Here is a 72089-nt window from a genome sequence, read left to right on the forward strand (position 1 = left end):
TATTTTAAGTACACTCAAAAAATATCTTAAAATTTAAAACATGTGTCGGGTTTTTTTGGTTTGCTTTTTTTATTATTTTTTAATTTTTATTTTTTATTTTTAAATTTATTTTATTTTTTTTTTGCCAAAGTTTTTTTATTTAAATTTAAACCGGATGTAAAAAATTAAAATTTCAAACTTTTTTTTTCCCAATTCATGCCGCAAAAACAAAAATAAATATGTTTCACACCCCACGGGAACTGTTAAAGACATTTATTACATAAATTTCAGCAAAATTCATTTTACGGTTACAAACCCATAACAAAAAACGGGTAATGCAAAAACTAAAGTTTTTTTTTCCTTTTTTTAAAATCCGTTCCCAAAAATATGCCGAACACAATTTTTAAAATACCCAAATTTCCCTTTTTAAATAAAAAATTTAAAAAGGGAAATTTTGTTTTTGCTATTCGTTTCGTGTTAACAAAAGGAAAAATTTTTATTTGTGGGAAGTATTGATCATGATTTTTATAAATTTTTTGGTTTGTATTTGAAATTTAAAAATTAAACAAAAAAAGATTTTAAAATTTCTGTATTTTTTTAGGGATAAACAAAAGTAACTAAAATAATCGAAAAGTCAAAGTATGGGTTTTACGGGTTTTTTGGAAAATTTGGTAAAAATCAAAATCCCCATGTCATCTCCCGGGTCATACATATAATAATAAAAACATTATAGTGTGTTAAAGTAAGCGCAAAAACCCTTTAGATGTGCGAATATTTTATGGCTTATTGCCCAAAAAAAGGAAAAGCCGGGTAAATAGTTTTCCCAAGTTTTAAGGGAAAAAACAAATAAAACAATAACTCCGTAGCTTATACATTTGTACGCAAATTTAAAATTTTTGTTTATCAAACAGAATTTTCTTTCTGGGGCCACTTTGAGGGTATAAACGTGTAAAAGAGCTATAAAATTTTTAACTATTTTTTTATGGTTTCCAAAAATAAACGATTTTTCTTTTTTTCTTCATTAAAAAAACGCACGCCTCTCTAGTTTACTTTTTAAAAAAAAACGAAGGGGGGATTGGGGGGCGTTGCATTAATATAACTGAAAGTTTTTGTTCAATGACCGTTTAAACGGGCAAAACCCTAAAATATCTTTTTTATTTTATTTTAAAATCTTAAAAATTTTTCTTCTTTGGGATTTAAAGGGGCCCTCGGGTGGGAAAAAAAACGGCCCGTTTAATCAAATTTTTGAAATCATTTATTTATTTGTTGCCCTATATATTTTCACATTAATTTTGCATTTTTAATCTTAGCTTTTTACCAAAATAATTTTTAAAAAAAAATTTAAGAAATTTAGGAAATTTAAATAATATTATAACAAAAAAAACAACACGAAAATTTTAAAACATAACTTTTTTAGGGTAGAAAATTCGTTTTTTTTAAGGGTAAAAAAAATTGTTTTAATTTTTTAAACCCCCGTTTTTATTTAAACCCATTTCCCTTTAAAATGTTTACGATATTGTTTTGGCCCTTTGGGAAAAGGGGTCTATTTTTTTTTTTTACTCGGTTAAAAAGACACTTTTTAATTGGGAAAAAACAATTTTTTGTCCCCCAAAAACATTAAAATTCAGGGGGTATTCTAAATTTGTTTTGAAAACCCCATGATTTTATTTTGGGTTTTTTTCTGGGGAAAAAAGATTGATATTTGGAAGTAATTTTTTAAGTAAAACGTAAAAAGTTGCAATTATTTTTGGTTAAAAAATTTAAATATTTTACTCAAACATTCCCATTTTTCACCAAGAAAAAAAATATCCTATTTTTTGCTAAAATTGGTTTAAAAAGTACGTTTTTTTGGGCATCGTTTTTTTTTGGGACTTTTTCAGTATTTTTTGACAACCGTTTAAAGATAAAAATGATTTAAAAATTTAACCAGAAATGAAGGAGGTTTGAAAAAAAGGCCGCATGCTATTTTTTTTTGTCAATGTAATAAAAAATTTAAAAAAAAAAGAAAAATAAATACAAAAATTATGTTGTAGAATCTTTTACATTAAAAAAATTTCTTTCTTTCATATTGAAAAAAAAGGGTTGGTTTTTTTAAAATCAAAATTTTGGTGATTGTTCTCTGAAAAATGACTTCCCATGGACTACTGTTTTTTTTTTTACAAAAAATTTACCGTTTATTTTACCTCCTCTTTTATCCCCGGTTTTATAAATGCCCCGAGAAGAAAAAAGAAATTAAATTTGAAAATTTTAAAATTAAAACAACTTACTAAAGTCACTGCTTTTTAAACCCATACCCTTATTTGCCCATAAAATCCCCCCCCCAAAAACCAAAATTTTTTTCCCAAATTTACATGATAAATTTAAAACCCGAAAAGGATCTAAAAATTTAAAACCTTAATATGTAAATTTTTACATACCCCCTAAAATTTTAAATCTTTGTTTTTCTTTATAAGGAAAAATGAAATATCTTATACCCCCAAAAATCCAAAAAGGAAATGTCAAGACAAGTCTAAACGGAGAGATTTTTTAAAAAAAAAGGCTTTAAATCTTCCAAACTCAATCCGTAAATTTTTATTTTTTTACTTTTTTTAAATGTAAATGTTTTAAATTTTATAAATAAAATATTTTTTTTAAACTAAACAAGTCCTCATGTAGGCTTTAATTTTGTTGTTTTTTTGAAATTTTAGTATGTAAATTTTAGAAAAATTTTGGGTTAGCTATAAAAACATAATCTTTTCCCACCCAAAAAAACACGTGCTTATTTCCAAAAAAATTTTCCTTAAAGATATCCCTTGAAAATTTTTGGGAATGTTTACATGATAAACAAAAGATGGATAAAAAAATATCGAATTATCAAATTTTCTTTCAATTTTTTCGCATCCATTTTAAATGAAATTTCAAACATTTAAATTTAAAAATTTTATTTTTTAATTAACTAAAACTAAACCAAATTCTTTCTAATATGACTTAGACACAATTTCATTTTATGGTTTTTTTGGGTTGGTTATATTTTTTGGTTGATTTTTGTTTCAAAGATTTTTTTCCTTGATCATTTTGACCTTTATCTGAAAAATATTTTTTAAAAACTGTTGCATTTGTCTTTCCCAAGTTTATATTTCGGGGTGCTTTTTTTTGCCCGGGGACTAAAATTTGATTTAAATAATCAAATTTTTTGCTTATTTTTTTAAATTTTCGAAAATAGTTTGGCACCGCCCCTTGTACTTTTTTCTGCTAAATCCCGTGTAAAAACCAAAATATTCCCTTTTTTCATTTCATTTTTTTTTATAATTAGGGCTTTTTACTGAAAAAATGAAAACCCGGTATTTTTAGTTTAAAAACCCCTTTAAAACCCCCCTCTCTCTATTTATAATCTTAATTAAATCATTGAAAAGCTATTTTTTTAGGGTTTTTCCCTAAGTCCCCTTTTTCGATGATGCTGGCAAAATTTTATATTTTAGATTTTTGGAAAATTTTGGCATGATTTTTTATATTTTTTTGTGTGATTTTTAAAATTATTTTTTAAAAATTTTGCATGGTTTGGGTTTCAGGACTCGTTTTGTGATATAAAAAGTTAAGTAAAGGGGTATCAAAAATTATATAGACCCACAAAATTTTTAAATACCTTTAAATGTTAATGTCCACTAATTCCTTACTCCTAATTTAATTTATTTTGTCTGATTGATAAATACCAATTATATATTGTTGAGATATTATTATTTATAACTTCTATTACGCTATGTCAATTTTTTAAAAAAAAAAATTTTGTTTTGTTTTTAATTTTTTCTATTAATTAAATGTTTTGGGGTTAAATTTAAATGTTTGAAATTTAAGACCCCTTTTTACCCACATCATTTAAACTTTTTTTAAACCAAAATGCAAAGGGGATTATAAGAATTATGTGATAACATACTCATGGAAATATAATCATGTTGTAATAAAAAAATTTAAAATTAAGAAACAAAAAAAACAGAAATTTAATTTGTAAAATTAAAATTTTTTCACAATTTTTTTGTTACTTTAACTAATAAAATTTAAAAATAATTTTTTTATTTTTTGTTTTTTTTTCCCCCTTTTATGTCTAAAAACACAAACGTAACTTTTTCAACCCTTTCCAAAACGGGGCAAAAGACAAAAAAACTTTTTTTTAAAAATTGGGTTTTTGTTTTTAAACCCAAAAAGGGATCTATTCTTTCCCCTTTTTTCATGATAAGTCGTTTTTGTTATTTTTCATGAAAAAAGTAAAATTTGATTACCCTCGATATTTCAAGAAAATTTTAGTAAAGTAATACCGGCAAGAATTGAAAACCCAATTTTATCCCCGTGAACTTTAAAAATTTTTAAAGAGTTAATCTATAAAAAAAGATTTTTAGTGCTTTAGGGGGCAAAGGAAATTGATACTCCCCCTTTTGTTGATGAATTTATTTTAAAAGTTAAATTTCCTTTTCAGGAAAAAAAAGGGTAAAACCGTACTTAAAACCCCAAGTGCTGATGAAGAACTTTAACCCCAAATTTTTTACGGTTTTTTGGGTTAATTTTAGTATTCTTTAGCGACTTTAAAACAATTCCTTTTTTTTTCAAAAAAGCTAAAACGGGTTAAATTTGTAAATTGTTTTTATGAAAATTTTTCCCTTTTTTATATTATTAAGTTTCCAATTGTTTACGGATACTTGAATTAAAAATTTTTTAAATGCCCCCCAAAAAATAGTTTTTTTATGATTCCTAAAGAACCCTAGTTTGGGGAAAAAAAAATGTTAAAAGGGGTTTTTACATTTTTTTCATAATTTTTAATAAAGTTATTTCATTTGTTTACTAATGAAGGAAAATTTTTCCCAACCCCCTCTTTCATATACAAACAGCCTTTTTTGTAGTAGTCGTAAAATTTAAAGAAATTTTTTGAATAAAATAAAAGTTCCAATTTCCGTCCCTTTAAAAAAAAACGGTTTAGTATGTAGACAAGCTTAAAAAATTGTTTTTATTTTAAAAAATCTAAAACCCCCTGAGTATGATAAACTGGTTTTTTAAGGAAAATTTTTTATTTTTGTAAAGATCTTTTTACACCCGACTTTTGGCCATTTTTCTTAGAAATGTCATAAAATTTTAAAACCAAATAGATTTGTTTAAAAATATATTTAAAATTTAAGGCAAAACTTTATACCCTTTGTATTTCAGACCACCCAAAACCTTTAACCAATTTTAAAAGGAAAAATGCATGATATAATCAAAAATTGGGCCCTTTTTCTATTTAAAGGAAGGTAATTTAAGGTTTAATTTGGGGGAAAAATTTTGAACTGACAAAAATTTTTATTTAAATTAAAAAGGGGTAAAATTTTACATTGCACCCCCTTAATTTTTCTAACTATTTTTCTTTTTAAAATTTTTTCCCAATTTTAAACGAAAATTTAAACGGGGAAAAAAATTTTTTTTTGTTTTTTTGTTTTTTCACTTATATATTTGACAGCTTGCTATCGTTTCCCATTCTCCCGGGGCCTCAGTTATTTGCGCCCTTTTTTTTATATCTATTTCAAAATAAATTTTAAAAATTTATATATCTTAATTTTTTACTTAATATTCATATTAAAAGTCTGATAATAAAAATTTTTTTAAAATTGTCAAATTTCACAATTTTTACAAAATATGGAATTTTAATTTTTGTCATTTTTGTTTTAATTTTCAAAAAGAAGCATTTTTGACGTTGTATTTTAAAATATATCATAAAAAACCCCAAAACCTTTTGGGGAAAAAATCCAAAATTTAAAAATTCGACCGATTTTTATACAAAAACATGGGTAACATAGATGATGCTGCAGGTTCGGTTTTAAATTGGGCCTGTTAATGGTGAAAGCCCGGCCAAATGCAAGCTTTCCGGGGCCCCGGGGGTTCTAGCTTTGGTTCTGAAAAAATCCAACATTCAAAAATCGAAAATTTGTTAAAAAACTAAAATTTTAAAAACCCACCCGAAAGGACGTCCCTTGGGTATTGTCTGTGGGGATAATTTTTCAATATTAAAATTTTTCAAAAATCGCCTTTTTTTATTTCAGAAACCTTATGCTCCCAAAAATTTAAACAATTGTCAATGTTATAATGATAAAATTAGAGAAAAAGCTCATTTCAAAAAAATAAAAAAAATGGTTTTACCTCAAAAAAATTTTTAAATTTAAAATAAGTTGATTTTTTCCTGTAAATGTACCTGTTGTTTCTGACAAGTCTTATAAAGTACGAAAATTGCCCTTCTGTTAGTCTTTATAATATATTATCTCAAACTACAATAACGAGTATCTTCTGGGCAGTAAATGTCATATTTTGAAAATAAATCACATCAAAATATTTGTTTTTATCAACTTAACAGAGGCGTTTTACCTTTCTATATTATTCTGAATTTCCTTTACACTGTACTGTAATTCATTTCTCGCGTGCCAAGAATATATTCAGAAATGCTTGACAACAACTACATCATTATGATAGCTGGGAAAGTCTCATTATCTCTCTGAAATCTCAATATATAATCCAACGACCCGTTTAAATTGATTAAAATTTACTTAAATTTTCTAAAAAAAAGCCCCAAAAATTTTAGCAAAAAAAAGGGAAAAGAGTTGTTTGTCAATTTTCCCAAAAAATAAAAAAAAGAACCAAATCGGTTTTAACTTTAAATGCATCTCAAATTTACCCAAAAAACTTGCACGGGAATAGGATATCTGCCAAAATTTAAATATCTTTAATTGTGAGTCTTTAAAAGCCGGTTCTGTCATGTGATTCACTGGTTTGTTTGTTTGGTTTATTCAACACAATTGAAGTCATATGGCACCGAAACAGGAAGAATGATTTTGGCTAAACCTTGGTTGTTACAAAATTTAATTTGGGAAACGTTTTCACTCTAAAACCCTAGAGGTCAAAACCAAACTTTTCCTCTGGAGGTTTTAAAAAGCATTGCCCTTAGTAAAATTTTGCCCCCAATTCAGGCCCCCCCCCCCTCCCAAAAGATCATGCCAAAAGTGGCTTTCAATTATGATGACTCAATTTTTATTAAAGGGAAAAAGGGGGGTATAATTTTTAAACCCTTTTAGGAAAAAAAACATTTTAATTTATTTGTTACATTTTGTTTAAAAGAGTATGCGATTTTTTTATCTCTATTTAGAAGTTGATAAGTGGCCGTTTAAAATTTAATCTATATTTAAAATCATTGTAATTTGTAATGTAAATGTAAATACGACAGAGTTAATCTTTTCTCTCCAGGAACGATGGTTAGGAAACTACCCGCCTATATGACTGAAATACTGTTGGGAAAAGGCGTAAAATGAAAAAGACATACAAACAGAGTTAATCTTTACATAACTGTAATTAAAATATGAATTTTGTATCAGTATTTTTTTTACATTTATGTTTTTGTTATCATAAAAACTCTTCATATTTACTTAAAATGTTTTCTACTTCTTCTTTGTAAAGCAAATTTCAGTACAAAAGGGAGGGGAGCCGTTTACGTTTTAAAAAGGGTACGAATCTTTTTTCATAATTTTAAATCGTTTTACCCCAAATTTAAAAAAAACCCGGGGGGAAAAATCTTTAAATGGGCAAAACATAACCAAAGAAAAATCCAAGGGAAAAAATTAAATTTGGGGAACCCCGGGAAACGCAAAATTTTTATTGTGAGAATTTCTTTTTTCCCAAATTTTTTTACTTTTTATCTTTTTTTAAATTAATTTTGGGACCATTTCAATCATTTATTTTTAAATTTTGGGTTTTGTTTTTAAATTTAAAATCCTTTTTTTTGAAATAACTGTTTGCCCAAAGAAAAAAAACATAACAGATATTTAAAAAAAGGCATTCTATTTGGGGTTACTTTTTTTTAAATTTTTCTTTTAAGAAATTTTTTTCATGGGGGGCCAAAATTTTTCTTTCCCTTTCCTGTTTCCCGGTACAGCAAATAAGTTATTTTTATTTTCTTCCATCTTAGGTAACGGACACGACACGTCTGAACAAGTTTGTCAAAATGGTTGTCGTTGGAATATCACAATTAAGGAAAATAGATGTAAGACAAATGATACAGATAATTTTTGTAATGGCAACGGAAAATGTACTTCATTAGACAACGAGGTAAGTAGTTCAAGAAAAAAAGACTTTAGGACCTTAATGTAACAGACACAATTCAGGAAAAATTAATTTCATTCTTTGTTCAGCGAAACTCGCCATTTAGCAATTATTGCCAATATTATTATTAAAATTTAATAAAGAAAAATGTTACTTTTAACACATTTTTAACAAGATAGCATATATTTCAACATTATAGTTTTCACTTCATCGTCATTTATTTTGGCCTGTGAAAAGCACTAATCATTTCAGGTGGTAAAATTCTATTAAATTTTCAATTGACATTCTTGAAACAAGTCGGCACAATAAGATTGTTCATGCAACCAATAACATGTCATTTTTTCAGGACCAATTTTCTTGTAAATGTTTTGACGGGTTTGGCGGAAGCGTTTGTGAGACCAATAATGCTGAAGGCGATAATTTATCAGTTTGCAGTGACAGTAATTGTAGAAACGGCGGAACCTGTGTCACTGAAGACTCAGTTATTTCGTCTACAAACAGTAAGTCATCATCATCAAATTGCCTTTTAATTAATTTCTTGACATTCTATGTTATGTTATGCAAGACAATTTATTCATTGGTCTGACCAAAAACTGCCGTTGGGTTGAAAGTAAAATTAAATGGATAAATAGCAAGAGCGAAATATTGTAAATATTTAATTGTTGAAATGTATTGTACCAATATATTATCATTCTTTTGACAAGATAACGCAAGCGTCTATTTAATTAAAACTTGGTAAAATTAATCATATGTGCTTTTCAGACAGTGCACTATTTCGAAAACCACGTGTTCATGTTTGTTTTTATAATTTGCAGTATCGTCATCTTCATGTCTATGTCAATCACATTTTACCGGACAATATTGTGAGACTATCTTAAATAACTGTAAATCAAGTCCTTGTGTGAATGGAGTTTGCGTGGAACACATAGACGGGTACCAGTGTTACTGTGTCCCAGGTAAGTTAAATTATAATTATGATGACTTGAATTGTACAAATTGAGTCTGCAATTTCCATGTAATTGTGTTGTGAATAATGCTTCCGAATGCACCCTTTCTCCAGATATTTATAAATTTGATGGGTGTATGAACTATGAACTTATACCTAAACTTCCTAATTTTGACAAAAATATTGCAGGATTATTGATTAACCCAACTATTATTTTTGAAATGATTAATTCAATAACATGTTATACACAATCAAAGCTAGCATATCTTTGAAGGGACCTTTTTGGTGGTTTTTCATAGATTAAATTTTGCAAAATGAAACTATTACTATAAAATAATATGAAATCAGAAATCAAAAGGAAGTGCAGCATTTAATAAATGCATCAAATTGATATTAATTAAATGGAAACAAGAATGGAATTGGAAATTAAATTATCAAAGGGCTTAAATGAATTTGAAACAATAAAAAGTATTTCTTTGTTTACTACTGTTAGGTTTTCACGGCAAGAATTGTGAACTAGAGTACAACGAATGTCTCAGCAACCCATGTTCTAATCGAGGTACATGCATCGACAGAGTTGATAAGTTTGAATGTCGATGTTCCGTTGGTTATCATGGTGTCACGTGCCAAGATAAGGTGAGCACTATTTCTCTAACTTTGAAGATAGGTCGTGTATCACAAAGTTAAAGTGTAATCAGTTTCGTATGTTATGTCAGCTTTTTTATTTGTATTTCGACAGCTTGAATATACTTAACATGGTACTTTGCCTATCAGTACGCTTTTCAATTTAGTACCTATCATTATGTTATCGTAAGTGCCAACACTTTCCCTGTATTCGTTTCTTTGAATGGAATAAACATTAGTTGTATGAACGCAATTCATGTTTTCAAACTTTGTATTTATACTTTATTCAATAATTAAATGTTGCGCTCATTACAGTCCACGGTCTGATTCTGCAATTTTTCATTTTAATTGATTTACTAGGATATAATTCAACGTCTTCAAATTACTATTGCAATTTAATTGTTGAGATTGCGTTACTGTTATACACTGTTGAAAAAGTTAAATATGCAATATTATCATGGAGTGTGTTATTTTTTTTCTATGTTTTTGTTTTATATATTTAACAGGTTGATTTTTGTCAACCAAGCCCATGTCACAAGAACTCCACATGTACTTCCATTCATGAAACATTTGCCTGTATTTGTCACCATGGCTTCACAGGTACGTGTTTGATTTTAAAGTTAAATCATCTAACAAAAAAAAAAAACTAATTGCACACGTATCCATATGATGAAAGAACAGTATTGTTATTTATTCCATCTGAAAAAAGCTTGATGCTTCTTGATACTTTCTTAAGAGCGAATGATACATTCAGGAAGTTATTGCTACACGGTTGAAATCCTACTCATCAGCATTATATTTTATCCAAAATATATTTTCTGTTTACTAATAGGTACTACTGCATGTGTATATAATTGAAATATTTCTTGAAACGACCATAAGATGATGAAAACAATATATATATTATCTTAATTTCTTCTGTTCGCATTAAAATATACAAAGCACAAATTTACAAACACATCTCACATTGTTTGAATTGTCAGAATAAACAATGGTTACAACAGAAAACATTTAAGAAGGAATATTTGATTAAGTTGAACAGATTTAGTTTTCTGCTATGATTATATTTTGCATATATGATTGTTCACAATAATATTGTATTGTTGCAGGAAAGTTTTGCGATGAAAGAATAAAGTCATGCTCATCAAATCCGTGTAAAAATCATGGAACTTGTATAGAATACGAGACAGGTTATCAGTGTATGTGTCAGGTTACGTTTGCAGGACAACATTGTGAATATATGAGTAAGTTATATTTTATATTTTATATATACTTACGGATCAACCTTTTTATGTCAAATAGATCAAATATCCTTTCAATAAATTATGTTGAACTTTGACCGAAAATAATTAAAACTAATCCAGTGATGGCTTATTTGTTATTTATTACAGTAAGGATATATCTTGTTTGATCTTGTGTTATCAATTTTATTATGTTATAAAGATTATTTAAAGTTAATTCATTCAAACAAAGCACTCTTTGAAATTGTAATGAAAATTGTATTGACTTTACTTTAGAAAAAAGTTAATGCTGAATTGATGTTCAATAATACTGAACAATGAGTCATCCTCATCGAAAGCAAAACAAAGATTTACTTCAGCTAAATGAAAGTTATCTTTTAGCAACTTGCAATATTCCGTTATCAAAATAAATTGTTTTATCAATAGCATATTATTATCATAAACAACTGCAGGAATATAACCAGAAACAGACTTTCGTTAACAAAAAACCCGAATATTTCTGTTTTTTATGTATGGAAAACAAGGTCAAAATGGCTTTTGTGCAAACGTGTATACATTAGTGAATGCGTTTTTACTGGTCTAGGATGACAGATAAGAGTCTTATTAACATTAATATACAAAAATAATATATTTTCACATAACTTTCCTTTCAGTGGACGTTTTTGCTCCACCAATGGAAGGTGCCGATTTATCTGGAGAATCACATAAACATAACATGTATATAGTAGCAGGAACTTTGGGGAGCATGGTCCTTATTGTTGTTTCTGTTATTGTTGCCTGTTATTGTAAAGTATATGAGACATACAAACAACTGATGTGGAAACGCTTACGATATCATCGAAAACGATCAAATTCTTGGTAAGTCAATTGCAGCGATCTTTCAAACTACATGTACATTTATGTCAGCAAATAATTCGCCTGTATTTAAACACGATTTAAATTTGTTTGTTTGCGTTCAGTATCGAATAAAATATTTCTGTTGAAGGTCGAATGTTATTAAAATTTCTCACTGGGTTGAAAGGGCTTTTTCTTAACTATTAATTTTATAAGCTGCAGAGTCGCTACAGGTGTCGGTGTGATCGGCGGTGTGATCATCCAATTAAAGAACATTTTTTAAAACTTTTTTTTCTTTTAGAGACAGTTTCTATAAAGAAAAGAGATAAATGTATTGATTCCTCTTTATTTACGACATTATCTTTTGGATTATCGTACAACCATAAGAATTTATTTCTTATTATAAAAAGGAAAGTTGTTTACAGCATCAAACGAGGATTGATCCTAATGTTTGAAGATTCGCCTAATATTTCAAGTGTACATGGGACAGAACAATAACATACATCTGCATGAAATATGGATGTTAATCCACCTACTATGTAAATTGTATAACGAACCTGTTATTTTTTCTATATTTAAAGCGTTCTTTTTTATTTTAGTCCGGACCTTGAAACCTGCAATGAGCCAAACTATATTGGAAAACACCGTCTTAGTGCTGATGCAATTTGGGAGGCTACAAGTCTATGTCACGAAAATGCAGCATTTGAAAACTCAGCAAACCATCAAACTTTTACATCAATGCAAATATAAGTTTTAAAGTACTAAAATAGCTTTAATAAAATACATTGAACACTATTAGTTTGAGCTAGTTGTGGAAGCGACGTTTCAAGGAAAGCAAAAGAAGTACACATCCAAGTGGCAGAGCTTACGAGATCAGAGGTGGTCTCGTGTATAACATTACAGATCAAGTCATTCCAAGATATGAAAAAATAACTCCTGCAGCATTATTTTGAATATTTTGATATTGATTCAATGTGTAACAATGTGAATGGATAACAAAAACGACTTTTTGTAAAGACACTGATGTAAACAACGTATAATTATGGTTTGATTATTTAGAAACAAATTTGTTGGTACGTATGATCTAAATAAGCGAATGATTTGAAGTCAAACGTTAAATGTAAATAGTTACAGTGTTATTGTACGGCAAAATCTGTGTTGAAAGCAAAATGATGTGTTTGACTTGAAATGTTGCATTGTTATTTTCGTCTAGTGGTTTTCATATTAAACGTTTCATCTGACTGTTCTGATATTGAATTAATGACGTCATTAAAGGTTGTGATTTGATATTACGCTCAGTGTATGACTGCATTATATTTCAAATGGAGAAGAAAATTAAGTGAGCCATTTTTCTAATATTTTACGTAGCTAAGGATATTCGCACGAGAGATCTATGCTTAAAAATAGTATTTCATATTCAATGACAAATACCGCTCATGTTTGTTAAGGGTTGACAGCAAAACTGTTTTATGTCCTCTTTATTTCATATAAGATACTACAGTTTTGCGTTCAACTCTCGATATATTCATTCGCAAAAAAGTAAGCAATAATGATTTTTCATTTTGTACTTTTGAGCATGCTAATCAAAATACAGGTTCTTCAATTTCTACCATGTAATACATATTCATCTTGCATTTCCTATCTCATTTACACAAATAATGTTAAACAATTATAAAGACAACTCCATTAGAATCTGTTATGTTTATCATAGTATACATGTTTTATTATAAAGCCTTTTTCTGTGCATATATATATCATATATATTAACAGATAACTAGTAAGAAATAAAAAAGATAAGAAAAAGGAAAATATTTTGTATCCTCGACATCAAAAATACATTTATTAATTATATTTTCTTGGAAAACGTATATTAATAATATTTTCTTGGAAATAAAAATACGAATGAAAATTGGAATTGCATGTATATTTCTTGTTTGTTATTTCAAATAAAGCTTAGAACTAAGAACAATTCTTTAAGTGTTATTGAAGTGTTTTTGTTGTGTGTTTTTCTTTTGTGTGATGATTTTTTTCCCTTATTTTGTTTGGTTTATTTTTTCAGCTTTTGTTTTGCTTTTTGTTATTTTTGTAAATAATCTTAGCTTTCAGAGCAAGTGTCATGAAAATGAGTGATATCCGTTAAAAAGAGAATTGAAAAAGTATTTTCAAGTTTTATTTTCTATATTACTTTAAATAATTATATCATATAAAACTTATTTTCAAACCGCCTTTGTATATGCTAAAATATCTGGAACAATATTATATTTATATTATAACGTTTTGCTATTTTAAGAACAACTGAAAAAATATTCCGGATACAAATTGAAACTCGTGATATTGAATTAAATCCTGACGGCTAATGTTAATCTCATTGTTGACATTGGTATAATGTCAAACTTTGTAACGAATGACAACAAACGTGCTATCATTCTGTTTATATAATTAGATTATAGTACTTAATGTCGAAAATGATTTTCGTCTCAAAATGTAGTATTTGAAGAAGTATGTAATGGTTTGTTTGTTTCTTTCATTTTACGCCTTTTTCCAACAGTATTACAGTCATATAGGCGGGTAGTTTCCTAACCATCGTTCCTGGAGAGTTACACCAGTACTAGACTACCTTCCTCCGTGCTAAACTACCAAATCATCTCCCGGGGATCGAACCCACGCCAGAGAGGTAACTGGATTAGAAGTCATCGGCTCTGACCCCTCGACCACGGAGGCGGTCTATATGTAATGGTAATATAACATTAAGTTCGAATGGTTATATAACATTTACAAGGATTGTAGATTTTTGACAAAACACTGTTGTTCTTTCTTTTCGCCCAGAAGCTAATATTTGAATAATTATGTTTTATTATTCAATGTTAACTTTATACTAGTTTGTCTTTAAGTTTGCAATAACTGTAGTCTAATGCTCAACCAATCCAGATTCATTTACGTTATTCTAAGAATAATGATAAGTAGAATGAATTCAAAAAGTTCAAACGCGAGTTTGTTTCAGGTTTCATTGTGATCCACATTTCATTAAAATGTGAATTATTAAGTTCATCAAAATGTACATTTTGTATTTTTAAATTTTATATTCATCGCACTTTTGAATTTAGATAAGATCTGTAAATGTACCGTGGTAAACAAACACACACAAATTGTCATGATTGATATTTGCTGGAATTTTCAAGAAATGTTATCTTTCAAGTAACGTTTCTCAAATATAAATTAAATGTAGATACCACGTTTTTTTTCAATCAATGATAATTGAGTATTTCTTTAATTTAAGCATAACATTAGAATAAGCACACACAATCAATCTTTACCTATAAAAGGTACATTGTGTTTCAAATGCGTCCCAAAGTACTATATATTTAGATTGCGTAGATAATTTTTTATTGAAACACCAAAACTATTAAGGAATGTCTGCTAATAGAGTAAAATAGAGAAAAAAAGAATCCCTTAGGCAAAAGAATGTTTAACACGGCACAATTAAAAATGTTACAGGCTCGGTTTAATTGAGCCTGTTCATGGACAATACTGGAAAGTGCAAGTTACCGTCTACGCCCCACCCCCTAGCACCGACTTAAGCAGAATTCAACATGAATGATGAAAATTTGAATTTAGAATCATCCGCAGATGTGTTCATGCGGCAGCAACCTTTATTTTAATTAAGAGTTGTGTGCGCATTTCATTCGTCGTTCCGTGTTATTTCAAACACTTTTCAGTAGTAAGTGTGCGGCGGTATTATAATGAGAAAAAGTTCAAGAAAAAGTATTCATCTGAAATTGCAAAAATTCCATTCGGACTAAAATTAAAATTACATTACACAAACTTCCAATTTTATGGTATTCTTTGGTGTAATTTGATTGTTTTAAGGACAAAATGTCACTTAGAAATGTAATTATCTCCACAAATTCTCCAAACTAGACACATGAATTGTAACATTGGGAATAATGTTCAAAATTAGAAGACATTTTCAATGATATTAAATGATGATTGATTATAATTATAGATTTAACATCTTTTCTCAATAGCAATCTTAAAATCAGATAAACGCTAGTTAGTAAAATAGGGAGAATTGAAGAATCCCTTAAGAAAGCCCAACAAGACAAAATTGAAAATGCTGCAGGCTCGGTTTGATTGAGCCTGTTCATGTACGGTAATGGAAAGTGCAAAACCTTGTAGGAGTTTTTATTTATTGATTCAGAAATGCTTTATTTTTTGACTTTTAGTTTTTGAAATGGCTTAGTTATTAACGTGGCAGTTCTTGATATATACAATTACATAGGTTTGTATACGGTTTCATTTTCCGCTGAATCTTGCATCGTCCTAACTGCATAACAAAGTATAATCAATAAAAATTATGCAAGCTCCTTAAAGACTTATTAAGGCCTAAGCTTTATCTACATAGCTATTTTTTCTTAATTTATTTATGTATTTATTTATTTTGGTTGTTTTGTTTATTTATTGTGTAAAGTGACATTACGCCTATCATAAGTGTAACTTGTGAGCGAACAGATAAAAGTCTAAATAACTATTAATTACATTTTGAAATGATAGTTTATTTTTAATATAATTATTTGTAAATAGTATTCGTTCTTTATCTGAAATGTTCAATTGATAAAATGAGTGCAGGACTTATATTTTATCCTTATTATTTGTTATTTTCAATTATTGGTCAGTCATCATTAAAATAGTCAGTCTTCTGAAATAAACAGCAGATTCAGCTCAACTGGACAAGGGAAACATTAATATATTGTCACTTTATAAATAGGTTTACATCTCAGGTAGATCATCCGCAAAATTGGAATCTCGTAAACAGCTTAATAAAGATAGCTGAAAAGCAAATTTCACTTTCATTATCAGAGATGGTATGGCATATTCCTTGCGAAGTTTGACAATTTAGATGATAAAATTTCAGGGTCATTGCAAAGTTTGTCAATCACGTCCTATATTGGACAGCCATAATGGCTGAATTTTTAAACAGTTCTTTAAGACATTCGTTGTAAAGTACTTGGTCTCTTATCACAACTTTTCAACATGAAAATAGTAAGGTGAGAAAATAAATATCACAGTGATTAAATGTTGCTCTCTAACATTTATTTTTTGAATAAGAAATTTCGTTTTGATACAATTGTCGATTGTCATTGAGTATGAATATGGGAATTCAACATTATTGAGCATTCCATGGACTGTACCGTTTTACTTGTGAATGATACAGAATAATAATAATTATATATATAATTGTCTTACAAAATTAACAATGTTGAAAATTAGCTGGCGTCATAATAAATAACAGCAAGGAATTTACATAACAAAAACGATACAGTGAAAACAAAATGTGAAAAAGGGAAAGTCTTCATGTAAGAGATTTATAAAAAAATCAACTTTTTTATTTTAATTTAACCTTAAGTTAAAAATAATTATTTTCCTCTTCTTTTTTTTTGTAAAGAAGGAAATAATGAAAGGTTTTCGTTTTTATTATATTGTTACATGTATTTTGGCTTCTTGCGAATTGAAAATGTCCATAAACGTATGTCATTTCATAACGTACTCCACTCCTTTACGCTTATAAAGAATAAGTTCGTGTTAGTGTTAAATTTGTATGCTATGAAATATGAGAGCAAAACTAATGCCCATAGAACGCAGCCTCCGAAAATAAACCCTTCAAACCAATTTTAAACTTTCAAAAACCTTTATTCAGAGATTGGGAAGGTATTCATTCTACCTATATATCATATAATTCTTCAGTAGTTCATCCTGATGAATCGTGACAAACAAGGCTTTACTATTTATGAACATTTAATACAATCTAAAAGGAGCAGGACATACCATTCATCCAGGTTGAAAACTTGTAATCTATGAATATATACTGCGTACATATGTCAAAAAATGGACATTAATAATAAGAACTGTATGTGATAAATATTTTGTTCGTTTACTTAATAAGATTTTTTATAATGCACAACAAATTATTACATTTACAAAAAAACTTCGATGATCACATTTAGACAAACTATTAAAATTTACTTAAGAATTGTTGAAAAAACTAGCGTCCTGAACTTTGATGTAAAAGTCAAGTATATTCCTCCTCATAGTGTCCAAATGAATGCGCATTACATAACAAGAGAATGGTATTACTTCAATTTGTTGTTGACGTTTAACGGCAATAAACAAGGATTTATTTGAAATTGCTTTTAAGATTTAACAGAATGACAAGCCATATTAGAAATGTAAAATATGTACTTAATTTTTCAATAGTGATAGTGGGATTTCAGAGTGATTTATTCATTATTGCATTCTTCAAAATAAAATAGAAAATGTGCGGACAGACATTTTAAACGTTATATTTGGTAATATTTTTATTGCAATAGTTTTTACAAACGAAATCATTTTCTATACATTTTTTTGTGTATTTACTACAACAGACACATCTCCTTGTTGCTTGCAAAATTGTCTTAAATATCAATTATTTCATTATGTCAAGTGATGTTTTTTTCCGCCCTAAAATAAAATTATTATCTTAATTCAAGTTTTTGTCGTCATACCCTATAGATGCAACATATCATAAATTATTATAACAAAACAAAAGCATGAGTGCAATTTGTAGATAAATCCTAAACAGAATATGATATACTCAAAGCATGTCTACTTTATCGATCGAGATAATACTGTGGTGATGATGTTAACTTTGATTTCACTTTCAATTTCCTGTTTATAATATCGAATTTTATGAGGGTTGCAATTTGTGTAAATTTTGGCAAAAAATTTTTCCCCCCAGATAGGTTTTAAACGAGCTTTTTAATTTTTAAAAAAATTTTGGGTCCAAAAATTTTTGTTGGGCTCATTTATTAAAAAATTTTTTTGTTGCTTTTTTAAAAAACAAACATGTTATTTTAGGAAAAAAGTTTTTTTTAAGGAAAGGAAAAAATTTTTTTAGAATCTTTATTTCCTTTTGGGTAAATAAGATACTAAAACCCCCAAAAGGTAAAATTAAAAAATTGGCTTGTTTTGTTAGTTTTTAAAATTAACTTAATCTTTTATAAAAATCTTGCTTTAATATAAAATTTTAATGAAAATTTTTTATTGAAAAATAGCAGGGGAAGGGAATAAAAAAATGGAAAAATTTTGGACGCAAATTTTATCTTTGACAGATTAAAAAAAAAGAAAAGGTTGCTTGAAGTATTTATTTTAAAACAAAATTAACGTTAATTTATTAAACAAAAACCTTTGGTTTCTAAAACTCCTAAGCTTTTTTTCCCATTAGTTAATCTTATATGTAAAAATTCCCCTTTTCAAAAATAAAAGAAAAAAAGGTTTTAAAAAAAAAATAATTATATTTATTAAAAACGGTTTTTGATTTTTTTTTTATTTTTTTATTTTTTTTGGGCTTTGTTTAAAAAACAAATGGTTAAATTTTTTCTTTTTTTTTTTAAATTATATACAAATTTTTAATAAATTTTTTTTTAAAAAGGGCATTTTATCTTGCAGAGTTTTAAATTTGGGGTATTTTTTTTTTAATTTAAAAAATTTTTTAATGTGTTTCAAAATACTTATATTTCGTACATAAACCCCTTTTAAAAACCCCGCATTATAAAAAAATTTTACTAATTTTTCCCTTTAAGTGGGACTTAAAAATTTCCAAATTAAATAAATGTCAAAAAGGGGTACTTTTTACTCCCCCTTTTTTTGACATCAAATTTGAAAGCTCTTGAAAGAGAATTTAAAATTGGAACCATTTCAATGAAACCTAAAAAAACCCGGACTCTTTTTATTTTGCCCAAAAATTTTTAAAATTTTGGGCTTTCTTAATTATTTTTTATTTGTCTAAAATTTCCATTTGTTTTTTCAAATTTAAAAATAAAAATAAATTATGAAAATTTTTAAAGGAAAAGTTTAATTATAAAGTAAGGGCGTGAAAAAAATTAAATTTTTTCAAAAATTTTAAATAAATGGACTTTTTTTTCAAATTTTATGATTTAAAAATTAAAACATGTTTCAATTTTTAATTTCAACCTTTCAGTTTAAATGTTGAAATTAAATTTTTAAAAACATTTGTTTTTTTTTCTAATAAAATTTTAAAAAAAATTGTTTTTTAAAAAAAGTACAGGTCAAAAAACAAATTAAAGTGTAATTTTTCTGAAATTGGGGGAAAAACGCGTTTCAAATATGACTGAATTTTTTTTTTTTGGACAAAAAAAGTTTTGTGGTAAAAGTATTTTTTTTTGATGAAAAAAGAATTTTCCCCAATAAAGAAAAATTTAATTTTCCCTTTTAACATTTTTTAAATGCGTTTTTTTTCTTTCGTTTTTAATTTTTTTTAAAAGTTCTCTTTTAAACAAAATATGGCGTTGAAAGTCGTTTACAATTTCCCAAAATAATTTTTGAGTTCGGGGTTTGATTTTTAAAAAATTATTGAAAAGTATGAATAACGTACAAAAAAATATTCAAAGCAAAAAATTTTAAAATTCATTTTTTTACAATTATGTTTTTATTTAAACGTTTGACAAAAAAAACGGATTTGAAATTTAAAGGTTTTTTTTTTGGTTTATATTTTTTTATAAAAAAAAAAATTTAAACAATGTTTTTCAAATCTATATTGAAATTCCAGGGTGAAAGTATTAATGACCTTTTTGAGTTAAAAAAATTTTCCCAAATGTAATTTATAATGTTTTAAATTTTTGGGAAACAAAAATTGAAGAATTTTCGGGAAATATAAAATTCTAAATTTGCAAAAAAAATTGTCAAAATTCCTTACTTTTAATAAATCCCAATTTAAAACCCCCCTTGGCAATTTAAATTTGTTAAAACCCTTTCTTGAAAACTTAAAAAATGACATGTTAAAGCAAGAAAATTTTATGTTTAAAAATAAAAAATTTTTTAAAAAAAAATTTATTAAAAATTAAAATTAAAAAAAAAAAAATTTTATTTTAAAAAAAATTTTTTTTAATTTTTATTGGAAATTTTCCTTTTTTTTTAAAAAACTTTTTTTTCGTTTAAAAAATTTAAAAAAAGTTTTAAACCCAAAATGTTTTAAAAGGAATAAAAAAAATTATAGGTCATTCACAATTTATTGACATCAAAAAATTTAATTCCCGAAAAAATATTACAAATTTGGGAGAAATACAAAATTTTGAGGTTGTGCGCAAAATATTTATTCCGGCACATATGGAAAAATCTAAAAGTCTAATATAAATGTTTTAAAGTTTTATATTTTAGGGAAATAAAAAAATTGTTTCCCTTAAATATAAAACGTACATAGTGTTTCAAATGCGTCCCGAAGTATTACATAACTAGATTGCATAGATAATTTTGTATTGAAACTCCAAAATTATTAAGGAATGTCTGCTTTCAGTTAAAAAATTTAAAAAAGAACCCCTTTAAAAAAAAGCCTAAAAGGCAAAAAATTTAAAATTTTTTCAGGGTCGGTTTTAAAATTTAGCATGTTCTGGAAGGCTGAATGAAAATTCCTCACGCCCCGGCACTGGTTAAGCAAAATTTAAACTTAAAATGAAATTTTGGGTTTTAGAATATCCACAGATGTATTCATACGGCCTTTATTTCAAGTAAGAGTAGTGTGCGCATTTCATTCGTCGTTCTGTGTTTTTTCGAACACTTTCCAGAAGTTAATGTTCGAAGTTATTATAATAAGAAAAGGTTCAAGAAAAATGATTCATCTGAAATCACACAAATTCCATGCTGACTAATATTACAATTGCATTATTTTTTCTCACTAAACTTGAAATTTTTGGTATTTTCGGTTTAAATTTTATTGTTTTTTTGGAAAAAAACCAACTTTTAAATTAATTACTTAAAAGTTTTCCCAAACTAGAAATTGAATTGCAAATTGGGGAAAATGTTAAAATTAGAAAATTTTCATGATTTTTTAAAGATGATTTTATTTAAAAAAATAAATTTTAAAGTTTTCTCAATTGCAATCTTAAAATCACTAAACGCTAGTGAGATAAAACCTTTTAGTTATCGAAGTTTATTTATTTAATGATCCAGAAATGCTCGGTTTTGTGAATTTTAGTTTAGCAAATGATCTAGTAAAGGTAGTCTTTCTAACATATAAAATAACATGGTTGTTGCATTTTACGGTTTTATTCTTCGCTGAATCGTCCTAACTACAAAACATTGTATAAAAAAATAATGCAAACTATTTAAGGACTAATTATAGATATATGCTTTATCTAGGACATCTTCAAATGTGTAATGTTTATAAATGTAATCTCGTAAACAGATGATCCGAGCACATTTGTAACATTTTGATATAAAATGGGGATGGTTGAAGAGTAACATTACTCTTTTTATCAACAAAGATGAATTAGACAATTTAGATGATAACATTTCATGGTCATTTAAAAGTTTCTCGGGTACGTGCTACATAATGCAACAATAATGGCTATCCTTTTTCGTAACAGTTCTTTAAGACATAAGTTGTTCGCTTTAAACAATAAAGACTGCTTATCAAGTCAATTATTCGTTTGTGTAATTTATTCCTTGTCTCTTATCATAATATTTCACCTTTGAGTACGGAAATTGAACAGTTTTATTTCAAATAATACGAAGCTATGGCATCTTAAACTGAAACAATAAACTAAACATAAATATATTTTAAATTAAATAAGTCAACGTTGACTTATTTAATTTAAAATATATTTGTGTTTAGTTTATTGTTCAAACTTTCAAAAAAACTTTATTCAGAGGATTGGAAGGTAATAATTCTCTACCTTTATATTAAACAACGTTTTCAGTAGTTCATTCTGATGACTCAAAGTAGCAGGGCATATCTTATTCATCCAGGTTTGAAAACTTGTAATCTTTGAAATATATACTGCATACATATGTAAGAATTTGACATTAATGATAATAGCTGTATGTTTTAAAATTTTCTTGTTCGTTTAACTTACAATTTTGTTTTGTAATGTACATCAAATTATTACAATTACAAACAAATCCGAAGATCACATTAAGCAAAATTATTAAAATTTTACTTAAGAATTGTTGAACAAACTAGCTTCCAGAATATTGATGTAAAAGTCAAGTATATTCCTCCTCAAAGTGTCCAAATGAATGCCCATTACATTACATTAAGAGAATGGTATTACTTCAATTTGTTGTTTACGTTTCAAGCCCATAAACAAGGATTTATTTGAAATTGCTTTTAAAATTTAACAGAATGACAAGCCATGTTAGAAATGTAAAATATGTACTTAATTTTCAATGTTAATGGAAGTGGGATTTCAGAGTGATTTATTCATGTAATCTATTTTATCCAATACGTTCTTCAAAATAAAATGAAAAGTGTGCGGCCAGGCATTTTAAACGATATATTAGGTAATATATTTTAAATTATTGGAATAATAATATCAGATTAAAAGAAAAAGAAGCAATCCGAAAAAAAGTAATTTGAAATAATTGGTATATGATACTACTATGTACCGTGTTTTCTTTTCTTTTTTTTCGCTTTGAAAATTCAAGTTTTAAAAGTATATTAAACATATTTTAATACTGTTAATTTAAAATACGATTTTTAAGATTGCGTTGTTGAGTCGTTTTCCCATTTGATACTTCTACAGTACTATTATCTAATGCTTGCTCAACTCAAGACAAAACTACCATATCAATTATCAATATATACATATTTAAATAACTGATATATAACATATCATAAATAATTGAAGGGGCATCCGTGGCCGAGTGGTTAAGGTCGTTGACTCCAAACCACTTGCCCCCTGCACCGCGTTTGGGTTGAATCCCAAGGGATTTAGATTTCTTCATGTAGGAAACATCCAGCTGCTTTTGGAAGTCGGTGGTTTATCAGATGCCCCTTCGTCTTGAAAAAAAATTGAAGGGATTTGGGTTTCCCCCACAGTAAAAATGGAAGCGCAAATGATTATACTGTGTCGTGTACGTAAAACCAATAACAAAAAACATAATAAAAAATAAACCAAAATTTAGGCAATTTGCAGATAAATCCTAGTAAACAGAATATGATATATATTACGAAGACATGCTTCATCGATCGAGATAATAATGTGGTGATGGTGTTAACCTTTGATTTCACTTTCAATTTCCTGGTTTTAATATCGAATTTTATGCCATGCGTGCCAAGATGTGATCCAAACGTTTTTTGAGACATAAACATTATTCAACTGGGAAATACTTGAGGTTTTATTAACGAGCGGCTGTATATGTATATGTATAAAACATGTTTCCGTAAGACAAATATTTGTCTGAGAAATATCATTTATTTAAACATGTATGTGATAGCATTTTTGCAAAGAAAAAAGCAGATTGATTGTTCATGCTCTTTAAGAATAGGAAAAAATCTTTCTTAAGGATGATCTTTTCATATTTGCTAAATAAAATGGTAACACAAAGGGTACCTCAAAGAACGCCCATAACGGTTCCATTGAAAATGTTGCACGATTGAATTGATTGTTTTTTTACGGTAAATCTGTTTTATGCAAAAACTTGTGCATATATATACCACAAGTACAATTAATCACAATAATAAATATATATGTAAATATGCTGATTGTACAGGGAAAGAAGAAAAATAAGATAAATGATGCTAACGACAATAATTCATCATTAGCGCTGACTTTAATATGAGAAATTGAAATGCGTGTGCCCACGATGAATGATATATATGATTGTATATAAACAGATATTAATTTCTTTGTTAACAGATATTTGTAAAGGGCAAATATATCTATTAGTCTGTCAAAACATAACCTGAAGCATATTTGAGAACCACTCCAATAGCTTACAGGCTCTTGTATCATGTAAAGAAACATGAAATCAGCAATTGTGCATTATCTTTAAAGAAAATAGTTACCTTGATATTAGAAGTACTGCTTACAAAGATAATTTAAAACAATAACGACTCTGTAAAAACATGTAATCATATAAGTTATGATTATATTAATACCTGATAAATTATTTGGGTAGAAACAAAAAGAATGTCAACTTCTATGGTTTCAGACGACAGCTTGAAAACGGCGTCGTTTATAAAATTTCTTTAATACCGAGCATTCGTTTCACAGTAAAAATAATTAAATATGAAGCAACATTGCATCTGATTTCACTTTCTCATTCACCTTTTAACACAAATTGTTTAAAGCGAAGCGACAGCAGTGACATCTTATAATTGTTTTCATGCAGTATATTTATCATGTCTGATTTGTCTGTTTACAATAATGTTATGACTTTAATCAAGCAAAATTTGTTTAATTATTTCAAATCCATCCATGGCTTGTGTTTTTACAGGATGATTGAATTCTAAATAATCTTAGACATTTATTGCATTTTCTTGCCATTAATTATATTTTATATCGAATTGCTTTTAGGATTGTACAGGTCACGGAACAAATTGAAGAGTGAAATAATTCATTTCCGTAGTAAATTATGGGAACGCCAGAACTCCATCATAGTGTCATTCATGTTTGTAATTATCTTTTCAGAGACAAAAAGAACAGATTGTTGCGTTAACGGTATTTATATTTTGATCGACAGACACTAAGCAGATCAGTAAATTAAATCAAATTTACATTTTTAAGTCTCTAAACATTTCTATATACTGCTGAAATAGTTTAAATTTTGGGTTTTAGAAAGTATTGGTTTTCAAAAAAATTCTTTTAACTTTTATGTTTTTAAATTTAAAAACTGAAAATTGATAGCTACCAGGGTAAAAAGAAATTGAGAGGGATTTCCCCGTTTTAATTTAAATGACAAAAATCAATCCCTTTTTTTAAAATTGAAAAACTAGTTTTAAAATTTAAAGGGACAACTTTAAGTGGCGTAAATTTAAAGGGGTACCCTTTAAAAGAATATATGAATTCTAAAAGTTAATTCAGAAATAAATTGTACAAAATTACTGTAATCTTCTATATGACTATAGTCCAAATTTAGAAGAAATTTCTCTCGATTAGAGTAATATATTTCAGTTGAGAACACTCCTTCAATTGAGAACACTCACTGACAAACAAGTACATTCAAGTGATTAAAGACATATTGTCAAAATAATGTACTCATAATAAAAGTATAAGTGGTACGATATGAAATACATCTGACGTATTACTGTTGTACATCTTTTGTTTTTTTTTTATTGAAAAATATCTTCTTTGAAACTGACTTTAATCGTTTAGTTATAAATATACGTCCTTGAACTGGAGCTAATACTGAACAGAATATCATGTTTTCAATTTATGAAATAAGGAAAGTTATATGTTGATATATTAACAACTTCAAAAAAACAACAACACCCCCCCCCCCGACAAATATATAAAATAAAAAAATAAAATAAAATAAAACAAACAAAAAATCATTTAGTACAAGACAAAACACACGTTACATACATACGCATAAAGAAAAGTACTTTTCATACGTTTATAAATTACACATTTGGATTACTCAATATACCAACAATTTATTTGGTAATCTTGATATATAACGGTTATAATTTTACTCAAAACGCTGCAAATAAAATGCAAAAAAAAATTATTGTTTATATAAGAGACTTTTTCAGATCTTAATACATGACAAGGAATGAGAAGAGACTTATAGGCACTTTTACAGATTCATTGACATCGATTAGAAAAATATAATTCCTGAAAACTATTACAATCGTGGTAGAAATACCATATATAGAGGTTGCTGCGCAAAATGATTTATCTCCGGCACATATGGAAAATATTCTCAACAAATGTCTTACATATATAATCTTTTAACTCTTATATATTTTCAGGAACATAAAATAATGTGTTTTTCATTAAAAAAAAAACATTGAAAATAATGATGAGAAATTGTGTACTTTCAAAAGCGCTCATACTTAACATGATTATACTTAACTAAAATTTGTTAAGGAGAAAACATAACAACATAATTCATGTATTTAAATTGATAAATCTTCAAAGTATATCTAAATTAAATAGATTTACAATGAAACTGTTTTATACCAAAAAAGCATTATACTAAAGAAAATTTGACACATCACATAATTATACTACTAGTATTTTAAAAGAGAATTACAATACTGTCACAAATAACTACTTTTTGTGGAATAATTATGGTCACAACTTATATACTAATATAGTAAAGTATTAGTAAGATATTTCTATAACTGGCTTAATTGTATAAGGGTCAAAATGCACTTTCAAAAAAGTAAGTTTTCTTCCGTTAGATATGTTTGGCGAACATGCATTTTGAATGTGCAAAATTAAAATAAAATGAAGGAATGTAGACGAATTTCATGAAATAAAATATGTATCATCTATAATGACAGCAAATGTCGTTGAAGATATCAAGTAACGTTTTTGCGGTCAGTGTAATCATTTTACTATTGTCACAGTCAGTCTGCTGCAAATATTAAATAAATGTGTGTCAAGTGCACGAGTACCAGAATGGAAACAATAACACTTATTAGAAATACTAAAACGAGAAAACAAATATGAGGTATTCTTATACTTTTGAATTAAAAAATATCTTGCTTTTTATATTCAGTTATGAATATTTAACATCTACTCTCGTTTAGGGAACATTGGGATGAATGACAAATATACAGTGATATATTAAAATTAAACCTTTTTCTCTAATTTTTGCTAGGTTTGGATAAAAACTATAGTTACAACATGTATAGATCTTCCATTATGTCTACAATTACAATTTAAATAACGGTAATGTAGGTTTTATTTTAAGGATATTTTACTGTCTTTTACATGTAAATGCATGGTGCTGTGTTATAATGTGTCACTGCTTGCGTGTTTTGATGCTATAATTATGTGTAAATTGTCATGCCCTGGATGTTCTTTCAAAAATTGTCTAAGCGTTACAAATGTCTAGGGCTCACACGTATAATCATGTTTAAAGCGGATAATCTCTTGTCGATTCTACAATTCTATTCGCAACATTAGTTGTAAATAGTAAGAAATAAAAAAGAAAAAAGAAACCATTTTGTATCATCAACATCAAAAGAACATAATATATTCTTGGAAAAAATATGAAACAAATTGGAATTGCATGTATATTTCTTATTTCTTATATTTCCTATTTGTTATTTCAAATAAAGCTTAGAACCTAGATCAATTCTTTAAGTGTTATTGAAGCGTTTTTGTTGTGTGTTTGTGTGTGTGTTTTTTTTTCTCTTTTTCTTTTTTTGTTTGGTTTATTTTTCTGCTTTTTTACTATGTTGAATTTGTTAGTATAAACATACTTTCAAACCGCCTGTTTATAGGCTAAATTATCTGGAATGATATTATAGTTATATAATAACGTTTTGCTATTTTAAGAGCAATAACTGACCATTTACAAGGATTGATAACCTTTGACAAAACACGGCTGTTCTTTCTTTTCGTCTTGAGCTAATATTTGAAAATTCATGTTATATTTATTCAAAGTTAGCTTTATACTTGTTTGTCTTTAAGTTAGCAATAACTGTAGTCCAATACTCAACAAATCCAGATTCCTTCACGTTATTCTCAAATAGTCATATGTAGAATGAATTCAAAAAGTTCAAACGCGTGTTTGTTTCAGGTTTAATTGTGATCGGCATTTCAGTAAGATCTTAATTAAGTTCATCGGAATGTACATTATGTGTTTTTAATAACATCATCGCCTTTTTGAATTTAGATAAGATCAGTTCTGTAAATGTACAGTGGTAGAAAAAGACACAAACATGATCATGATTGATATTTGCTGGTATTTTTAAGAAATGTTATCTTTCAAGTAATGTTTCTCAAATATAAATTAAATGAAGATAACACATTTTTTTCAATCAATGCTAATTGAGTATTTCTTTAATTTAAGCAGAACATGAGAATGATCACACACAACCTTTAAGTATAAAAGGTACGTAGTGTTTCAAATGCGTCCCGAAGTACTACATAACTAGATTGCGTAGATAATTCTGTATTGAAACTCCGAAACTATCAAGGAATGTCTGCTAATAGAGTAAAATACAGAAAAACAGAATCCTTAAGTAAAGCCCAACATGGCAAAATTGAAAATGTTGCAGGCTCGGTTAAATTGGGCATGTTAATGGACGGAACTGGAAAGTGCAATTTACCGTCCACGCCCCTAGCACTGGCTAAAGCGGAATTCAATACTTATTATAATAAGATGAAATTTTGCATTTTAGAATATCCACAGATGTATTCATACGGCAGTAACCTTTATTTTAAGTAAGAGTAGTGTGCGCATTTCATTCGTCGTTCTGAGTTTTTTCGAACATTTTTCAGTAGTTAGTGTTCGAAGTTATTATAATAAGAAAAATTTCAAGAGAAATGATTCATCTGAAATTGAACAAATTCCATTCTGACTAATATTACAATTGCATTATTTTTTCTCACTCAAACTTCCAATTTTAAGGTATTCTTCGGTATAATTTGATTGTTTTAAGGACAATATCCCACTTAGAAATATAATTATCTCCACAAGTTCTCCAAACTAGACACTTGAATTGTAACATTGGGAATAATGTTTAAAATTAGAAGACTTTTTCAATGATTTAAAATGATAATTGATTAAAATTATAGATTCAACGTTTTCTCAATTGTAATCTTAAAATCAGATAAACGCTAGTGAGATAAAACCTTATCGAAGTTTTTTATTTACTGATCCAGAAATGCTTGATTTTGTGAATTTTAGTTTAGCAAATGGTCTAGTTGATGTGGTCTTTCTTGACATATAAAATAACATGGTTGTTGCATTTTACGGTTTTATTTTTCACTAATCGTCCTTACTACAAAACATTGTATAAGAAAATTATGCAAACTATTTAAGGACTAATTAAGAACACATGCTTTATCTAGGACATCTTCAAATGTGTAATGTTTCTAAATGTAATCTCGTAAACAGATGATCCGAGCACATTTATAACATTTTGATATTAAATTCGGGATGACTGAAGAGTGACATTACTCTTTTTATCAACAAAGATGAATTAGACAATTTAGATGATAACATTTCATGGTCATTTAAAAGTTTCTCGGGTACGTGCTACATAATGCAACAATAATGGCTATCCTTTTTCGTAACAGTTCTTTAAGACATAAGTTGTTCGCTTTAAACAATAAAGACTGCTTATCAAGTCAATTTTTCGTTTGTAATATTCCTTGTCTCTTATTATAATTTTTCAATTTTGAGTACGGAAATTGAACAGTTTTATATCAAATAATACGAAGCTACGGCATCTTAAACTGGAAAAAAAATATTTTAAACTAAATAAGTATATGCGACGCCCATAAAACGCAGCCTCCGAAAATAAACCCATTTAAACTAATTTAAATAAACTTTCAAAAACCTTTATTCAGAGGTTGGGAAGGTATTAATTCTACCTATATATTAAACACGTTTTCAGTAGTTCATTCTGATGACTCAAAGTAGCAGGGCATCTTATTCATCCAGGTTGAAAACTTGTAATCTTTGAATATATACTGCATACATAAAGAATTGACATTAATGATAATAGCTGTATGTTTTAAATATTTCTTGTTCGTTTAACTTACAATATTGTTTTGTAATGTACATCAAATTATTACAATTAACAAAACAAATCCGATGATCACATTAAGACAAATTATTAAAATTTACTTAAGAATTGTTGAACAAACTAGCTTCCAGAATATTGATGTAAAAGTCAAGTATATTCCTCCTCATTGTGTCCAAATGAATGCGCATTACATAACAAGAGAATGGTATTACTTCAATTTGTTGTTTACGTTTCAAGCCCATAAACAAGGATTTATTTGAAATTGCTTTTAAGATTTAACAGAATGACAAGCCATGTTAGAAATGTAAAATCTGTACTTAATTTTCAATGTTAATGGAAGTGGGATTTCAGAGTGATTTATTCATGCAATCTTTTTTATCCAATGCGTTCTTCAACATAAAATGGAAAATGTGTGGTCAGACATTTTAAACTTTATATTGGACTAGTTTTTACAAACAAAATCATTTTCTATACATTTATTTTGTGAATTAACAACAACAGGCACATCTCTTTGTTGCTTGCAAAATTGTCTAAAATATCAATTATTTCTTTATGTCAAATGATGCTTTTTTCCGTCCTACATTATTATTTTAAATCAAGGTTCGGTCATAGATGCAAAAAATGATAAATAAAAAAATAATTAAATTAAAATAAATAATTATAACAAAACAAAAACATGAGTCCAATTTGTAGATAAATCATATATTAAACAGATATATGTGTCTACTGTAATTATGTAGACATGCTTTATCGATCGAGATAATAATATGGTGATGGTGTTACCCTTTGATTTCACTTTCAATTTCCTGTTTATAATATCGAATTTTATGCCATGCGTGCCAATATGTGATCCAAACGTTTTTGAGACACAAACATTATTCAACCGAGAAATACAGAGTTTTATTAACGAGCGTTTGTATATGTATAAAAACAAGTTTTCGTACGACAACATTTTGTCTGGGAAACATCATTTATTTAAACATGTTTGATATAGCATTTTTTCAAAAACAAACATGTTGATTGTTCATGGTAAAGTTTCTGTTCTTAAGGAATAGGACAAAAATCTTTCTTCAAGATGATCTTTTATATTCGCCAAATAAAATGGTAAAATAAAGGATACCTCAAAGAACGCCCATAACGGTACAATTGAACAAATTGGACAATTGAATTGATTAAGTATTTATTAACGGTTAATCCGTTTTATGCAAATACTTGTGCATGTATATACCACAAGTAGAATTAATGACAATAATTGTATGTGTAAATATGCTACCGGTACAGGGAGATAAGAAAAATGAGATAAATTATGCTGACGACAAAAATTCATCATTAGCACTGACTGTAATATGAAAAATTGCAATGCGTATGCCAATGATGAATGATATATATGATTGTATATAAACAAATATTAATTTCTTTGTTCACAGTTATTGGGAAAGGGCAAACATACCTATTGGTCTCTCACAACTAAATCTGAAGCATATTTGAGAACAATTCCAATAGCTTACAGGCTCTGGTATCATCGTATACATACATGACATATACATGCACAGTGCGTTAACTGGAGTGCAGGTATCAGTTACCCGCACTCCAGTGCATGCCAAATGATTGGCTCATTTTTGCTGGGGTTTACTTATCGAGATGGCAGCGAAAGGGAAAGCGATAGAAATATCAAATTCAGATGCTCGTTCGTTGGTTACTTTTTTCTGGGGTTTCATATTTTGACAACAAGGGACGTGTTTTTTTTCGTTTGACTATGATACAAAAGAGAAAGAACATCAAACACTCGGCAATCTGATTAATGCAAATCAGATAGCCTCGTGTTTCGATGCTCTTTCTATCTATTTCAAAGCGTTTGGTTGTTCTATTTTATACAAACAGACGCAGTGTCGACCGATTCATTATAATTTCCAATCGTTAAGAAAACTGTTGCCAACTAAAAAGGTGATTGTATACATTTGTTCAATCGTATTGTTCTGTAAATGATGTTTCTTTGAGTTGTTCATCGGCTTGTCTTATAAAATATGAATATTTACTCTTCACATTCAGTCAAGACAATAAAAAGTTACAATGTTTCTTTTACGTCCTCACAATGTAAAAAGTTATTGATTAGGATAAACAGTGGTATTTCTTTTCGTGAAACCTTTAAAACATTTGCTTAACTAATTTGATTGTTATTTCCAATCAGGTATTTTGATTTCGTTTCATCTCAGGTAACGGACACGACACGTCTGAAAAAGAATGTCAAAATGGTTGTCGTTGGAATATCACAATTATGGTAAATAGATGTACGACAAATGACACAGATAATATTTGTAATGGCAACGGTAAATGTACTTCATTAGACAACGAGGTAGGTAGTTTAAATATAGAAACAAATGACAGATAACCAAATCTTGATGATCCCGATAAGAATTTAAATTTGGAACATGGATCCTTATTGTACCTCACAGTACACACACTTAAAAGAATAACAATTTACTTTTAAAAGAGACAATTTTTAAAACATGTAACAAGAACAAAAAGGACGTTAAGACCTTAAAATAACAGACACAAATCAAGAAAAATAATTTCATTCTTTGTTCAGCGAAACTATTCATTTAGCAATAATTGCCAAATATTATAAAAGAAATTAAAGAAAAATGTTACTTTTAATACATTTTTAACAAGAAAGCATATGTTTCAACATGATATTTTTCACTAAATCGTCATTTATTTTGGCCTGTAAATAGCAATGATCATGTCAGGTGGTAAGAAACTAACAGATTTCCAATCGACTTTCTTGAACAAGTCGACACAACAAGTTTTTTCATGCCCGCAAATATACAACAAAAAACGTGTATTTTTTTCAGAACCAATTTTCTTGTAAATGTTTGAACGGGTTTGGCGGAAGCGTTTGTGAGATCAATTATGCTGAAGGCGATAGTTCATCAGTTTGCACTGACAGTAATTGTGGAAATGGTGGGACCTGTGTCACCGACGAATCAGTAATTTCGTCTACAAACAGTAAGTCATCATCGATAAATTCCCTATTTATCAATTTCTTGACATTCTAAGTTATGTTATGCAAGACAATTTATTCATTGGTCTGATTGGGATGAATGTAAAATTAACTGCATAAATAGCGAGAGAGAAATATTGTTAATATTTAATATTTGAAATGTATTGTACCAATATATCGTCATTATTTTAACAAGATAATTGAAGGGATGTTTAAAAGTGTCTATTGAATTAAAACATGGTGAAGTTTATTATATGTGCTTCTCAGCAGTGCACTATTTCGAAAACGACGTGTTCATGTTTATTTTTAAAATTTGCAGTATCGTCATCTTCATGTCTATGTCCATCACATTTTACCGGACAATATTGTGAGACTATCTTAAATAACTGTAAATCAAGTCCTTGTGTGAATGGAGTTTGCGTGGAACACATAGACGGATATCAGTGTTACTGTGTCCCAGGTAAGTTGAATTATAAATATGATGACTTTAATTGTACTATCTAGACTTAAGTATCAAACTCTGCAATTTTAATGTAATTGTGTTGTAATTAATGCCTCCGATGGTTCACCCTTGTCCAAGACCTTTATAAATATCTAAACTTCCTAAATTTGACATAAAATATATTCTACTGTTATTGATTAACCCAGCTATTATTTTTTGAAGTGATTAATTTTATAACATCCTTAAACAAAGTAAAGCTAGCATACCTTAGAATGGACCTTTTTGATGTTTTTTCTTAGATAAAGAATGCGAAAAAGTCATAATATCAAATAAAAAAATCATTATGATGTGTAGCATTTAATGAACGCATCAAGTTGAATTTATTTTTAGAAAAACAATAATGAAATTGCAAAGTGAATAATAAAATGGACAAAGACAAGTATTTGAAACAAACTCAACATATCTCTCTTTTTTCTACTGTTAGGTTTTCACGGCAAGAATTGTGAACTAGAGTACAACGAATGTCTAAGCAACCCATGTTCTAATCGAGGTACATGTATCGACAGAGTTGATAAGTTTGAATGTCGATGTTCCGTTGGTTATCATGGTGGCACGTGCCAAGATAAGGTGAGAAAAAAATATATTCATACATTATTTCATAACCTTTGTTAATATAGCTTACGTACATGAAACTATATGCATATGTAATAAAAATTGTTAAGGAAAGGAATAATATTTTAATGTGTTAAGTTAATTCTATGATGTTGATACATTACGTAAACATCAAACATAATAATTATCTGTAAGTTCTCGTATAACAAAGTACACATTTTAGATAATAATCATATCTTGGCAGCATTTTAAATTTGTATTTCTACAACTTTGATGAACATATTATTTATCACTGTTTTGTCATAAGTGTTCTTTTTCCGCAATATTCGTTTCTTGAAATGGCATAAAGATTAAGGTGATATTAGTTTATCAAAGCAGTCATTAGCTCTTTCAAACGGAATTATATTAAATTAAATATTCAAATGTTACACGCTCATTTCAGTCCACGATTACCGTAGGTTATTCCGATTTTGCAACATTTTCATTTTAGTTGAGTTACTAGGATATAATTCTGAATTTTCAAATTAACAATTGACATTTAACTGTTGACATTCTTTTGTTGTTATACACTTATGGAAGAAAAAAAGTTAAGAATGTAATATATCATTGAGTTTGTTAATTTTTAACCGTCTTATATATTTAACAGGTTGATTTTTGTCAACCAAGCCCCTGCCTCAAGAACTCTTCATGTACTTCCATTCATAAAACATTTGCTTGTATTTGTCACCATGGTTTTACAGGTAAGTGTTAATGAATAATTCACACGAATGACCATTTTATATGCAACCGTATCAAACTTGCACAAACAACAGTCTTTTTATGAATGTCATCTGTCTTGTAAAAAGTCGCCATTTAAAGGCTGAGATCACCCTTTAAAGTGTATATATCGCTGAAGTAATAATTTGAATTTTGAAAGGATAAATCGCAAAAATAGTTGTGTACGAAAGAAATATGCCTGTTACAATGTACTTCTTTAATAGCGAATGATGCATGCACGAAGTTAATGCTAAATTGATTTCCTACTTAAAAAACGACATTATATTTTGTTTCAGGACATGTTACAATATCAATGTGTAAATACTATACACATTCTATGATAAAAGTCTTTCTAATATCGACCATAATGTGATTAAAACAAAATAAATAGTTTCTGAATTTCTTCTGGATCGTATAAGAATATACATTTGACAAAGTTTTAATGTAGAAACATATATAATAAAATTATCAGAAAAAGCAATGGCTACACAAGAATAAATGCATTTAAAAATTAATATCAAATAAATTTAAACAGATTAAACATTATGCTAATTAAGATAATAAAAGTAAAAATGAAATATAGCGCATAATATATATTACACTATAAAATATTTATCATTAATTATGTTCATTCATAAAATAAACTCATTTCTACAGTATGTGTTAAATTTTTTTTTGATAGTTGACAGACTTTTTAAAAATATTTTCACGAGACTCTTATTAATTGTTTGTTTTTGTTTCATGAAAAGTACAAAATGATTACATTTCATAAGAATGTGTATCTTTATTTTGTGTCCGTATTTCAATGCCCATAATACTGATTTTTGCAGGAAAGTTTTGCGATGAAAGAATAAATCATGCTCGTCAAATCCGTGTAAAAATCATGGAACTTGTATAGAATACGAAACAGGTTATCAGTGTATGTGTCAGGTTACGTTTGCAGGACAACATTGTGAATATATGAGTAAGTTACATTACATATATCCTTGCGTATTTTTTTCAAATAAAGATCAATAGTTTAGGAAGGTGTTACACTTTAAAAAAATATTAAAGACAACACCGTTATCGCTTGTTATTTATAACGGTAAGGATATATTTAATTAAAGCACAACAATTTTGTTCCTTGTCGCACTTGAATAGTGATATTTATAATGTTATTAATTGTGATATTCATTTCAACAAAGCACTCTTAAAATGTATTTAATATGTTTTTTAAATGAGCATATGTCACATTAAACTGTACTGGCATTTGTATTGACGTTGAATAAAAGTTAATGCCGTACATTTTTGACAGTATATTGTCAAGTAATATTGAAATGATAATAGTTGACAGCAAAATCAAGATTAGTTTGGCAAAAGGAAGTGTATCTCTTTGCAACTTTATTTTACCGTTATTAAAATGATTTTCTTTTTACCAAAAGCATAGTAATCATAAACATGCATATAGCCAGCGAGAGACTTTTGTTAACATGAGCCCGATAATTTTAATGTATTGTATGAAAAACAGGGTCAAAACTGTTTTTATTCGTGTTTTCATCGTTAGAGCGGTATTAACTGACCCAGAATAACAAGTAAGTATCTTTATCGCATTTAATATTATACATATAATGTATATTCACATAACTGTACTTTCAGTGGATGTTTTTGCTCCACCAATGGAAGGTGCCGATTTATCTGGTGAATCACATAAACATAACATGTATATAGTAGCAGGAACTTTGGGTAGCATGGTCCTTATTGTTGTTTCTGTTATTGTTGCCATGAAAAGAACATTATTTTGGAATATTTTTAATATTGATTCAAATATGAATGGATATCAAAAACGACTTTTTGTAAAGACACTTATCTTAACAACATAGAATTATCGTATGATGATTTGGACCCAAAATTGTTTTTATACGTATTATCTAAATTAGCGAACATTTTGAAGGCAAGCGTTAAATAGAAATTAAGATTGTTTGACTTGAAATATTGCGTTGTTATTTGCGTCTAGTAGTTTTCCTATAGTTCTACATATTAAAAGTTTCATCTGTTTTGATATTGAATAAATGACGTCATTAAAGGTTGTGATTTGATAAAACGCTCAGTGTAAGACTGCATTATATTTCAAATGGAGAAGAAACTACATGTGTGCCATTTTTCTAATATTTTACGTAATCTAGATAAGGATATTCGAGATCAATGCTTACAAATAGTATTCATATTCCATGACAACTTCCGCTCATGTATGTCAAGGGTTGACAGCAAAACTATTGTATGTCCTTCTTTATTTCATTTACTGCAGATACTACAGTTTTGCGTTCAACCCTCGAATTATATAAATTCGCAAAAAGTAAGCAATAATGATGTTTCATTTTATACTTTTGAGCATGCTAATCAAAATACAGGTTTTTCAATTTCTACCGTCTATTGCATATTTATCTTGCATTTCCTATCTCGTTTACACAAATAATGTTAAACAATAAAGGCAACTCCATTCGAATCTGTTATTTGTATAATGGTATACATATGTCAATATACAGCCTTCTTCTGTACATACAAAAAATCACATCTATTAACAGATAAATAGTAAGAAATAAAAAGGTAAGCAAAATGAAAATATTTTGTATCATGGACATCAAAAATACATTATATTGTTGGAAAAAGAAATACGAATGAACATTATAATTGCGTATATACTTCTTATTTGTTATTTCAAATAAAGCTTCGAACTGAGAACAATTGTTATTGAAGCGTTTTTGTTGTGTTTTTCTTTTTGTGTTTGTGTTTTTTGTTGTTTGTTGTTATTTTCCTGCCTGCTTTTGTTTTGTTTTTTTAATGTTGTTTTTGTAAATAATCTTATCTTTCAGAGCAAGAGCTATGGAAATGAGTGATATCTGTTAAAAAGAGAATTTGAAAAGTATTTTACAGGAAGTTAGCGTCATTTTGGAATTTAAGTTTTATTTTCTATATTTATTTACTTTTAATATCATATAAACATATTTTCAAACCGCCTTTGTATAACTATGCTAAATTATCTGAAATAATATTATCTTTATGACTATGATTATCTTTATATCTTTTGATATTTTAAGAACAATAAATGAAATAATATTCCGGAAAAAATCGAAACTCGTGATATTGAGTTAAATCTTGAAGGATAACGTTAACCTCAGCGTTGACACTGGTAAAGTGTCAAACTTTTTACCGAATGACAACAAACGTGCTAAAATTTTGTTCATATAATTAGATTATAGTACCAAATGCCCAAAATGAAACAAATACTAGTTTATTGACATTTTTATTTCAAAATTTATTTCAAAATGTAGCATTTGAAGAAGAATATAATGGTTACATGTATATAACATTTACATGGATCGAGGATCTTTGACAAAACACGGCCGTCTTTCTTTTCGTCCTGAGGCTAATATCTGATTTAACTTTATACTTGTTTGTCTTGAAGTAAGCAATAACTGTAGTCTAATGCTCAACCAATCCAGAATAATTTACGTTATTCTAAAATAGTCAAAAGTAGAATGAGTTCAAACGCAGGTTGCATTGTCATCGGCATTTCATTAAAATCTTATTAAGTTCATCGAAATGTACATAATGTGTTTTTAATAACATCATCGCACCTTTATATTTATATAAGATCAGTTCTGTAAATGAACTGTGGTAGTGGTAGACAAACACACACAAATGGTCATGATTGATATTTGCTGGAATTATCAAGAAATGTTATATTTCAAGTAATGTTTCTCAAATATAAATTAAATGTAGATAACACATTTTTTTTCAATCAATGCTTATTGAGTATTTCTTTAAATTAAGCATAACATAAGAATTATCACACACAATCTTTAACTATAAAAGTTATATTGTGTTTCAATGCTCGAAGTACTTATAACTAGATTGAGTAGATAATTTTGTATTGAAACTCCAAAACTATTAAGGAATGTCTGCTACTAGAGTAAAATACAGATAAACAGAATCCTTAAAGAAAGCCAAACACGGCAAAATTGAAAATGATGCAGGCTCGGTTTAATTGAGCCTGTTCATGGACGGTACTGGATAGTTACCGTTTACACCCCTAGCACCGACTTAAGCAGAATTCAACACGATTGGTGAAATTTCGAATTAAGAAACATCCGCAGATGTGTATACGGCAGTTACCTTTATTTTAATTAAGAGTAGTGTGCGCATTTCATTCGTCGTTCGTGTTATTTCGAACACTTTAATCACTAGTAAGTGTGCAAAAGTATTGTAATAAGAAAAGGTTCAAGAAACATGATTCATCTGAAATTGCACAATTTCCATTCTGACTAAAACTACTATTGCATTATTTTTTCTCACTCAAACTTCCAATTTTATAGTATTCTTCGGTTGATTTGATTGTTTTTTCAGGACAAAATGTCACTTAGAAATATTATCTCCACAAATTCTCCAAACTAGACACATGAATTGTAACGTTGGGAATAATGTTCAAAATTAGAAGACATTTTCAATCATATTGAATGATGATTGGTTAGAATTATAGATTTAACGTTTTCACAATTGCCATCTTAAAATCAGATAAACGCTATTCAGTAAAAACCTTGTAGGAGTTTTATTTATTGATTCAGAAATGCTTGAAAACATAAATTAACTATTTATGGACGAATTAAGGACAAATGCTTTATCTAGAACATCTTCAAGTGTGTTATGTTTATAAATGTAATCTCGTTAACAAATGATCCGAACACATTTATAGACATTTTGATATACAATTTGGATCGCTGAAGAGAAAAAATATTACTCTTTTATCAAAAAGATGTTATGGCAGATTCCATACGTAGTACAACAATTTAGATGATAAAATGCATGGTCACTTAAAAAAATTGGTAACGTGCTACATAGTAAAATAATAATGGCTAACTCCTTTCTTAACGGTTCTTTAAAACATAGGTTGTTCGGTTTAAACAATAAAGGCTGCTTATAACGTCCATTATTCGTTTGTATATTCTTTTTCTCCTATCGCAATATTTCAGCATTGAGTACGGATATTAAACCAAAGAATACGAAGCTACGACATCTTTAAGTGACACAAAATAAACTAAACAAAACAAATCTTTAGCTTATATCAATTATTATCATAACAGGAATGCAATGACAATTTGTATATTATTATATTATAAACATAATATACAATACAGTAGAAACCCTATTTAAGTTTAACCTTGAATTACACCCCGCTGTTAAGACAAAATTATTTTTCATAAAAGGAACCTTCTGATATGTCAATGTTAAAATAATCCACATTACTCCGCCTATATACTATACTTACCACAAGTATCAATACCAATTCTTTAGTTTTGTTATCTTACCCACACTATTGATACGACTTATAATCCGTTCTATACCAACAGTTTGCTGTAATCATCTGTTTGAATGTAGGCATGGCACTTGATGAAAAATGTGTTAAAACTATTATGATTGGAATATTTTATAAAGTAATGATAATAAAATAAATATCTGAGTAAAATAATGATGCTCTCTGCACATTTATGTTGGGCATAATGGATTTTTTTTGGATAGGTGATGTATGTTCCACGTTTAATATTTAAACCAGGAAAATAAAAATTAAACTTTTAATATTTAATTTCAATCGCCTGACTTATGTTCTGGTATTATCAGATTAAATGCAACATTTTTGTTATAGTAATATTTAAAGGTTATTATGAATATTGTTTCAAACATGTTCATACAAGTTGACCATAAAATATATATGCCTTTATGATAATATCCACTCATAAGACCTACCCACAATTAAGATCACTTTGGTCTAGTCCCATTGGTGGTCTTAATAGAGGATTGTTACTGTATAATATACACTTGTCGAACTTTATTGAGCATGGCACATAATCGTCTAATTCTAAGGGCAATACAATGACCTTGTGAATGAGATAAACATGATATCATAAGAGGAAGGTATTCATTTTACCTATATATTAAATACGTTTTCAGAAGTTCATCTTGATGACTCGTGACAAACAAAGATTTGCTATTTAAGGACATTTAATGCGACCTAAAAGTAACAGGATATATCATTTATCCAGGTTCCAAATTTTTTAATCCATGAATATATACGGCATGCAAAGAATCGATATTAATAATAAAAATTGTATGTGTTAAATATGTTTCGTTCGTTTAAGTAACAAGTTTTTTAAATGCACAACAATTATCACATTTACTATAGTTTCGATGATCACATAAAGTCAAATTATTAAAATATACTTATGAATTGTTGAACAAACTAGCGTCCTGAACTTTAATGTAAAAGTCAGGTATTGTGTCCAAATGAATGCGAATTACATTACAAGAGAATAGTATTACTTCAATTTATTGTTGACGTTTCACGGCCATAAACAAGGATTTATTTGAAATAACAGAATGACAAGCCATGTTAGAAACGTAAAATCTGTACTTAATTTCCAATGTTAATGGCAGTGGGATTTCAGAGTGATTTATTCATGTAATCTATTTTATCCAATGCGTTCTTCGAAATAAAATAGAAAATGTGCGGTCAGACATCTTAAACGTTATATTGGAATAGTTTTTACAAACAAAATAATTTTCTATACATTTATTTTCAAAGACACATCTTTTTGTTGATTGTAAAATTGTCTAAAATATCAATTATTTCATTATGTCAAATGATGTTTTTTTTTCGTCCTAAAAATAAAATTATCATTTTAAGTCCAGGTTCGGTCATACCCTATAATTAAATTAAAATCAACAGCCATAACAAAACAAAAACATGAGTGCAATTTGTAGATAAATCCTAAACAGAATATGATACATGTGTCTACTGTAATTATGTAGACATGCTTTATCAAACGAGATAATAATGTGGTGATGGTATTAACCTTTGATTTCACTTTCAATTTCCTGTTTATAATATCGAATTTTATACCGTGCGTGCCAAGATGTGATCCAAACGTTTTTGAGACATAAACATTATTCAACTGGGAAATAGTTGGAGTTTTATTAACGAGCGGTTGTATATGTATATGTATAAAAACATGTTTTCGTAAGACAACATTTTGTCTGGGAAATATCTTTTTTTTTTAAACATGTTTAATATAGCATATTTCAAAAACAAACAGGTTGATTGTTCATGGGTAAAGTTTCTGTTCTTAAGAAATAGGACAAAAATCTTTCTTCAAGATGATCATTTATATTCGCCAAATAAAATGGTAAAATAAAGGATACCTCAAAAAACGCCCATAACGGTACAATTAAACATATTGGACGATTGAATTGATTGTTAATTTACGGTTAATCTATTGTATGCAAATACTTGTGCATATATATACCACAAGTAGAATTAATCACAATAATTGTGTGTGTAAATATGCTGACGGTACAGGGAGATAAGACAAATGAGAAAAATGATGCTGACGGCAATAATTCATCATTGGCGCTGACTGTAATATGAGAAATTGCAATGTTTGTGCCAATGATGAATGATATATATGATTGTATATAAACAGTAATTAATTTCTTTGTTCACAGTTATTTGGAAAGGGCAAATATATTATTACTTTGTCACAACAAAACCTGAAGCATATTTGGGAACCACTCTAATAGCTTACAGGCTCTGGTATCATGTAAGGAAACATAATGTTTTTTCATAGAATGAAGAAGAAGAAGAAAAAGAGAAAATTAAGTATATATTAATTAAAAAACATGGACATTATAAACGTTTTTTTTTAATGTTTTCTTATTTTTTTATTGCTGCTGTTGAACGATGGTTTAGCATATCTGTCTGCTTTATATCACTTATTATTATATGCACAAGTTTGTTAAATAAGATCTACTGTCTTGTATGGTGTTACACGCATATTTATAATGCATGTGCATGACTGTATTCATTGATAGTAATTTCTTTATGTTTTAATCGGCTTAATATTATCTAATGTGTTTCTCGAAATAGACGCTACTATTTTCGTACATACCCGACATCTAAAAATATATAAATCCCTACAGGTTGTAACGCACCGTATACCTTACGGTACAGACTTCATTCCTTTTGAGTGAGGGCAGGGAATAGTTCGATCAAATGTCGATTTATATCGAAGGTCATTGTACAAATGGTGTAACATCTGAGAAATGACACTCAGGAATAATTAGACATCTAACTATACGACTTGAAATGCGATAAGTCTTTTTAAGCAATTACCACTTCCATGAACAGGCTCAATGAAACCTAGCCTCAACATTTTCATTTTTTTCGGCATTCTTTAGGGAATCAGTTTGCCTCTATTTGATACTTAATATTTCAATTTGTCTCGGCGTGACATATAATGAAATCGACATTGGTGCATTATCTTTAAAGAACAAAGTTACCTTGATAATGAAAGTAATGCTTAGAAAGATAATTTAAAACAACAACGACTCTGTAAGAACATGCTCTTATATATTAAATATTTATATTTTTAAATTATATTTATACATGATAAATTATTTTGGTGGTAAAAAAAAAGAATGGCGAGGTTTGGTTCACCAATAACCGGTTTAAACTCCCCAACAGTCATTATTATGCTGCTGACCGTTCCAAGGCGGCGCCCCTCTGTGTTCCTCAGATGTATGTCTATGTTGTCTCTTACTGTTTTGGTGACACTTTTGATTGTGACCTTGTTGTTTTCTCGTCCACGGTAAGTATCTTCCCCATTGCATCTAGTTTTTATTTCTTTGATTACCTCCCTCCCCTCTTTCCCCCGGTCTCCTGTCCCCTTCTCCTTTTTGGGCATCTTATTCTTTTCTTTGAATTCCTAATCAGTTACAAATTATTTATCATTAATTTTAATGATTAACCTTTCCGTGCTCTGTCTTTGCCCTGTCCTGTTTTTGTCTGGGATCCTTACAACCGGTTTCTGTTGCTGGGTCATATGGGGGTTGCGTTCATTGAACGCTGCCTTTCCTTGTTGATCTTGTTTATAATATTTTATGGTTTCAGACGACAGCTTGAAACGGCGTTATTGGTAAAATGTATTCAATGCCGAACATTTGTTTCACAGTAAAACTGCTTAAATGCGAAGCAACATTGCATTTGATTTTACCACCTCATTCACCTTAATACACATATTATTCAAAGCGAAAATAATGACATCTTTTAACTGTTTTTATGCAATATATTTATCATGTTTGATTTTCTATTTAAAATAATGTTATGACTTTAATCAAGCAAAATGTGTTCAAATATTTCAAATCTATCTTTGGCTTGCATGTTTACAGGATGATTGAATTCTAACTAATCTTAGACATTTATTGCCATTATTTCTTGCCATTAACTATATTTTATAGGGAATTGCTTTTAGGTTTGTACAGGTCAGGAAACAAATTGAAGAGTGAAATAATCAATTTCCGTTGTAAATTATGGGAACGCCAGAACTCCATCACAGTGTCATTCATGTTTGTTATTATCTTTTCAGAGACAAAAAGAACAGATTGTTGCGTTAACAGTATTTATATTTTGATCGACCTACACTAAAAAATCAGTAAATCAAGTAATATTTACATCTTTAGTTCTCTAAACATTTCTTTTACTATCGGTTATTCTTTTCCTTTTCAAATACTCGTATTTGTTTTCTTTTAAAGATGATTCTCAATTTCTACTTTTTAAAACTAAAATATCAGAAAATGATCGAGAGATGTGTGTAAACTTAATTAGACTTTACATGCTACGCTGTACGTTTTAGAATAATCTCATTTAAAGAGTCATAAAAGATATAATTTAGCTCTAAAACATGATCCTGTCAAAATTTTTAAATTGATCATGTATTTACAATAGTACATTAATTCAAACGTTATATAATGTAAAGTGAAATTAAAAACAGATATTTTCATACTTGTGTGAGAGAATTTTCATCGATAAACTAGATGAAAATACCAAAGACAACATAAGTGGTGCGACTAATGATATCTTTATAGAGATAAAAAGATTTCTAAAAGTTATTTTCAGAAACAAATTGTACAAAATTACTGTAATTTTCTATCTGACTTTAGTCCAAATTGAGACAAAAAAACTCTATCATTTTTTTTATATTTTCAGCCAAGAACATTCCCTCTCTTGAGAACACTCCCTGAAAGACTAGTGCGAGTGACCAAAGACAAAATTCGATTATTTTGTCATGTTAATGTACTTTTAATACAAATAGAATTGATACATTGTCAATATGATAAACAACTAACATTTTACATTTACATTTTACTGTAACAGTTGTACATTTACCAGTGAAGAATATCTTTTTTGAAACCTATTTTTATCGTTTTATAATCATATAAGTCCTTCAACTGGAACCGGTACTGACGCTGAATAGGAGATCATGTGTCCAATTTGTAAACTATGAAATATTTACGTTGATACATAATGCAAGGTACTTTTCATACATTTATAAATTACTTACATACAATTGAAATACTCAATATACCGGAAAAATTGAAATATAACGGCTATTATTTTACTTGGATCTTTGCAAATGCAATGCAAAAAAATGATTGTTTCAGATAGCAGACATGTTCTTATTCTATATCTTAATACATTACAAAAAATAAGAAGAGACAAAGAGGCACTTTCACAGATTCATTGACATCGAGTGGGGACCACATATAAGTTCATGTTAAATCCAAACAAATTCACAGATACATTTTTAGGCAATTACAACAAACTCAAGCTGCGATCGCCGTACGACAAAACAATATCCGCCCGGTGCCTGTGCATGAATGGTCCGCGTACCGAGCAATACTCGTTCGCCAGCTGGTGTCTATTTGGGCGCCAGTTGATGTCCGGGCGGGGCCCAGGCAATGTCCGTCCGGGTGCCTTTAAAATCGGACGGTGTTTTTGACGCACGTGGGTCAGGTTTGAGCGATAAAACTTCACAAAAGTAGTCTCAGTGAACTCTAGAAATGTTAAAGAACATGTCACATGACTTACTTTGACTTGTTTCAATCAAACAATATCCACAATATCTGTCACTGTAACTTGAACCAGGGCTTGTTCAAGTCACATGACTTGTTTTAAAACTACTCGGTGATTCTGTCAGCGTCAAAATTTCGTTCAGCATGGATGGATATATCTAAGCCTTAAACCCAAATATATAGAATTTTTACAGAAATTCGTGTTGAGACTTTACACAATATCATTTAAGCGTGGTTTGAGTACAGAAGATCATTTTTTATTTTTTTTGTCATTAATTCGCCCGAGTACCCTTTTAATCGGAGGAGAGAAATAAAAAACAAAACTTAAAATGAAACATTCAAGGATTGAGCCTGTTCGTTAGAGGTAGATGATGAAATGTGCAATATTTTAGAAGCCCCATAGCACCGGCTTTAGCAGTATTCAATCTTCAACACAAAACGTACTAGGATCAGTAATACAGAAGGACCAGAGAATACAACAACACTGATATGAGGTTAAGAACAACATTTTACACCTGTCACACATAATTTTGCACAGGTCATGTTGTTGTAAGAATAAAATGCTCAGAATTTTACTATATTTCAAGACTTTTTCAAAAAATGGAGACTCGGTAATAAGAGTTTTATTATAGTGAAATTCAAAAGCCAAACCTTCCACTTGAATGATATCTTATACAATGAATATTGACATAAAGACACGTTGTTTTACAAATGTTTTAAAATCATCTTATCATCTGAAACTGATATTCCCATGCTATAATGCTATACAAAAGTCATAATACTTCTTGCAAGAAATAAACGATACGTTTAATTATTTTAATTCATTATTTTCAACTCCAAAAACGATAAAGAATAAATAACTCATAGGCAAATATATAAAAGAGAAATATTTCCTTTTGAACAGTATGTCATAAAAGTCATCTTCGTCTAAATATGTAAAAGAATTTATATATTAGTCATATTTAAGCATTATCTTATGTCGTTTTAATACTTGATCTCAAATATTAAGAATAATCTGGAAATAGGGTGTTACTCGAAGCAATTAGAATAAAAATATTGTATGAAACTTTCGGAATAAGGCAAGTTGTTTTTTTAGTTAGTATCGTTTTAGGCTGAAAATAAAACATCACTTGTACAACAATTTGTGGATGTCTGGGTTGAAACCTTACAACCTTACTTGCTCTTCGTAAATAACTTAAAGACAGAATCGCATCTATGTGTGTGCCGACCATATAGCACACCTTAAACTGTCTTAGTTTATACACATTGAAGAAATTTGCCATTGTGTTTCTCATTTTCCTTGTTTAACTTGTTATCAAAAAGGCAAAAAGCTTAATCTATAATGCAAAGTTATGGAAAGAAGTTTGATTGTGAAAAATAAAGGAAAATATTAACAGAAATAGTGGCGTTGAGCAGATTCAGAATTTTGATATATGTTGATTTTTTTTTGTCGTTTTCATAAACCAAATAAAGCCCTAAATGATTTATCAACTGCAGTTACTTTTTCAACAACGAACAATTGTACATGTATGTCATTTGACACAATGTATATTTTGTCAATATTGAATACTAAATTGAAGCTGCATAGCTTAATATATCTGTAAGAGTAAGTATAATAAGAAAATGTTAAATTGCAAGAAAGTGTAAAAACATTTCGTATTTGATATTGGACTGATTTATTGTTATAACAATTTATGGTTGTACATGCATCAGATAAATTTTAAGAGTACATATAAATCATTTCTGTCGGGTTTTAAGAACTGCGCATGCGGGGGCTGCGCAAATTATGTTAATGGTATGAACTTATACGTCAATATCGGGCTTTGTTATGGTTAAACTTCAGCCTTAGCGGGAAATTGTCTTTGAAATCTATAACGAAATAACCACATCAAACGTTGTTCTATATGATATCGAATTGTGCCCTGATAAATGATGGCCGATGTTATCGGGGTTTGTAACATACAGTATTTCAGTTCCTTCTGAAGATCCTTCGGCTCAAATTTTAATGGTTTTATATAATAAATATGATGCTTAAATAAAAATATATTAAAACGATTTATTCCAAAAGCATTATTTGTAAAGATATAACCTAATTTACATTTCATGTAAATAATGATAAGATAAAGATAAAGGTAATTAGACATAATCATTGATAATGTCTAAGCCAAATTTTCATTTAGAAATGAATGCATACACTTTAAAATTCTGGAAACAAAGTGATCCCTCGGAAGCATATATCACAACAAAATAACATAAGAATTGCAGACTCGGTTTGATTGAGTCTGTACATCCTTCACGCCCCCTAGCACCGGCTTGAGCGGTACTCAATTCTCAACACTTTATAGAGTTGGCATCAATGATCCCGAAGGACCAGAAAATATAACAACACTGAAGTGAAGTACTTTTGATGCGTATGGACATTTATCAGTATAATTATATTTAACATATTATTGGATGTTTTTGAAAATTAGTTTAGAAGACAAATTATATAATTATACATAAATAAACTTTCAAGTGTTGTTACTTCCTTTATTACAACATACAAGATCTTGTTTAGATAAAATTGATGTGAATGGAAAGATATCAAGGATAGAAAGATAAGAATACAATCATAAAGTTTGTTTTTATTTGTTTACAAAAAATATACAAGCGAACTGAAAGACACATCAAGAAAACAGTAGTAATAACAACAACAACAAATTTAAATATATAAAACAGTCAAAGGCATGATAATCAAAAACATATTTCCAGTAAGCTATTATGACATTAAGTCAGGTATTTTATCCGCTCTTTCCTAAGACTGACCACTTATTTACTTTTCGCATGATACAGATGAGGAAAGGCGATATTTACAGAACGCAGCCGCCGATACAGAACAGAACAGAACAGAACAGAACAGAACATAATCTTTATTTGAGAGGCACAGATTACAAGGTGACATTTTGTAATTACATGTGTACAAATATATATATCAATATTAAATGTTAAATGGGTATCATAATTTAAATTTCATGTGGGGAAAGTGGATATTATCAACATACAAATTTCATAGGTAAATATTATAAGCTTTTAACACAAGTGCTAAAATATATATATATATATATATATGTCTTTGCAAATTTTTGACAATTTAATCTCAAGTTATCTAGAAAATCAGGGAAAATTAAACACACTCGCACGCACAAACAGAAATAATATATTTGTTACAGCATAACATAAACAACACGCGCCGCGCACGCACACACGCACGCACGCACGCACGCACGCACGCACGCACGCACACACACACACACACCACACACACACCTATACATACAGAAGTACTATTTGAAATTTACATGTACGCAATAGGAAAACAGTAAGAACAAAAAATACAGCATAAAAAGATTTTGCTATCATGGTGCGAAATGAAATCATTTTGCCGTGGGAAAATTACTACTACAACTTTTACTATCCATTTCGTTCGAGCACGAGAATCATGATTTTCATTCATAGCTAATTTTTTAGGGCGTGGTTTAAAAAAATTACAATTACATTTACGACATGCGCTTATGAAAAGCGACAAAAATACTATATATTTGGACGAAAGATATTTAGTATTAGGTTACCAATTATATAAATAATTCAAAGGAATGACCTAAATGGATTTCCCGATGTAATCGAATTTGATTGGTCATTTATTCACACGTTCAATAAATCAATGTTATTTCACTTGACCTGGATGCTTACACAAAATAGAGCCGGAAGTGTGCTTAATTTCGTTCGGATGGGATTTTATCAGTGGAATTTAATGTACTTGTTGAATCGTAAGAAGTGCGCGTACATGGAATTATATACCGGTGAGTGTAATAAGTTATACAAATTGCTTTTGTTATTGTTGCTGTTTTTGACTAAGTTTATGCATACTTTTTTTACAATCTAGCCACACCGGTAGGGCGCCTAGGCACTAAAAATGGAGAGAGTGTACAAGTGCGGTGAAAAGAGGGGATAGATATGAAACAAATAAAATGATAAGTCCTGCTTTTTATTATGTATTCATTCATACATTACATACAGTCGCTGAAATCTTTATAGCTTTTCTGAAACCTTAGTTAATTAAATCATGGAATAAGTTCATGAAAAGACCTACAAAGCTAAGCTGTATATCAAAATGTATAAGCATTAAAATCTAGAAGGTTAAAATACAGAATACAAAGTTCATGATATTTATTGTGAAAGATAAGATTTTCCCTTATTTCAGAATTATCATTTGACCGAAAGTGAAAAATTAAAAAATACGGTAACAGAAAGAGATGAGTCACTACAATGCACGATACTCACAATTACCAACATCAGTATAATAATAAGTTGTCTTAATAAGCTGGTGGGATACTCCCGCCTCTTTTATGGGTGTTTGTATTTCAGTACAGCTTTAAGGAACATATGACTGCGCTATAAACTTTAGGTTATGAAATATGTTTAAAATGTCTGTAAACCAAAATTTATACGTATGTGTGTGGGTTGATGGGCGGTCGTCATGAATGTTCTAGCTCACAAAGTAGAATTTATCAAGATACGTACCAAAAACACCTGATGTCTTTTTTTGTTAATATTAAATACAAAACAACCCCTTGGTATCATGCCATATTGCCTGTCGAAAGTTTCTCATTCTTAAAATATACACAAAAGGATTTATCAAGGCATTTAAACAGCCAGATATCGTAAATAATTCAATAATTTCGGCTGTCATGTTGTTTTCAAACGCGATACTAAGTGGTACGAATATCACCGTTGGTACAAAAGTGAGATTTATTCCTAAAACTATGAAGATAAATGTCTTCGTTGCATATTGAAAATCTTGAACTTGCCGTATATAGAGGTTTAAAGTAGCTTCGGACACCGAAGAAACAGATAATTGTTCCCTTTTTGCTTTAGCTAGTTCAAAAATACTCAAGACTGTAAAAATGTTTATACACAACAAAAAGATAATACAGATCACAGATGGTCCTGGCAAAAATTGAGATTTGTACTCATTTTGGCCAATTCTGTTGAGCTGATTGCAAATTTCCTCGTATAGAAGTCCAAATTTGATTACAACCATACACATTGAGGACGCGAAAGTAGCAATAACAAGCAGAATGTTGAGTAAAACCATGAAAATTGTTCTCCCTCTATGCCACTTTGTCGTCTGTCGTGTAATTTTTCTGATGCCAATATATCTTTGTACACTTATCATACAACAATTCCCCAATGATAATGTTGCTGATACAGGAAATACAACAAGACCCGTAAGGCAAAAGAAATAATATACAGACGAGTGAATGAATGAAAGTAATGAGCCAACGTAAAATACAGATAGCCCAAGTCCAGACAAAATATCAGTGGTGCAGAGAAATAGAAGTTGTTGCCAGAAGCCATCTTTAGGAACATGCCTTCTATATCGGATCAAACAAAAAAAGGAGAAGCAGTTGAGTACGGTTATTATACTACCGAAACCAAAGGAAATTTCGCCAAATGCTTTTTCGACTTGCTGGTCCAGTGTCGCCTGACTAACATTTGTCATATTATGTGAAGTATTTACTTTTGCAAATCCTGATAAAGCATGTTCCTCCATTGCAACAGAGCCAATGTCAGTATCTGAAATTTAATAATGTACAAGTTTTATTACAAATTCATCACAAAAGACAAAGGTTATTGCAATTACACTTACTGGTACTCCATGGCTCCTTGCCGGTGGTTCTTGATGCTGGGTCGTGTGGGGGTTGCGTTCATTGAACGTCGCCTTTCCTTGTTGATCTTGTTTATCATATTGTACCTCAATACAGTTTATCTTTGCTTTATAAAAGAAAGGTATCAATAAACAAAGAATTCGTTGTTTAAAACAGCACGTCTTTAAATGAAATAGATGAACGAAATTACGTCAAAGTTAATATTTCGAGCAAAACATCGTATATATTATGCCTAGTCTCAGATGAATGAGAGTTTATCTGTCTATTAAGGATTTCGCTTTTTAGTGCGGACCTCGGAGATTTTATTTTTGATTGGGTTTAACGTCGCACCAACACTGTATAGGTAATTTGGCGATTTTGAAAGCTTCACTGGTGGCGGAAGACCGTAGATGCCCCTCTATAATTATTAAAGACACAAACAGGCACTTGAGTAGACACACCCACGTTCTGTAAGCTATCTGGATAGCTTTCACAAACTGGAGAATCCAAAGACGCGATTTGTTTAAGTCAACGACCCTATCTGTTTGTATAATGGACTTTCCTACATCCGAGATGTTCCTAAGGTATTTCTATAAAGGATATGTTTATTTTAAGGCAGGTGCAAACAAATAAGATAAGAAGGTAAACCGTTGTTGTGTTTCGATTGGAAGATGTAGACAAAATACCCATTACTTCTGGAAAATTCGAAAAATGAGCAATATATTTTGGCATTGATTGAACATGATGACTGTAATTAATCAAAATTGAAGCCTTACAGGAAATTCATATTTTTATATGTACAATTATATGTTCAATATATATTACAAGAATACGATTTTAATGATTCTAGCGGCTGGACACTATGCATTTCATCTTTCTTAACAACGACGTGTTAAATAGATTCATTTTAAAATATGATGATTTAAAAGCGATGTTTTCGTCTTAAGCACATTTGGTCCTTTACGTCGTTATAAAACATTTTTAAAGCTATATTAATTACTTCTGAATTTCTGTTAATTTTTCATTAACTGGGATATTTAATATGTTCTCCGTTTGCTAGATTTTAGCTCTTTAAGAAACAACAACAATAACTTAAAAAACTGAAACAACATGCAAATATTGTTCAGACTTATAACAAAATATCCAGTTTTAATCTTATTCTGAGTATATTTATTTATAATCTTTACCACATGTTTCTGTTTAAAGTGCCCAAGTGTTTAATGTAACATTTGCAAACTTTTTATTTCTAGGCTTTTGCACCTCAATTAAGGTCTTATATATCAGTTTTACACCACGGACTGATCTTTTTAAATAACTGGTACATGTGCATTGTAGAAGCTTATTTTTATTTCAACATTTAGATCCAAGAAATTTGTAAAAAAATTTAAAACAAAAATAAAACTTGAAGAAACAAAAGAAAAGGCTAGAAAATATTAAAAATAACAAACAAAAGTTCATTATTAGATAAAATGATAATTAAGTAAATTATTGAAACATATTATTAATAAACGGAAAACAGTTATAAAATTATTAGGCATTATAAAATTTGAGTATTATAATTACAGAAAAATGATGTGATTAACAAGTTTATTCTAACGGAATGTACCAGTAGACAAGATATTTACTGATTGACGCATGCAGTACTATTGAGAGGAAGTTTTTATTCTTTAGAAAACATTTTTGTAATCCTATTTAAGTTGAAAACTCTTGTAAATCCCACAGTCTAGCCACAGAACTATACTGATCTGGTTGAGTAGCTGCTAGAGAAATTCTATATACTGGCGAGGCAAAGAATTTGTTTTTCTAAAGCTTTTAAAAACAAGTTAATCATGATATCCTATGTCCAACATATCTGTAACGTTTCACTGATTAAATTTGTTAAATAATCCTTTGTTGCATGCTTAAAACGTCTGCATGTTCCAGTTTGACACATAATTATTTACATTCCAATTACTTCCGTTGAAAACGGATGTTCACTTTTTGACTATTCAACAAAAAGATATTTTATACGCGAAAAGCACACCAGGGTGAAAACAACTAAATTTTATGAGTGTCATAGTGACTCCAGAGGAGAAATTGATGTCCTATCGGGGTTTAACGTTGAAAATAAGAATGAATCGGGAAAAAATGGCGGCCATTTTATTTCATTTTATTAAGAAAATAGACCACGTGACCTGTTAAAAAATACTGTTACCTATGTAACAGTACAAAATTCTTAGTCACGTGGTACACTTGCATTAACAGTAAAAATAACTCCCAGAGGCCTATGGGAAATTTGCATTACGAAAAAAGTGAGGGGTAATAATAACGATTATCAATAAACAAGGTTTTATGCCTCTCTCCTATTCATAATGCAAGTTAAAGGCATGTCAGAAATCCTTATGTTCATGTAAATAATTCTTTAGAAATGTCAAATATATGTTTAATAATGTTTTTATAATGGATTAAGAGCATGTTAGGTGTAGCACTTGACGAAAGTAGCACAGAATGTGTGGCAAGCATAGTAAAATGTAAACAAAAAAGTATTTTCACTTCCAAACAAAATACGTATTCACTATAATTATACAATTTGCCAAAGATTATGCCACCATGAGTAAATTTTGGAAACTGTTACAAGATACCTAAATCTTCAAGTTTTTCTGCAACAAAAATAATAGCATTTCTGAGTCATAATGAATCTTTAAAGATTAATGTAGTGAAACAGCACGACGTATCATCAGAAACAAGGTATTGTAAGCACCATATGACCTATTTAAATCAATGTCAAATTACTAACTTGATAGTAAATACAGAAACCTCAGTGGGGATGGGGGATGCTTTCATAAATAAGAAAACGACAACGGAACGGAAAATAAAACAAGATGTTATTCACAAGTTTTAAATTTTATTTCAAAACCCAAAGCAAACTGATTTTATCTTTTCAATCAAGAATATTTAGGGATAGATAAAGCAAATACATTATACCGGTTCACGGCATTGGTCAAAAGACATCTCATCGAATATGAAGCAAATACATTGTACCGGTGCACGGCATGACATTTGGTAGAGTACATACATTTGACGACACTGATACTACGACATCGGATCAAAAATAAGTTTTAACACTACGACAATTGATCTAAAAATAAATTTTAATTATACGACACTTGAAATTGCCCCCACCAAAAAGAATTAATTCTAAAGCGTACTTGATTATATAGACATAACAGTAAGTGAATATGAAAAATGATCAGCTCGGTAAAAAAACTTCTGTTAACTATTATCGTTACATCATAAATTATGGGGGAAATGTTTGAGTGAACGGTTCTTAAGAAAATATCCCATTACAAATTATATTAAAATATTTTTGTTTTTTAGTTTCAGTTAGGCATCGCAGCATTTCTATTAAAATTGTCTCGAGTTTTATAGACAATTCCAGTTGCGGAATCGCAACTTATATGTAACCTCAATTGCATATTAAAAGCGCTAAGATAAGTTTATGCTACTTATTTTTACCATAATTTTACCCAGAAATTGCAGTAATTGTTTTCACTTACATGTTTACGAACATGTCTGTGTCCCGTCACTATAACGGGGGTAGATAAGACTGTTGATACAGACACACCACTGCCGAACATTTTGTGAAGCAGTTCACGGCTTTAATTTTTATCGCCAGATTTGTATGATTAAATTGTATTTGTGTGCAATTTCAAACGTCAATTAAAATGAAAATTGAAACTTGCATTAAAGTTTAAGTGCACGGATATTGCGTCGGAAGAAAGAAAGTGGATATATTTATCGCACCGAAGGTAAGTATTTTAAATATTATTTAGAATATTTTTATATAAGTGAGTAACGGATTTGTTGTTATAATTCTTTCTATTAATTTAAAAATGAACATGTCCGTTGCTCGATGTAAGTTCTTTCGCGTTCCCCAAACAACTCGCTGCGTTGCAATATTCGAGGTACGCGCTTAAATATTTGTTCAATATTCTTTCTAATTAAATCATCACAATGCTCTTTTCTTGGTCGAAAATTAAATCATAACGGAAAATCAACATTATTTTAAAGATCTACTGCATGTGAGCATTTATAAAATTCTATTGCACTTCAAATCTATTCAGTTAGCGACCGTTATAAATCGTTGATGTTTTTATTTATAATATAAAACACTCAAAATGTTTATTAAGAAGTAAATGAAAATAATCATTTTTTAAAAAACTACTCAGAACAATTCTTGCTAATCGTTAGAACCCTAAATGACGTCCGTATGGGCGCCGTCATTTTGGAACGAGCGTCACGTCAGGTTACAACATAAGTCAACTTGAGATATTGACTCTTGGGTTAACAGAACATAAGTTAGATGATTTACCTGTTGTATTTGATATAAAAAAATAAATATTCAAATTCGTTGGCAGAGACTATAATCTATTGTAATTAAGCGTTATAATACAATGAATTAAAATGTTTACTACTAACTTGATTTATGAGTAATGCCCGAACCAAAATCAAAAGTTAAGTAATTATATGTGTTAGAAAATAAATGTAATATAATATGTTGATTTTTGTCAACGCTTCTTCATATTTCATGAATGTTCAATGTCAAAACGTAATTGTTGCTCTTAACTTACAATTTTTCACTGTTATTTTTTTCACTGCAGTGAAAGATATTTTCAGTATTTTCAATGGTTTTTTGCCGGACTATTTTCATCTTAATTCAGTCAATACATAAAATTAAAGTAGAAAATTGTAAGTTCAAACAAGAGAAATAGTATAAATTAAACAGAAAATGCAATGTTTTTTCTATAAAGACAGGATTTATTTTCATCTTGTGATATGAAAATTATGATATATCACTCGTGGCTGCCGCCACTCATGAAATAATTATTTTGATACCACTCGATGAAATAAATTCTGTATTTATAGAAAAAGAACTAGAATATCTTCTATTTATTAATTTATTTAATTATATATTTTATTTTATTTTTAATTGTTTTGTTCTATTGAAAACAAGATTAAGACATGTCAGAAAAAATGTTTTGGTACACTTACGTGACGAATTTTCAAGCCGTATCCGAAAATCTTGTCTGTCCTTATTCTTATCTTACTCGACATCAACGCTTATTAATATATGAAATATATAATATACATACCATATATATTTATATATTACCGCTGGGAATTTTGTACATCAAAGGATACAGCTTAATCAATTTTTGTATTACAATGTGCCTTACAAAAGAAATCAAAGGAGATATAATTATTAATCACGGAAATAACAATGGGAACCATTATCTTTTTGTGCCACACCTCTCTTAAATCGATTGAAAGTATAGATGTACATGTATATTAATTTGTTTTGGATGCATTTAATACATAGACGTAGTTTTTATGAAATCATAAGCAAAACAAGGAAATGAAGACATTGTTGAAAATATTGCAATCAAAATGATAATAGAAAACCTAAAGTGAAAGAATTTATCAGAACATTTTATTTATAAACGAAAGTGACACCGATTAAGTAATCGCCAAACATACTAAAATAGCAGCGAAATATTTTGTTCCGAAACATAATTTTCTGATTACGTATAATATTATTATGGTAAATTATATACACATTTCATGTTAAAATTATTTCACGAAACGGCAATATAGTTATGAAATTTGTAAATTTTTAAACGGCTATTACATATGCCATCAAATATAGTTTGATACATTTAAAATGCGAGAGTTTTGGCATTCTTATTACTCAGCTCACTAGCGTACACTAAAGATTTGAGTAAGTTTGGGTTTAACACACTAGCACAGTACTCAGCTCACTAGCGTACACTAAAGATTTGAGTAAGTTTGGGTTTAACACACTAGCACAGTAAAGGTCATATGGCAAAGATTCAACGTAACTGATGGAGAACTACTTTCAGGTGCCCGTCCATGCAGTGCATTAAATCAGGCACGAACAGGCACCTGAGAAGAACCACCGGTGTTAAGTAAGCTTGATGGACAGTTTCCTCACCGGTATTCAAACACACAGCGGTGAGAATTAAGTCGTTTGAAGTTATGACCTTAACGACTCGGCTTGAGAGGCCCCTTTATTTTCTTTGTAAAGTATCAATTCTTCATAATACAATAAATTAAAATGATTATTGATAATTTAATTTGTGAGTAATGCACGAACTGAACCAAAAGTTAAGTAAATATATGTGTTAGAAAATAAATGTAATCTAATTTGGTCAACGCTTCTTCAACTTGTTGCTGGGTTGTGTGTAGGGGGTGCTTATATTGAACGCCGCCTTTTATTGGTGATCTTGCTTATAATATTTTCTCAGAATGATGTCCATGTAACTATAGTTTTGCACAATGGATTTAAAACTTAGAAGGAAAGCCTTTCTGTTAATTTAAAAGTAGCTGTGTTGTGTTTTTGTCTTATATGATCCTAGTACAAAAAGCCAATTAAATAATGTTAATGAAGTTAAGCTTAATACCATCATAAATCGCATTCAATAACGATTGTCAAAGATTAGTCTTTAGTTATAGGCACAATCCTCTTAGGATGTATTAAAAAATCAGCTAGAAATATCTTTTGGTTCCTCTGTCTCATGGAGACATAATAGATAAAATGTAAAATTAAATTTGATGAACAATGCAAAGCTTTTTATAAGTATTGATAAGTATGAAAGGGGGATCGTCCGGCGTCCGTCGTCCGTCGTCATGCGTCACTAATCGTCTTCTTCTCTGAAACTCCTAAGCAGATTTACTTCAAATTTGGTCTGTAGCATCCTTGTGACAGTCACACTTGAATTTGCTCATGCCATTCCAATTGGCCCCTTTAAGGGTCAACAAAGCTAACAATAGAAAAACCTTTAAACATCTTCTTCTACAGAACTAATGGATGGATGATCACTAAACTTTGTCTGAAGCATTCTTGGGTAGTGCTTAATCAAGTTTGCTCATATGAATTTGATTGGCACCTTTTAAGGGCCGCTAAAGCTAAAAATAGAAAAACCTTTAAATATCTATTTCTACAGAACTAATTGATGGATGATCACCAAACTTTGTTTGTATCATTGTCAGGTAGTCTTTTATCAAGTTTGCTAATATTATTTTGATTGGCCCCTTTAAGGGGCTTCTAGGGCTAAAAATAGAAAAACCTTTAGACATCTTCTTTTACAAAACTAATAGATGGATGATAACCAAACTTTGTCTGTAGCATTCTTGGGTAGTCTTTTATCAAGTTTGCTCATATTTATTTGATTGGCCCGTTTCAAGGGCCGCTATAGCTAAAAAATAGAAATACCTTTAAATGTCTTTTTCTACAGCACTAATTGATGGATGATCACCAAACTTGTCTGTAGCATTCTTAGGTATTTTTATCAAGTTTGCTCATATTAATTTGATTGACCACTTTTAGGGGCCGCTAAAGCTGAAAATAGAAAAACCTTTAAACACCTCCTTCTACAGGACTAATCGATGGATGATCACCAAATTTAGTCTGTAACATTCTCTTGGTAATTTGATTGGCTTTTTAAAGGGGCCACTAAAGCTAAATATAGAAAACCTTTGAACATCATCTCCTACTGAAATATTTGATGGATGATCACCAAACTTTGTCTGTAGCATTCTTAGATAGTCTTTTATCAAGTTTGCTCATATTAATTTAATTGACCCTGTTTAAGCTAAAGCTTAAATGCCCCAAGTCATGGCATTTCTTCAAATTATAGCTTAAAGATATTCTATGCTAGAAAATATTGAGAATGGATTATAAAATTATCGTGTTTTGACTTCATGCAAAGTAGATATGTTATGTTTTAAACTCTTCACACAGTATCAATATAATGATAAAGTCATTAAAAAACTGTTTTTTTTTATATAGAAAAGACCAACTTTACTTGGCCTATAATAGGATATGCAGCTTCCCATACATAGTTTCCAAATTAGACATTTTCAGTCAGAATTTCTATGACTCAAAGATCTTTTCATAATGAAAGGAAAACAACTCATGTTGGAATGTGTACATATGTTTTTCAATTTTTCTAAAAAAGTTCAATGCTTGGAGTCATGACCTGTTTATGATGTGTTAATATATCATAGCTCTAGAAATCGGACATCATATTGCATAAGGTCAGTTGTAGGTAATTAACCAGGGAAAAATTTAGGCCTATAGAAACATTAAATTTGTTTCTCCAGTACCTTTTTAACAAAGATGAGTTTGTATGCTCATTTTTTTATTGAATTTTGTTAAAAATTGTATTTTTTTGTGTTGAATTGGATTTAAACTTGGAAAATGCACATTTTAACAAATTTTGGGACAGACTGTTGAACCTTAGTTTCATGTGCATAATTGAATTTTGGTATCAATGGAACTGTTTTTGATATTTATGAAACCATTGTACATACTTTCTTGTTTTTGATGTACAGAGACTTGGATATTGGAATGAGGTATAGAGACTTGAAATTTGGACCAGGAATGTAATTTCTGATGCTAAACGAATTAAGATATCAACTGACTACTGAATGGGTTTAATTTCCGAACCTGAATAGATATGAATTTTGACATGAACTGGCCTACTTTTGATATATTTGATATCGCTTTACCTACCTTCTTTGTCTTTTATGTACAGACTTGAAATTTGGACCAGGGGTGTAATTTGTGTAATTTTGATGTTTAACTGATTTTTGATACCAGCTGACCTACTTTAGGTATTATTGACACCAATTGACCTACCTTCTTGAATTTTGAGATTAGCACATTCAGATTTGAAATTTGGATCAGGTTTGTAAATTCTGATGCCGTAATGAATGTTGATATCATCTGACCTACTTTTGATATTTTTGATATAATTTGACCTTCATTCTTGTGTTTTATGACATCCAGACTTTAAATTTGAACTAGGGGTGTAATTTCTGATGCTGAATTGAATTTTGATATCAACTGGCCTACTTTTTATATTTCTTACAATGTTTGACCTATTGTCTTTTTTTGAGGTAAAGTTATGTTACCATACAGAATGTATAAAAGTTTGTTGTCCCAAACTGTAAACTTCAAACATCTACACCTTACATGTTTTGCATATGACATTTTGTGTGCCATCTCAGTGACCCTATTGTTTATTATGAAGAAAAAAATCTAAAGCAATCAGTGTTGTGAAAGTATATTACTAGAGGGGCAAGTTAAATTGAGTTGAACTTGCCAAAAGAGCTGGACTCGCCTTTCAGCAACTTCTTTTGAAAAATAATTTCCAACACTTAAAAGCAGTTGTTTCTGGTGAGCGACTCAGGGCCATCATGGCCCTCTTGTTTTCTTTTGCAATATAAAGATTTATAAAACTATTAAAAACATAAACGATTTAAATACATTCCCAATTTCAAAATGTTAGTATAGGATATCGACCGAGTACGAGGTCTTTCTGTTTAGGAAAGACCTGGTCACGAATTTCATGTGACACCGAGAGCGCGTAGCGCTCGAGATGTTTCATGAAATTCGTGACCAGGTCTTTTCTAAACAGAAAGATCGATGAACGAGGCCGATATCCAACTTACACACCGTCAAACAATATTGGCCTGAGGAATGGCTAATCCGAAGCATTTGATGTAATGCACAAATCTTATTTTTAACATAACGCATATACAGGTAAGTTTTTTTCAACGTTCTGCTTAAATACAATATATATTTTGTATTTAACTTTGCTTTTCCCTTGAAATTAATAATAAAAAAGCTAAATGTGCAATTTGTCAATAATTAAGTTAATAGGTCTGTAATGGAAGATATGTTAAAGAATAATTATGATGATCAGACAATGCAGATTCAAGGACATTTGCCCTTGGACAGTTGCCTTCTCGGACGTTTGCCCCCTCCACCCTCTTTTATTTTTGCTGTTGCGACTTGTCACTCTCGTGTATTGATTTTTTGTAAGCCAATGGAAACATAATTATACGAGTTCGTAGTTCGTTTATTTATGGATGCTATTTTGACTATCACAAATTTTCGCGATATTTTTGTGTTTTTAAGCACAATGAAATTTCGACAATAGGTGAATAGATGAATTTGGGTAGCAAACAATTCAACAATAAACTATTTTAACATTTTTTTAAAACAAGGAGGGGCGCGCACATGCACGGCTTTCCAAAAATATGAGGGGCAAATGACCGCTACTGCAAAAAGGGAGCAAACTTCCGAGGGGCAACTGTCCGAAGGGTAATGTCCTGATACCCAGAAGACTACGAAAAATTACATATGTATATTGATGGCAAGTGTGAGATACATGAATCGAAACTATATTTTATATAGCAGATTATAAAGTGTTCTAGTATAAAATATGATCGGTCATCATATTTTTTTTTATACTAAGTCACTAATAACTTTATTAACATCTTAAAATCTTAAGAATGCTGTGATTACTGCTTCATAGTACTGGAAGCATCCATTTTGTTACGTTGTGAACTTAATGACAGCAGAACCACTTAAATTACTATTAAATTGAAAAATGACGCGATTAAAGGAATAATTAAACGTGTCCTAACTTTGATATGCTATCCATTGTTTTTATAGAAAGATTTAATATAGGGATGTTGGAATAATTGCTAAGTGCATTCAATAAACATTATCTTGTTTGAAAAAAATTATCGTGATTCTGTAAGACAGAAACATTATGACAATCATTAATTTTTACACTTAAGTTCAATTTTTAATTTTTGATTGCATTTCATGTTTTCTTTGTCTGCGCATTGACAGGTCTATTTTTCCACGTGTATTTCATGACCGGGTTTGTCTGACTAGAACAGACCTGCAAAAGATAGACCTCATAACGGAATTTCTTTTGTTTAAACAGGTCTATCAGAACAATATAGACCTGTCACAAACAATAGACGAGGTGTGTAATTTAAGTTACAGTTGCATGTAACTAGATGAGTCGAAATCAAACTGGAGCAAAATGCACAAAGATGTTAAGAAATGTAAAAAGATTCAAGTAATTATTTACATGTTTAGTTCGATCAATGACTGATTTTGCACTATACAATATCAACGTATTTGAAATGCACGACTAACGCAGTAAGGGCTATTGTGCATATTTTGACCTCTGTTTCTGTATATTGAATTGTAAGTACCGTTTTAACAAATATATTTTAAATGCATTTTGTTTTATCTTATTATGAAAAAAAGCATAAGCCTGGAATGTGAACATTCAGTTGTGTTAATATCATAAATCGTCACTTAAGTGTAGTAACGCGTTTTGTTTTTGTTGGATTTCTAGAGAATTTGCAACAATTAATGTAAAAGTGAAAGAAGACCTTCGGTGCACCTTCGTGCATTAATCAAACTACACAACTTCCATTAACTATCTGAAATCAGAGGCAGGACGCCAATGTAGCATAATTCCTAGTAAAATACTAGTACGAGTATAACCAAATTTGATAAAAAAAAATCTTTAAAATAGTGTATTTCACTCTATATATTTCATAATTTCCATTTTAGAAAAAAACGAAATTGAGAAATGTCTGCACAAATTTAAAAGTATCTTGTCAATGATTTTTAATCCCTTTATGGTTGCCTAAGGTCCAATATACACTTTAAATATTGATTCTATCCCGGAAAAGTTAAAAATCCATTAATTTCAATTTTGATTCGTGGGAAAGTTACTAGTTATTAAATTCATCAAAAAATTATCGTATTTAGTATAAATATAAGTTGTAAATTTTATGTACTACCGAAATTGTAGTCTACTTTTTCTTATACATTAGAGAAAGTTAATTTAATGTCTCTATTATACGTCCCTTAAACTTAATTTACTTTTTCCGTCGGCGACCTTTATTTACATTTATCTCTAGCGACGAATAAATTGACTTTGTCACACCTACAAATGTCATGTGCCGGGTGTCGGCGATGTAGAGCATTGTACCGTATTTACTTCAGTAATGTTATTTTCCCCTGGACAGACATATGAGGGCAGTTTTAGTATAAATTCATAATATTGTTTTAATGTTTTTGTTTTTTTTTGATCTTTTAAACTTTTTTTTTTCGAGATATCTCCCCCTTTCTACCAGATTTTTGTCAAATAATTTGTCATCTCGTGAACTAATGTAATAATATAATCTTGTTATGACGATACTGATACTGACTGATAATACATGGTTGAAACTACTGCCAAAGGAATGAATAGCTCTGTTTAAATAAAAGTTAAGACAAATTACAATGCCCCATTCAGGACCTTAACTTTCACGGTCAAAAGTACATTTTTAATACATCCGGCTGTGGAAGGTAGCTTGCAGTTACAATTACCACCCATGAACAGGCTAAATGAACCGAACATGCAACATCTTCATTTTTGTCGTCTCGGTCGTTCTTTAGAGATTTCGGTTTTCTTAATTTTATTATCTTAAACATTACCTATTATCTGTTTTTTACATGTCCCTCAGAATTAGCTGAATGACTGTTCTTTATAACTGTATTCCTTAAAATAATTCCATTTGAAAATATTCAAAAAATATCACCACGTGCAACTATATATACATGTACAACTCAAACTTTACTAAGGATTTGTTTACAGAATTCAATTTTATAATGGGTAATCGACGGAAACGAAGTTATCTAAGCGAGCTTGAGATGAATAGGGCATTCGAATGCTTCAAGCTGGGTCTTTACAGCGACAAATTGCGAATATCCTTGACATGTCCCAGGTAGTTATCTCATGAATTTATATTTGATTTCTTACAACTGTCAAAAGTTTTTCCTTTGCATGCCGGAGGTTGAGAACGCTTAACCACATACAATATGATCGTTTTCTCGAAAGATCGATGCCATCGTTTCCGTAGTAATACAACAACGTATGAATGCTTTGGTGTGCATATTAGTACACAAACCGTTAGAAATCGATTACATGAAGCAGTAATTAGATCACGACGGTCTGCAATTTGCATCCCATTGCCACGGTAGCATATTCAAAACCGTTTGGAATGGGCATGGAATCACGTTACCCAAAGTTATGGACCCTAATAATTTTCACAGATTGGTCAAGGTTATGTGTGGACTTTACAGACTGGTGAGCTAGGGTTCGGAGAATGCTCGCTGTGCAACATCCATATTTTAGAACGTCTTCTTAAATGTTTATTCCAATCCACCCCGTTCTTTATACCACGTTCAAATCAACCATGTGTCAACACGATCAATTTTCAGGACAATTAAAAAACATGATATCAACCTTTTCAATAAATCATGTATACTCTTTTAAACACAAAATAAATATATAAAAAGTAATAAACAAAAAAAATGAAAAAACAGAAAAATCTTAAAACTCACCAAGAAATTAAATATGATCTTAAAATTCATAGCGGACTTAAAAGGACATTAACTGAAACCCGCTTGGTTTGCATTACTATTGTTGTATATAAACCAATTCAAGAGATGACTCTGAAAATTCAGTGTTCAATTTGAACTCAGTGTTCAAACTTCATAGAATGACTGTCCATATTAGGTAGAAGACCCCTATTGATTTTGGGGTCACAAGGTCAAAGTTCAAGGTCACTATACCTTTAAATTGAAAACAGTTTCCGGAGCATAACTTAAGGATCATTTGGCCCACAGTATTCAAATTTTATAGGATGATTGTCCTTATTGGGTAGGAGACTCTTTTTGAATTTGGGGTCACAAGGTCAAAGGTAAAGGTCATTATTACCTTAAAACTAAAATCAGTTTCCAGATCATTACTTAATATCCATTTGGCCTACAGAGTTCAAACTTCAAAAGATGATTGTCCATATTGGGTAAAAGACTTTGATTTTGGGGTCACAAGGTCAAAGGTCGAGGCCACTATGACCTTAAAACTGAAAACAGTTTCTGGAGCATAACTTTAGTCTCATTTGGCTCACAGTGTTCAAACTTCATAGGATGATTGTCTATATTGGGAAGAAGACCCCAATTGATTTTGGGATCACAAGGTCAAAGGTAAAGGTCACTATTTCTTTGAAATTTTAAATATTTCTTGAGCATAACCTAACTTCCATTTGGCCCACAATATTCAAACTTCATAGGATGATTGTCCATATTAAGTAGAAGACCCCTATTGATTTTGGGGTCACAACGTCAAAGGTCAGGGTCACTATTACCTTAAAACTGAAAACAGTTTCCGGAGCATAACTTAAGGATCATTTGGACCACAATATTCAAACTTCACAGGAAGATTGTTATTTGAAGGAGGTAATACTTTATTTAATTCCAATGTCTTACAAATGCTTCATCTTTACTAAAAAAAAAATCACTTTCGGGCATAAAATGCTCTGCCAAGCGGTGCTCTTGTTTGTTGTGTTTTTATAATTTGTATTTTGCACATTTTCAGCTGGTTCTCTCTCTCCGTTTTTCCAGGATGTCATTTTTAGGACAGGTTATTGTTAAGTTTAATTCTACAGCATCCATGACATTTATTATAAATCATTATCTATGTTTACATACTTTACCTGTCATTCGCATGCAGACAATAAATGAAATTATAAAATCAATATCACACGAAAGCAATACCATGTCACTCCTCTTCTCCCGGAAATAAATGTATGTATTTGATTTCTGACAAGAACAAAATTTAAAAGTGTTTTTTGTGTATTTTGTTTTACATTTTTCTTCTATCAAAGTTTGATTTGTTTACTTACACATAAAAAGTCAATACAAATAGCTATAAATGTCAAGCAAATCCGTATTAATAAAATTTGAATCACCAATTGTTACAATTAATCCTCCAACAGGGCAGCACTGTTTACACAAAGTCAAGAATTTTTCCCAGACTAATGTAAAGTTAATGATAAAAAACATTAAAATAGTAGTTTTCCTTTATTATTGCTACTAATAGTACTACTTTTATTATAATTATTATTATGATTATAATTATAATTATTATTATAATTATTATTACTATTGGAGAATTCCTAGGTCAAATGAAAATTGTTGTTGAGCATTATCATTCCTAAGTATTTAAAAGTTAAAATGCGGGAAACGACGAGATTTCTTTGAACAAACACCTGTTAAAACATTCTAGGAAGTATATTATATTATTTCAATTTGCTAAAACAAGTGCCGTATTTGTGCTATAGACATGTGAGATGTTACATGTTCCAATGTCCCTAAGCTTATAAATATACTAAGGTAATAGACAGAGTGCTAACTCATCATTGTTCACTTATTAATGAACATGACGAATATTATTGATCAGAATTTTAAATAAATAGTTCAAGGTAACCATATGACATTTTAATGAACCGACGACCTTTCAACTCTTCCCTGAATTTCGCTTCTTTTACATATTTAAATATTTAAAAAAAACAGTTGTGTTATATTCTTGTCCAATATGTCTTTATTTACAAATTCTGTTAAATGCAAATTGTATAAATAAGGTGCTTAGCAAATATTTATTTTTGCACAAAAAATAATTTGCAAATAACCGAAATTTAATCAATCGAAAAAACTTTACAGTATTTTGTTGGAAACATTTTTATATGCAGCCCGTGAAAACGGGTTTTCGGAATGAGTCACTATGCTTGTTTTTTTATTTAAATTGTCTCGATGCTCAAAGATTTATTAAAACTTTGGATAATTACATTGAAGTGCAATCAGCCTTTGAGATAAAGTCATGGTTGAGAATGTTGAATTCGCCTTAACAGTTTATGTCAAGAGAAGTCGAGTTTTATAACCAAAGTAAAGTACTTTGTTTAGTACTATTAATGCAATAATCTATCCCATTCCAACTTGATTCAGACAGTTTTAAATTGACAAATAAGATAAGTTTAAAGAAAGAAATCCCTAGATGTACACATTAAGACGGTCTAGGCTTTTAAGAAATACGAAGAACAGAAAAATCGATTTCTTAATCCATTTGTCTTCTTTGTTTTAGTCTTAATCAATTACACTCTCTCAAATAATTTAAATACAATCAAATTTGACATTTGTCGGCGACACAAATTACATAAATGAGATTAATGTTCCGATAGAAAGCACATTTTACAATTAATATCGCACATTCGTTAGATCCTTGTCCATTTGTCATTATTAGCACAATATGTTTCAGGGTTTTTTTGACAGGAATGCAATTTTATTATTTATGATGCCTTGCACAAAATATTTTAAAATTGGTATAAAATGTCAGTAAGTATAGGTATACATCTATTACGTCAAATTCTGAATCATGTTTTTAAACAACATCACAATTTCATATTCGTTTACAGTTAACAGCTACGGAGATTCGAAATGTAAGAATGATTAATTTAAAAGTGCCACAGAAACGACTTCCCCGGGAAACCTGATCTATAACTTTGATGTCTGTCACCGAGAATACAAAGAATTGAAGTTGTATCTAATAATTACGTTTTTAAACTTCTTGGTTTTAGTACACTCCTGGCATACTACTGAAATAAGACACCCTGGAGTAATGGTTTCAAAGTGTGGGGATATATTTCTAAGCTTATAATCACATGTCGGGATTATTGACACCATTGTATTAAACTAACAATAGTGAACCGTAATCACGCGTGATACCTCATGTGCTGGATTTGTTTTATTTTCTGCTTTTTAAAGGTAGAATAAATGCGTTGTTTTATTCGGTGTCCTTTGTATGTAAACTGGGAAAAGACTATTTAAAAAAAGGAAAATCATAAACATTATTTGCTGTCGAGACTTAGAGAATGAAATATTTATTGATGTATAAAAAGAATACAGAGTTGCAAATAAAATATCACCGTTACATTCCCCAACTTAATATATTTCCTTGTATTAATCCTAAATGTTACTCACACTTTCTCTCTATCTTGTTCTATATCAGATTTATTTTGTTAATGTTGTTTACATATTGAAACTGTTTTGTACGTTCTTGATTTGAAAGTTGTATAAATACTATAAATTGTAATGAATTTCGTTTTGAAAATGCTGTAATGGTACGACAATTGGATAAAAACAAATTAAGTTTGTCTATTGAGATCGTTGGAATAAGATAGAAATTACAGTACAAACGGAGGTCATTTTGATTATAAAAGAAATAATGGAACCTTCAGAAGTACCCTTTCGATTGTGTCTGTGTCAGTTAGCATGTTTCATTCAACCAACACGTGACAAGGTCTGTCTAGGGAATCGAATAATCATAACATGTTAACATTTCTCGAGATGTTTTGTTAATATGGTTAAATTGCTATATCTGTTACTGATGCTTGCAATAATATTATGAAAGAATAATGCTTAACAACAGATGTGGACTGGGTTGATTTAGGTGGTGTTTTCCTTTTTTCTTTACAATCAAAATTTTCATTAAATGTTTAAATATTACAATCTCATGAAACTTTTATTATGGTTCATGTCCTGCTGTGTACGTCAATAATTTACTGTGATCATGTCTATTAGTATTCCTGCACACAGCTTAATTCAGTCTTGCGTCACAGAATCATAAGTTGTATCAAATAAATTCAATAATCGTTTAAACACAAAGCTAAGTGTTAAACAGGATTCATTTAGACATAATTAAACTGATAGATGTTGCAATTTCTCGTATTATGTAATGATGTCACTCATTTAACTGATGCCAAGATGCCATTAAAACACGCGTAAGTCATAAACGTTTACAATTTGGAATCAGCATAGTCTTAAGTTTGTCAAGTAAGTACTATTGTCACAAATGAAAGCAATGAAAGGCTGGCACATAAACTAAGTACTCTTATTGTACGTTTATTATATATGTAAATATGTAGATAGTTTACGCGGAGAAACTTGTGAGATAAGTCAAACTTTTGACAATAATTCATCATAGGAGCTGTCTGCATTGTACCCGACATTTTGTTAGAAAAGGCGTTATAAGTGCTGTTTTATATTGTCTAAATAAGACATTGTTGACGTTCGCTAAGTATGTTGGTATATTTTTAGATGTTAACATACTCAATGCATATGATTGATTTGCTAACTAAGGTTAATTATTTTTATCACATAAACCGCGGCGCAGGAGTGTAATAAAGCCATTTAATAATCAAAGCACAGAAGGCGCTGAATTTGTTTGGGTCTCAGAATGTAAGAAAGGTGCAGGTTGTGAGATTATATGTTTAGTGCCACCAATGCTTTCCAGCGTTTTAATTGTAGTAAATTGGCTATAAGACTAATTGCAACACTGATATTCAATCCAATGTTTATTTGACTTTAACAATTTAAAAAAATAAGTTACCTTTACTGGGATTTGAACTCCAGACCTCTCGCTTCCTAAGCGAGCCCGAAAACCCTTCAGCCACGGTTAAATTTATATGTGAACGGCCTGAAGAAAACCATATTATTCTAAATTAGGGCTTGTAACGACTTTTAACTGTTGTTTAACACAGATGTAAATAATCCTGAAGCTTACTATAAGCATGTATATTTATAAAGAATCAAAGGGCTTCATGTTCTTTGGTATTTTCTGATCTTTGCAATCTAAATCGTACTGTATATCTGTATGCATTTTCCTGTATAAGTTTATTTTTATGTATTATAATTCATTTTGTAAGGCACATACGGATCTGCATAACTAGAGTTGCATCAAAAAATCATTTATGTACTTTTTTTACGACAGCCACACTTTATCCTTGTAAATAATGGCTACTTCCTTAACAAAAACAATTAAAAAAAGAATTTAACCAAAAAAAAATTTCCTCGACTGGGATTCGAACTCGAGACCTCTCACTCACTAAGCGAGCGCGTTACCACTGTACCACGGAGAAATTATACACAGTATGTCTGAATAATATCAAGTCATTCTAAATTTAGAACTTCCATTGCATTCAGGTTTGTAATCCTTATTAATTTCGAGGTATTTTGTTCAGGGTAAACCTGTTGTTTAAAATTGAAGTAAATATTTTAGCGAAAATCCTCTCGCCCAAACAGTCCGACATGTAGAATCTATATATTCCACTACTCGGTTTGTGTAGTATTCGGTAATCTACATGGCTAAAAATAGTATTTTTCATTGATAAAATCATATTCATCCGCGTAATTTGTGATTGTGCATTTATTGACAATTCTATAAGCCAACGCTATTGTTTAACTTTAAATGCGTTGTAATTTGTTGGATACTTGTAACAAAATAAAATATTTCTTTCTTTTAAATCGCTAGTTTTAAGCTGTTTTGAGAACTACTTGTTGTTAGGTTTGTCATAAACTTCTGTGTCAGAGATTGAATGTCCGCTTTGTATTTAGTTATTTTCGATCAGAAAATACCAGAAAACAATATTAGAAATCTTCGACCATTCGGGAATTACTTTGCTTGAAAATTGATGCGCCTGTCTTTGACCATCTTTACGCAGTGATCTCCCCTGAATTTTTCGGCTTTAGTGTACATACAAAAGGGAAGTAACCGCTTCAAAAAAGTGGACTACTTTCGGCATTTGCAATTAAGAACATTAGACTCTGAAATTTCAGTTAAGTGCGCATGCGTGAAGTATGGCGGTCAAAATTTCTGTATGAAAATTTTCAAATAAAAATTTAAAGAAACAGACGGATTTAAAGAGCAAAATCTTGTAAATTTATAACAAATAAGTGTAAAAGTTGGATTTGATTGAATATGGACTACACAAAATGTGAAATTGTTCAGATTTGGATATAAAACATAAAATTTCGAATGGGTCTACGGAACAAAGGATCTAAAAAAAGGACTAAATCACAAACGTCCCCAGTATTGGTGAGTGAAACTCCCGCTAAACGTCAAACAAACTGTACAAAAATGTCTCAATCAATGAATATGGCGGCGTCTCCCCAAGGTGTAATGCCCCAGATTATGCCTCTTCAATATTTTACTCCTTCGTCGTATCAAAATCACATGATTCCGACATCGCCATTATCTCAGGCATTATCGCAGCCAGTGAACCAGCCGTTCATTTCTCAAACACCACAAACTAGCGAGTTTCAACAAACTGTACTTGATAAACTGAATTCATTAGAAAATCGTCTGCAAAACTTGATAATATTGAACAGCAATTATCATCAATGTCACAGAAAATGACCCTGATGGAAAATAGAGTCTCCTCGCTTGAATCATCAGTTTTAGAAAATAACGGTCGAATATTAGATGTAGAAGCCAGTCGTGCTATGGATTCCCAAACGTGTGATGAACTGCTTGAGAAACAGAAATCTATTGACTCAGTCCTAAAGGGGGAGAGAGATCGTATAAAACAGCTTTCGAATAACTATGATACCCTGAAAAAACAAAATCACAATCTATTAGAAGAGGTACAAGATCTTCAATCCCGATCTATGAGGGACAACCTATTATTCTTTGGTCTTGATGAATGTAAATCGTTTGATGAGAGAAAATCCGAAAATTGTATGAACAAAATTTATAGCTTTCTTCAAAATACACTCAATATTACTGACGCCAGAGAAAAAATAAAAATAGACAGGGCCCATCGTATTGGAAATTATGTAAACAGTAAAACACGACCAATAGTAGTTAAGTTCAATTTCTACCAGGACAAGTTAACAGTTAAAGAGCGTGTGCGTGATGT

At 29.6% G+C, this 72089-nt stretch overlaps 2 protein-coding genes across 2 annotated transcripts in view; both read left to right on the plus strand.

The window, feature by feature from the left end:
- The first annotated feature begins 5761 nt into the window (after positions 1–5761).
- Positions 5762–36863, plus strand: LOC132724223 (fibropellin-1-like). Its single transcript, XM_060709050.1, has 15 exons — positions 5762–5786; positions 7928–8067; positions 8408–8561; positions 8877–9017; positions 9501–9643; positions 10138–10231; positions 10741–10875; positions 11526–11730; positions 12306–12451; positions 32407–32546; positions 33046–33199; positions 33514–33654; positions 34121–34263; positions 35854–35968; positions 36640–36863. The coding sequence occupies exons 1-15, from the start codon at positions 5762–5764 to the stop codon at positions 36861–36863; spliced, it is 2100 nt and encodes a 699-aa protein (XP_060565033.1).
- Positions 36864–71583: 34720 nt separating this feature from the next.
- The window catches only part of LOC132724230 (uncharacterized), a 711-nt gene continuing 205 nt past the window's right edge, over positions 71584–72089 (plus strand). Inside the window, exon 1 of the mRNA XM_060709063.1 lies at positions 71584–72089. This exon is cut by the window's right edge and continues 205 nt beyond it. Within this exon, the coding sequence (XP_060565046.1) occupies positions 71584–72089 (506 nt within the window).

This window comes from Ruditapes philippinarum, unplaced genomic scaffold (assembly GCF_026571515.1).
Source record: "Ruditapes philippinarum isolate M1 unplaced genomic scaffold, ASM2657151v2 ctg3212_1_1_1_1, whole genome shotgun sequence".
NCBI lineage: Eukaryota > Metazoa > Mollusca > Bivalvia > Venerida > Veneridae > Ruditapes > Ruditapes philippinarum.

Bases quoted from the DNA above. Each gene is read 5' to 3' on its own strand.
- LOC132724223 (XM_060709050.1), top strand. From the start codon at position 5,762: ATGGGTAACATAGATGATGCTGCAG. The intron at 9,644-10,137 runs GTGAGCACTATT...TATATTTAACAG, and splicing joins GTGTCACGTGCCAAGATAAG to GTTGATTTTTGTCAACCAAG. The intron at 12,452-32,406 runs TATAAGTTTTAA...GTTTCATCTCAG, and splicing joins AACTTTTACATCAATGCAAA to GTAACGGACACGACACGTCT.